The 58,279-nt window shown below is 31.1% G+C and overlaps 3 protein-coding genes across 7 annotated transcripts; 2 read left to right on the forward strand and 1 right to left on the reverse strand.

Annotated features, from left to right (window-relative positions):
* Positions 1-24,988: 24,988 nt before the first annotated feature.
* LOC141537828 (uncharacterized) lies at positions 24,989-25,867 on the forward strand. Its single transcript, XM_074259008.1, has 2 exons — positions 24,989-25,067; positions 25,134-25,867. Exons 1-2 carry the CDS (start codon positions 24,989-24,991, stop codon positions 25,865-25,867), a joined length of 813 nt encoding a protein of 270 aa, XP_074115109.1.
* Positions 25,868-38,707: 12,840 nt separating this feature from the next.
* LOC141537842 (uncharacterized) lies at positions 38,708-42,339 on the reverse strand. Of its 5 annotated transcripts, none has more exons than XM_074259026.1 (8): positions 42,202-42,339; positions 42,076-42,135; positions 41,334-41,557; positions 40,307-40,667; positions 40,054-40,095; positions 39,516-39,669; positions 39,254-39,434; positions 38,708-39,170 (listed from the first exon to the last, which is right to left on the reverse strand). In XM_074259026.1, the coding sequence occupies exons 4-8, from the start codon at positions 40,324-40,326 to the stop codon at positions 38,896-38,898; spliced, it is 672 nt and encodes a 223-aa protein (XP_074115127.1). In that variant the 5' UTR covers positions 40,327-40,667; positions 41,334-41,557; positions 42,076-42,135; positions 42,202-42,339; the 3' UTR covers positions 38,708-38,895. The 5 variants fall into 5 exon arrangements, with proteins under 5 accessions (XP_074115127.1, XP_074115126.1, XP_074115128.1 ...); XM_074259025.1 differs by having other exon boundaries at positions 40,850-41,557; XM_074259027.1 differs by lacking the exon at positions 41,334-41,557.
* Positions 42,340-42,492: 153 nt separating this feature from the next.
* Positions 42,493-45,034, forward strand: LOC141537829 (uncharacterized). Its single transcript, XM_074259009.1, has 3 exons — positions 42,493-42,630; positions 43,004-43,138; positions 43,214-45,034. Exon 3 carries the CDS (start codon positions 43,241-43,243, stop codon positions 45,032-45,034), a length of 1,794 nt encoding a protein of 597 aa, XP_074115110.1. The 5' UTR covers positions 42,493-42,630; positions 43,004-43,138; positions 43,214-43,240.
* Positions 45,035-58,279: the final 13,245 nt, after the last annotated feature.

Raw genomic sequence — 58,279 nt, forward strand, 5'->3', positions numbered from 1 at the left:
GAAATATTTTTGTTCTGTCGTTTTATAATTTTGTTGTATTATTTTAGAATTTAATTATTTAAAATTTGTTTATTTTAAATTATTTAACTTTCAAGTTTTATTTTTTTTAATTGTTTCTCGTTTCATATTTAATTTTTGTTGTCTAAAAATTATTTCAGAAAGTGCAATATTAAAATTTATTTCGATATTTTTCTCAACACTAAAATTGTGTAATTAAGTTATTCTAAAATCTTTTGGTTTAAAATAAATCTTTTATCTACTGTTCTTTATCATTACTTAAGTATTTCTTATTTTAAGTATAAGTGAGTTTGCTTACGTATAACAAAACTCCCATTTATCTATTTAATCTCTTTAATATACCTGAGCCCTCAGACTAATTACGGAAATTTCCCTGGGCCTTTTGCAAAAATCGAACGAGACACTTAATGACCGCACTCAAATTATCTTTTACAACCCAGACAACATCCAAGTCAGAAGGATTTCTTAAAGATGTCTTTTCAAAAACTTCCTTGAGAACTCCAAATGTGACGTCTTAAAGACCTCATTTTTCGGAACTCTTAATTAAGAAGTCTTTAAGAAGGTTTTTTTTAAGTTCTATAAGACATCACAGATATGAGCTCTTTGAGAAGTCTTTTTTCCGACTTCGTAAGCAGTCAAAAAAATGAGCTGTTTAAGAAGTCTTTTTTTTCGACTTTCCAAGACATTAAAAATATGAGCTCGTTAAGAGTTCTTTTTTTCTGACTTCGTAAGACATCAAGAATAGGAGCTCTTGAATAGGTTTTTTTTCTGATTATGTACGTCGTCAAAATATGGAACAGAAAAATTTTTTTCACGTTATTGAAGAATTTTTAAAATGATAGAAAAATAAAAATAATCGCATTCGAGTGAACTCATTTCGCTGTGTATTTATTTTTGTATTATAAAAATATTATCATAAATAACAAAACGTTCAGTAATTCTACTTATTAAAAATTAAATCATTATCGATAATTAAATCGAAAGGTAATTTTTTTATTTTTGGGTAGAAAAGTTGATATCAAGTTTTTATCGTTGCTATAAGTCGTTTATAATCTTATGTGAACATAAGAGCTTATGTAGAAAAAAAAATTTACTATCTCATTAGGAGCAGCTATAGCCAAGGCAGACCAGAGGACACCACATCACTGAAGTTAAGCAGCATTAGTCATGGTAAATACTTGGATGGGTGACCGCTAGTAAATTCATATTCTAAGCTGCGAGCGATAGCATTTTTTTTTTTTTACTTCGAAGAAAATATATTTTAATATACTTGATTATTCTCAATTTAAGCTCTTTTTTATTATTAATTAGAATTAAAACCTGAAAATCACCCTCTATGAACTATTTTTTTCTGGAGTCAGAAAGGGCTCTTAATTCTGACTTCTTTAAGAACTCTTTTTTTGAAGTCAGAAAAAGAGCTCTTTAAGAACTCTCTCTATGAAGTCCTGATTCACTCTTTAGGTGGCGCATTGGACGTCCTCGAAACGTCTTGGAGACCTCATTTTGATCAAAATTCTGACGTCTAAATCTTAAATAAGAGTTCTTTAAGAACTGTAAAAGACGTCATATTGCTATCTGGGAATCGTTAAAATTTAAATAAAATTATACTCGATTTTTTTATAATTAATAAATATGTAAAGAAAAATTTTCTTACATAACAATAGTATGATTGTAATTTTAGAAAAATGTTTAACAGTGTACGTACATACAGACATACGGACACCATCGCGGGAATAGTCAGGGAAGCTTACTAGGACCTCAAAACGCCGAGATTCGATGAAAACTCGATTTTCGTAAAACGGGATGAAAACAATAACTTCCCCAATCTTGAAAATCTTCGATTTTCTTAGCGGGAAGTTGAAAAATTTTTTTTTGTAAAAAAAAAAAATTTTTTTTTTATTTTTTTGTTTGTCTTTTTGCATTTTTTTTTGCGATACGATCATTTTCCGCTAAAATACAGCCTGTCAAAAATCTAAAAAAAATTTGCATTTTTTTTTATTCCTTCAATTTTTGTGAGTAGTGTATTAAGAAGTGAATTCACTGTATCATCTGCATCTGGACCAAATGTACCAATTATTGAAAGAATTAAAGCATTGTAGGGCGAAATAAAAAAACCAATTATTAATCTGGCATTAAAGATACTACCGTTGCTGATATTCTTTTTCATGAAAAAAATGACATATCGACTTTAATTACACAATACCTACAGGTATAGCTGAATATTAATTTAAAATACAAGAATAAATGATTCCTAACGCAAATTACCCGAGAAAAAATTTTTCTATATAATTATATATAATTGTATATAATCATATATGATTATATATGGAATCACATATATAATTATATAAAATTATATATAATCATATATAATTATACATGATTATATATGGGTCATTCCATGCCAAATCGACAAATTTATTACCTGACCTCTTTCGATTTCGCTAAAAATTTTCTATCTTTTTCTACCCCCCGAAAGACATTTTTCAGAATTTTTAAAAATTTTTTTTCCAAACTCAAAAAAAGTTACGAATTTTCGAAAAAAACCGCTCTTTTTTTTTGAAAATGCTAGAACTTTTTTAAAAATTGACCGTTTGGGAACTTTTTTTTTTCAAAATTTTTGTTTTTAAATGTAGTTTTTGAAAAAAAATATGAAAAATTTTCAGAATCCCAGATATATGAAATATTTTAGTTTTTTTGAAAAAACCGTGATTTTCTCAAAGTTGGACCATTTTTTTTTTTTTTTTTTTTTTTTCTGAAAAAACTTCAACTAATTCCGCAGTGATCGCCGCATATTTCAGGATGTGATCGCTATTGCTTCTAATTTTTTTTACTGTTTAAAAAAAAAGTTTTTTTACAATTTAGTTTATTTTTTTAACTTTTCGGCCAAATTTTTTTAGCTTACTCGTGAAACTTCAGAAGTTGAAAAATAATGTATCTTTCGAAAATTTTAAGTCGTTATCTTCCAAAATTTTTTTTTTTTTTTTAATTAAGTAATAATTATGTTTTTGTTTCATATTTGTTCAATTTTTTTGTACTAAAAATCACAACTGCACTATTGAAGTGTGCAGAAAAATATCCTCAGCCGATAATTTTTAAACTGTCGTCTATCGGTAAAAAGAGATCATCTCTACTTTATTCTGTTAAAATGAAGGTTATGTTAAAAGAATAATCGTATCGTTGATGTGTTCAAAGTGTCACAAAGATATAACATTATTAAATAAATTTACACAGTTTGACGGAGAGTTCTTTTTATCGAATTTTTGTTTACAAGTGATTACAATGCCAAAGTTTCGCGATCGATGTTGTAATCCACATAATTTGGAGAACCATCGGAAAACATCATCTTTGCGTAATGTACCACAAAATTTAGCTAATCGATACAATTTGTCAACTGTTGATCGAATATGCAGTTCATGCTATAAAAAATTACTTCATCATTACGCTGAAAGTCTTTCTGATGAAAGTGATGACAATGAACCCGATGAGCGTTCTGAGAATGATGAAAATATTCTTACCGGATCTATAGAAGTTGATAATTCCGGAGGCAATAACCTGACAGGTATTTTTGAAGCTTTTATGTTTCGATGTTCAACTATCATTGTTCTTTGTATTTTCTATTGATTAATTTTTTTAAGTTCCAACAACAAGTGTTGGAGAATCACAAATTCAGCAAAGTAGTTCGTCGTTATCTGAACTCAGTTTGGAAATAACTCGTCCGATCGTAAATGAAGCTTTATTATTATTAAACCAATCTCCATTGCTAGCTAGAAGAGTAAATGATGAAACGTATTTAAACAATAAAGTTTCTCGTGTTGCTGATAGTTTGAAAAAGGCATTAGGAATTCCAAATCCTGTAGATTTTCAATGCAGCAACACAGATGCTGCTGAAATAATTAAAAAATTAAGAGAAAAGTTCCATGATACCAATACGACCAAATCTTTACGTATACAAATGTTGACTCTTATGCCGTCAAGTTGGAGTATTGAGAAGATTGTTGAAGTAATGGGCACAACTACGTATATGGCGCGATTAGCAATAAATCTTGAAGCTGATAAAGGAATATTATCAATACCTGAAAAGAAAATGGGTGAGATATTGACTTACTAACTAATTTTTGTTTGAACAATTTATACGTATTTATATATAATTTTAATCATCACTCAATTTTTCAGGGCATGGATTATCTGTTGAAGTGTCATCAGCTGTTATAAATTTTTATAATGACGATGAAATGAGCAGTCCTATGCCAGGGAAAAAGATTTTGTTTCATTGCGTAATGATGATGGTACGAAAATTCAAATTGAAAAACGCTTAGTACTCTGTAATTTGAAGGAGTTACATAAGATATTTCAATCAAGATTTCCCGGAATTAAGATCGGATTTTCGTCATTTGCATCTTTACGTCCAAAACACTGTATCTTAGCTGGTGGTTCGGGGACTCATACAGTTTGCGTTTGTTCTATTCATCAGAATGTCAAATTAATGATTTTAGGAGGTAAATTAAGTCGATTAACAGAAGGTTCAAATATGCCATTGAAAACTTACAGCGACTGTGTGAATGCTATTATCTGTGACAATCCCAAGACTGAGTGCTATTTCAATACATGTCTAAATTGTCCAGGCATTGACAACATAAAACAATTAATTTTCACAGAAATGGATAATCATGCAATCGATGAAATTCGTTACAAACAATGGGTGTCTACCCCAAAAGTAACTCTTGAAACAACGCTGAAAAATGCTTCGGATTTTGTTGATGATTTTTGTGATAAGCTTGTTGGTCTATTACCACATAATTTCATTGCAAAAGAACAATCGGCATATCTAAGAGCGCTAAAAGAATCGATAACCGATAACGAATTCATAGTAATTGTTGATTTTGCTGAAAATTATGCGTTTATTGTTCAAAATGCTGCACCGGGATTCCATTGGAATAACGATCAAGCTACAGTTTACACAGTCGTTATTTATTATAAGGTTAATAATCAACTAACTCATCAGAGTATGGTTATAATTTCAGACTGCTTAAACCATGATTCTATTGCTGTCCATGTTTATTCTGGAATTATTTTCGACTTTATCAAATCTCTTTCGCCCACAGTCTCCAAAGTATTTTTTTTCGGATGGTGCACCGCAACAGTATAAAAATTATAAGCATTTTAGTAATTTATCCCATTATCGTGAAGATTTTGGTGTACCAGTTGAATGGAATTTTTTTGCAACGGCTCACGGCAAAGGGCCTTGTGACGGAGTCGGTGGGACGGTTAAAATGAGGGCCTCGAGAGCAAGTCTGCAATGACCACCTGATGAGCAAATATTAACACCTGTACAATTTTTGAATGGGTGTCAAAAAATTTGACAAATATAAATGTGCGATTCTCAACAGTTGACGCCTACAATCTGATGAAAGACAAACTAGAAGATCGTTTTAAAAATGCCAAAACCATCCCAGCAACACAGAAAATACATAAAATTTCGCCGTTGGAAGATGGTATAGTGGAAGTTAAGTCATTTTCTTTTTCGGATCAGTCTTTAACTCATAGCACAGTGAAAAAAGAAGACAATCATTAAGTAAAAAGAAATAAGGAAATAGATGTTATCATAAAGAATAGATGTTATTGTAAATAAATAAACTAATTAATGAATAAATAAATCAATAAATATTAGAACCTGGTCAGAAGAAAATGTTTTATATGAAATACATTCACGGATAAAAAGGTGATGTAAAATTTGTATCACTGTAGACGCTAATTTTGTATCTAATGTATTATGTCCTATACTTTACTATACTATGATACAGCATTTTCTATAGTAGTGAACCGAATATAGCATCACCTGACGTAAAATTTGTATCACTTTTTTTTCCGTGTTGATTTCAGGACAAGTAATAAAAGTGATTTTTATTTATGTAGAAATATGAGGTTGGAAGTATGAATTTAAAAAAAAAAAAAAAAAATTTTGGAAGATAACGACTTAAAATTTTCGAAAGATACATTATTTTTTAACTTCTGAAGTTTCACGAGTAAGCTAAAAAAATTTGGCCGAAAAGTTAAAAAAAAATAAACTAAATTGTAAAAAAACTTTTTTTTTTAAATAGTAAAAAAATTAGAAGCAATAGCGATCACATCCTGAAATATGCGGGGATCACTGCGGAATTAGTTGAAGTTTTTTTAGAAAAAAAAAAAAAAAAAAAAAAAAAATGGTCCAACTTTGAGAAAATCACGGTTTTTTCAAAAACTACTAAAATATTTCATATATCTTGGATTCTGAAAATTTTTTCATATTTTTTTCAAAACTACATTTAAAAACAAAAATTTTGAAAAAAAAGTTCCCAAACGGTCAATTTTTGAAAAAGTTCTAGCATTTTAAAAAAAAAACAGCGGTTTTTTTCGAAAATTCGTAACTTTTTTTGAGTTTGGAAAAAAAATTTTTTAAAATTCTGAAAAATGTCGTTCGGGGAGTAGAAAAAGATAGAAAATTTTTAGCGAAATCGAAAGAGGTCAGGTAATAAATTTGTCGATTTGGCATGGAATGACCCATATGGAATTGTATATGAGGTTATATATAATCATATATAATTATATATGACTATATATGGAGCAACATACAGTCAAGCAAGATTATATATTGTTCCATATATAATTATATATAAGTATATATAGTTATATATAATTATATATAATCATATATGATTATATATGGAACTGTATATGAGGTTATATATAATCATATATAGTTATACATAACTATATATAGAACAATACACAGCCTTGCAAGATTATATATAATCATACATGATTATATATGGAACTGTATATGAGGTCATATATAATCATATATGACTATATATGGAGCAATATACAGCCATGCCAGATTATACAAAGTCCCATATCTAATTATATATAAGTATATATAATAAGGTGTGCCAAAATGTAACTCCCGTGGAGGACCTTTTAAAATTGGAATTTTGAGTTCTGCTTTTAACAGGGGCTGTGTTTGGGCATTTCCTATGATATTTTGGGGGGAGACGATGTATTTGATTTTCATAGAATTTTTTAACAGAAGCTTAGTTTGGGCGTTTCCGGTGGAAATTCAAATTTTGGCCAGAAGTGCCCAATTCAATCTCCTGGTAAAAATCCTATGAATAATCAAATACATCGTCTCCCCCCGAAATATCTCAGAAAATGCCCAAACACAGCCCCTGTTAAAAGCAGAACTCAAAATTCTAATTTTAAAAGGTCCTCCACGGGAGTTACATTTTGGCACACCCTATTATATAATTATATATGCTTATATATAATTAATACATATATAAAAATTTTTTCTTGGATATAATCATACTTGGCTGTTATAACCCCATGTATAATCCATATATAAGTCTATATATGATCCGATCTGATTATATATGAATGAGTCTTTATATAATTAGATCTAATCAGACTTGTATAGTTAGATGTGATCAAAATTTGTTATTTGAAATAAATTTTTTTTTGATAATCACAAAAAGTGCAAAATGGTGTTCATAATTACGTTTATATAATTCTGAAATACAAATTTTTTACATTTCCTATGAAATATTTTGGTCTGCTCTACTACTACCTAATAGTAAAATCATTATTTATTTTATGAATAATTTATTAAAATAAATTAATTATGAACTATGACTATCCAATTATATTATAAAATCAATTTTTATATTATATTTAACATAAATTCATATATGAGGCATTAAGTAGATCATAGAATCATTATTGTCTAAGATAGCAGCATAGCAGACAGAAACTTCAAGACGCACGGAGATCATCAAAGTTGAGCCGCATTGAGTAGGGTTAGTAGTTGGATGGGTGACCGCTGGTGTTATAGCAGTAAAATTATATACTGACATTTTTTTTTGCATTTTAATTATTTTTAGAGAATTGCGTAAGACCATATTAAATACTCTATCCATCAAATTAACCCAATAATTAATTAGATGCGATAAATATATAATTAAACATTGTTATATATAATTATATATGATTATATTTGGCCATTTTTCATATATAATCATATATAACCAATTTATATATAAACATATATAATAGGGTGGGTCAAAAAAATCGAATAATTTATTTTTGACTTTATACTCTGAAAAATAGGTTCGTAGACACCTAAAAAGAATTCTCTCCAAGTATAAGCTCTTAATTATAACGGGAAGGTCCTCCGCTTTGCGGGTTTCTATTTTTTTCGAATAATCAGATAAAAAAATTTATATCTCGCTTCCAACTGCTTGGAAAAATATTCCGTGGCATAGATTTTGTGAGAAATTGAATGCTTTACAAAAAAGGTCTCTTATGACTTTTTCAAAAACTCAACCGATTAAAAGATATTCATAGTTGAAGTTTGGCTATTTTAAGGAAAATATTCGTTTTTATTATGAATTTTATAAGTCGATGAAAAAAATTATTTCGGATTGCGGAACTCATGATTTTGTAGGAAATTTACTGCTCTACAAAAATGGTCTCTTATGATTTTTGATTAAGTGAAGCCGTTACGAGATATTCATCGTCAAACATTAACGAATATCAATATTTCCAGTTTTTGATCAATAATTCGATAAATTTTAATTTAAACTATGAGTTTCAGGAAAATTTACATAAATTTGAGTTTCGATCGATAAAGAAATGTTATAAACAATTTTTTTAATATTGTTTTCAGTCTTGAGCTTGTTTGATTGCATTAAAACAAGAAATTAGAGCATTTTTTTCGACATATAGCCAATGATTAGTTTAATTTGAAGTGAATGACATATTTCTTTGTCAAATTTAATATGAAAAGTATTGAATCAAGTGAGAAACAACCAGTATTTAACTTTTTTATAGATACATTTTTATTGAATTATCAATTGCAATATAATTGTCTATATTTTTAACATAACAGTACGCTATTACTATAAATAATTTCTTTTATTACAATTTGGGAATGTTTTTGATGTTCTTTGACAACTTGCAATAAGTACTGGAATTGTTCTTCATTTTTGTCAAGCATTGATTATATTCACTGACTAATGCAACAGCTCGCTCTGCTGAATCATTGACAACTTTTAGTTGTTGAAAGTATTCTTTATTTTCGAAATAACTCTCATTAGTAGGCCATAATTCAACATCGACATCAAGAAAGTCATACGGTAGATCGAAGATTTTGAAAAGATTTAATGACTTTTTAGACACAAAGTCACTCAGAGTTCTCTGCGCCAATGAATTCAAATCTTTTTAGCAATTACAAATCTTTTAGCTTTAGAATCTGTACCTTCACGAGTATTAACAGCTTCAACAATACTTTTTTACTTCTAATGGAACGCCATCGTCAAACAGTGATAAAATGGCAAGTTCATCGCTCAAATACCATAAGTGCGAAATCATTTTTTCACACGTAGCTGAAGAAATCAAAGGATTGATATGTTTGTACTCCAATAAATTTTTCATAAACTGCAAGTCATGATAAGCAGCAGTTGTTGCAGAAGTTGATGAAAACCAAGCTTTTAAATACAATGTGACTATAAAAATACAGAAATGACGAAGACCATGCAATTCTTTCTGAGAGAGTTTGAATTCATCTCTGAATAGATACATTTTCAAACTATAAATGGCCTTAGCCATCCATCTAGCATGATGAACAGCACCAGGACGTTTGAAAGAAATCTTTTCTTGAGGCATTTCTCCAAGGAAAATCAATAATAATTCCAATAATTCTTTATCTAACTTATTATAACATTTCTTTATCGATCGAAACTCAAATTTATGTAAATTTTCCTGAAACTCATAGTTTAAATTAAAATTTATCGAATTATTGATCAAAAACTGGAAATATTGATATTCGTTAATGTTTGACGATGAATATCTCGTAACGGCTTCACTTAATCAAAAAATCATAAGAGACTAATTTTGTAGAGCAGTAAATTTCCTACAAAATCATGAGTTCCGCAATCCGAAATAATTTTTTTCATCGACTTATAAAATTCATAATAAAAACGAATATTTTCCTTAAAATAGCCAAACTTCAACTATGAATATCTTTTAATCGGTTGAGTTTTTGAAAAAGTCATAAGAGACCTTTTTTGTAAAGCATTCAATTTCTCACAAAATCTATGCCATGGAATATTTTTCCAAGCAGTTGGAAGCGAGATATAAATTTTTTTATCTGATTATTCGAAAAAAATAGAAACCCGCAAAGCGGAGGACCTTCCCGTTATAATTAAGAGCTTATACTTGGAGAGAATTCTTTTTAGGTGTCTACGAACCTATTTTTCAGAGTATAAAATCAAAAATAAATTATTCGATTTTTTTGACCCACCCTAATATATAATTATATATAAATATTTTTTCTCGGGTAAACCGTTGCATTTAGTTAGTATAATCCCGAAATAATTATAAAACTTTTTTTTCCAATAATTTTTGAACTGTTAACTAGAAATCATTAATAATAAATTATTAACAATACAAAATTTGCTTCTTTCAAAATATCCAAACATACTAATGTCTGAAAAATAATTTGAAGAATAGTTCAAACTATTTTTGTGATGATAAAAATTTTAATTTGCATTAATTTATTCGAAACTCATGAATTATATTGAAATTTTTCGAAGAAATTATTGAAAAACTAGTAAGGTGCACCCATGGGTAATTATTAAACTTTGATTATCAATATTTTTTAAACGTTTCTTCTAATATTTTCGACTAAACATCATAGACGAGTTTTGCTGTACAATCAACGAATGATGAGATATGATTTTTTTTTGTATGGGACTGAAGAAAATATGCAAATCTGTTATGTGGAGGATCTTCCTATCAATATTAAGAGCTCATCTTTGGAGAGCATTCTCTGGAGGTGCTTAGGAACCAATTAATTATCTTTTAGTTTAATTATCTTTCAGTTTGATAGAAAAATTTCTAAAATGTTAAATCTTTCATGTAATTAAATTTAGGACACGAAAAATGAAACAGCGGTGCCATACTGTCTAATGCAAGTACGTTTTAGAGTTCTTATTAAACTACGGTACGGCCAAGATTAACTTTCGGTCTATATATAATTTAATTCAGTGACGCAATACTGACTAATCATCTCTAGGAACAATTACGTGGCTTTCAATGGTTTATCAATGAATCAAATTGAGCCAAAATATATATATAGGACGTATTGAATTTTATATTTGTGATTATTGGTTATATTGTTCTGGAAAAAACTGTCGTTAGTTCTTTAATAACTAGAAAAACAATTTATTTTGTTTAAGAACTTTAAAAAATTAGGTTATAGTTTGAGTTGAAAGTGATCTTTATGAAAGTTATAAATATCAAAATTAAATATAAAAATACATCAGTACTTTTTGAAAGCAATTAAATAATTTACTAGTACTTTGCGAATAAATAATCAATCTGAATTAAAATAAAATTAAGATTATTAATATTGAAGTCGATGCAAACATTTATTGTTTGCGTGGAAAAAACCCAGTAGTCGTTTTCATGTCTGCTCTAGACCGACCTCTTAATTTTCTTGCTGGTGGCATCGTAATAATCGAAGATAATTCAACATTATTATGAGAATTATTAGTAACTAATTGACTTTCTTGTAAGTTTTCAGTAAATTTTTTCAGGTTCTGATGTATTCGTTCAAATTCGAGTTCTGTTGCATAATTAGCATTTTTCAAAATTTGATCGAATAATTGTTGGAGCAATCGTTGCCTTTCATTTTCTGGTGTATTTCCAGAATTAGTTTCAGCAGACACATTGTCAAGTGTTAATCTATCATGTGTTATAATAGCTTCAGATTCTTGACACGAATCAATGACATGAGAATCGGCTGAATACATATCAAAATTAGAACTCACGACTTCTAGAATCACTTGTTTCGACCACTTTTTGTCGCATAATTCTGCGCTAAACAAATTTAAGTTGAAATATTTTCTCGAGGTCAAAATATGAACGCATGGCAATTTTAGGCTCGTTCGAAAAAGACATTTACAATCAGTAGTAGATGATGTAAACCGAAAACCGTTTACCATCATGCTACAAACCTTATTTTCGTGACAACTTCCAATAACTTTAATAGTAGAATATTTTTCTATTTCTTCATTCAGCTTATTAAAAGCTACTTTTGTCAAATAATCGGCATATTCATCTAATTTAAAATCTAGCTTTGTTTCAATATTTAATTTTTTCAATCCTTCTATTGCCATTTGTAAATTGCCTTCTAATTTCGATGCCTTCTGGAACTGGAAAAATTATCTGCGAATTCACAGAGCGTACTGTGGTAGTGGCAAACAGTTTTCACGTGTTTGTTTGTACTCTCAACAATGTTATTTGTGTCATTTCCATAGTTGTATTTTGCCATCCCGAACTTAGTCCATTCATCACGATTACGATGCCAATTATAATCAAAGTATTTTTTAACACATTTTGGCACTTCAGATGAGAATTTTTGATACATACGGTCATAATAGTCTGGTGACATTTAGCATAAGCTAAATTACGAAGCCATTTAAAACTAACACATTTTTCATCTTTGCTTATTTTCATACATTTCAACTTTCTGTCGAAGGTTTTTAAAGTATGAAATAGACATAGCAAAAATTGGGCTTTAGGAAAAACTTTGGCAAATGCTTGTCGCTCTGTGAGATCTTTATCAGTCATCACACAAGTTGTTTTCCTGCAAGCTTTTTCATTCAGTTCACGGAAGTTCTTAGCAACCCATTCAATATTCTGAGCCGTTTCCTTCGTAACAATTGATGCTGCTGCGATTTCGCCCCTTCCACTACCATTTTGGACCATAATCAAATAAAGAGTGAATCCTAAATTAAATAGTTTATAGGTCCCATCAATAAAGAGCATTTCTGGCCAATCACTCATAGACTTTTTCATTGTTGAATTTGTAAAAAGTAAGGCCTCAAAAGTATTATTGCTGTCGATTTTAATTCTTGTCGTGCAACCTGAAATTCATAAAAAAATGTTAGTACGTAAATAATCGAGTTTTGAAATCAATGAAAAGTAATAAAGTTTGTTGATCAGTTTGTATTATTGCCAAATATTCACTAAATTTGTTTTTATACTTGAGGTTAAATAGATAAATATTTTAAGTTGTACGTTCTTTTGCCTTCTAGGGTTGTTTAATTTGTAAAATGAGAACTGTAATAGTGTGTAAATTACTCCTAATATCTCCTAATTCGATTTTCCATTCACTTTATAAATAAAAAATTTCTTTAAAGTAACAAATACTTTACATTAAACATTAAATAATGTTTGCTATCGAAATAGCAATGTTTAATCTATTCACTTTTCTCTACAAAATATATCTTTATATTTACACTTCGTATTTTTTCATTATAACTTCAATTTTGTTTAATTTAATTAAAAAACAGTTCATAAAAAAAAAATCAAATTTTATAATTTTTTTGATACATCATAATGGTTTTATACATATAATTTGATTTTAAACTGCGTTATTCGCTTTAGCCGCCAGTAGTTTATCCAGACAATGATCCGACATTCAGTGAGTGAATCAAATAATAATTTTTGATTTATAGGAATTATTGAAAGGAATGTATACAAATGATGAATTTTTAATTAACTTTTTTGAATAATTAGAAAATAGTGATAAAAAAATTACTCAAAATGACTCATAATTCATAACATGAATTAAGTAGCCAAATGTATTCGAAGATTAAATTAATGAACGTATTAATGTAAATATGTGTTCAATTTCTCTCGGCTGATTGACAAAACTTTTTAAAAATTCGATAATTTTCTTTACTAATTTAAAGATATTCATGCAAATAATTGAAAAGAATGAAACTTCTATTTCTATACCTAGTTGAACTTAAGCGTTTTATTATTATTATTATCATTGTTGTTATTTACATTCTTATTTTTTCTTGATTATCCTTAAATAATATTTAGTGTTTAATAAGCACTGCTTATCTACCAAACAGGCGACAATTTCATTACTAAATTATTATCAAAATAATTGATAATACTTTATTACTGTCAAATCCGAATACTTTATTATGGCTAAAATGTAATAGCGGCATTTATTCAACATTTTGAATTAGTGATAATTGTGGCAAATATACGCCACTAAATAAAAATCATTGCGATCCATTTAATTTATTCAGTTAATAAGTATAAATAAAAATTTCTTACCATATTCTCTCCTCAAAAGGCTATCAAATGCTTTTAAATCATTACTATTTGCGGGTCTAAGTGATTGCCTAAGATTGGAGATACCTTTGGACGGAACGAAAATGTTGTATTTTTGTTCAATCTCACATCTTATTTTTTTATTGCTACATCCTAAGCGTATATAATTTTTAACTTTCAATTTCACTGCTGAAGATAATTTTCGATTTTCTGGTAATGCTTTATACAATTGCTGGATGGTGTTAAACATAAGTAAGTTTTATAATTAAATAAACACGTAAATGAATATATAGATCAATTAATATTGTATTAATTAAATATATTAATGATATGGCTCTATGATTACAGAATCTTTATCAGTGCAATATAAATAATCAAAAAATTACAGGAAATTGATAAAAAAAAGTTTACCTTGTAATGAGACGGGTGATTCTTGTGGTTAATATTAATATCAGTTATTTGTAGTTCATAATTATTTGGTTCAACTTTGACTGTATCAAACTTAATATAAAATAGACAGTGGTGGTTGAAAGTACTATTACAAAAATAAAATAAAAACCATTATAGTTATATTAACTTTAAAAAAGCATTGGTAGAATCTTACCTTGTTTTTCGTGTTTTGTTTTTTTGGTTTTGATGTTGAAGGACCAAATTTACATTTTAAAATATTGTACTTATACTGTAGCCTTTCTATTAATTTTTCAATTTCTTGGGCGGTCTGATGAACATTTTTGAAATCACATTGATACAGTCTTTCGCCTCTGAGAGTAGTTAGTAATTCATGATTTTTCTTATCGTAAATATCAATTTTTTTGACATTCTTCCCAAGAATGGAACGTCATTCCAATTTGAAATTCAAAGTCGGGATTAGAAGTCATGATTGCATTAATCAAAGTATCTATTTTATTTCACCATGAACCTCGTCCAAAAGGTTAGATCAGAATAAAGACTACTCTCAATAAAATTGCAGAATACTATTTTATCAACCATTTTATACTGGATAAATTGCCTACTTATTTTACATATATGAATAGCGAAAGTTTTAGCGAAATTAATGTTTATAGACATTATATTTAATATAAATTAAAATTATAGTTTACTTCTGATATTTATAAGAGTCAAGTTGGAACTGCAAAGAATTAAGGTGTCAAACTAAATTTCTCTCTAAATAATAATGATATCAAAAAAATTTATCATAAAAATATCAACTTATAATCTCAATATTTTCACTCAAAATTTGTAAGTAAATTTGTCGTTCAATGCAACGAAAAGAACTCGCAATCATCTCGAAGAGCCATCAAAGTTTTGAAGATCTCTAGAAGATAATACCATATTAATTTCTATATGATCTCATTATTTCCAAAGGACCGGGTTGAAGAGCCTCTCACTACTTGGGGATTAGAAAAGTCTTTTTTCAGCCTGTTAGCTCTTGGAAGGACCTATCAATTATTCAAAGATCTACACTGAAAAAAAAAATTCTTAACTGGAGTGTAAATTTTTTTGGCTTAAGAAAATATTAAGGAAGATTGAAAATTTCTTGAATGAAGTCAAAGTTTCTTGAGCCAAGAAAATTTTTTCTTGCTCCAGAATAACTCGTTTTCCTTAAAATTTTCTTGGCACAAGAAATTTGTTTTTTGTGTGTACAGTAAGTAACGGAAGACCAGAAAACTTTTTTTTTACCTAAAACTGATCTGGCTAGCTACCAGAAGCTCCTATAGTAAATTATTACCAAATAAAAATGCTCCAACGTTAATAATTAATTTCATTGAATACTAGTAAACACATTAAGTACCAGTTGCATTGAATAAATTCATAAAAGTATTCATTGATCCTTAACGAAAATTTCTACTAATTAAAAACTTTATTTTGTGTTTAATTAGTAATAAAATAAAATTTTTCTAACCCGTTGATAAGAATAAAATATGCTGAAAGAAAATAAAAATAAAAAATGTTTCTATGACAATTCATACATCGAGTGAATAAATACTTATAATTGCACTTTATAAAGAAGTAAAAAAAAAGATTATATTGTTTCTTACTGAAATAATCGATTTATTATTAGTAGTCAAACATGTATACTGTAACAATCAATGTGTATTAAATTTGAGTAGATGAACTTAATTAAAAAAAGAAAGGGAGAAAGTACTTTGAGATGTATGATAGTTTTATTGTATTCATAATAGCACTAAAAAACGCTTCTAAAATTATGAAAAATATCAAACATTAAATAACATTACTATGTATGGGATATTCCATGCCAGATCGACCACTTTTGAACTCGACCCCTTTAGATTTAGTTGAAATTTTTCTATTTTTTTCTACCCTTTGAAAGACATTTTTGAGAATTTTTTGAAATTTTTTTATCCAACCCAAAAAATGAATTTTCCATAAAAATGGCTTTTTTATTTTCAAATAGCCATAACTATTTTAGACATTGACTTTTTAGTACCTTTTTTTTTTTAAATTTTCGTTTTTGAATAAATTTTTCGATAAAATACACAAAAATATTAAATATGATCAATTCTATGAAATAATCGGTTTTTTTAGCAAAATCGTTCAAAGTTAGTCATTTTTTCAAAGTTAGTCATTTTATTTTTTTATTTTTTTTTTTTTTTTTTTAAAAACCTTCAATTAATTTGACAACTGATTTCTTTTTATTTAATTAAAAAAAAAATTTGTTTTATTTTAGATTTGACAATTTTTTTTTTCAATTTAATAAAAAAAAATTTTTTAAATAATTGGCCCTGTCCGGGATGAGCTGGAATAGTTGTCAAATTCATTAAATTTTTTTTTGAGAAAAAAAAAAGGACGAATTTTGGAAAAATAACGATTTTGTTAAAAAAAAAAACGGATTATTTTATAGAATCTATATTTAATTTTTTTTTTTGGGTATTTTTTCGAAAAGTTCGTTCAAAAACAAAAATTTAAAAGAAAAAAAGTACCCAAAGGTCAATGTCTAAAAAGTTATGGCTACTTGAAAATAAAAAAGCCATTTTTTGAAAAATTCATAACTCTTTTTGGGTTGGATAAAAAAATTTTAAAAATTTCTCAAAGGGTAGAAAAGAATAGAAAAGTTTCAGCTAAATTTAAAGGAGTCAGGTTTAAAAGCGGTCGATTTGGCATGGAATACCCCATATTTAAATATGAAGCTTCTATGAAACTTATATAAATTGAGTTGATTAATTCAATTTTATAACAGCTGTAATTATGTTTTTTTAGTTTTTTTAATGCCATAAGTCAAATAATCGGCGCCTATAGCAGGCCTTTGTTGGCGTTTAGGTCGTCCACGTGACTTTATTTTCTCAACGATAATTTTATTATTCGCAGTAGACAATTCCCGGTCATCATTTGATGGTTTTGGAATAGGTTTTTTTTTTAGTGAACACGGTACTGCATTATGAGAATTCTTTTGAGACTTTTCTTGTGAATTTGAACGCTGAAGGTGTGATGGTGACATATTGCGGTAACTCGGTGAATGTTGTGGTGACTCGGTTGACAATGAAAGGTCAAGATGTACTGGAGAATTATTCAGTGAAAGCAATTGTTCATGCGATGATGAATTACTCGGTGAGATTGGAAGATGTAATGGAGACTGATTAGCTGAAGGTACAAGTTTGAGGTGCGCAGACTCTTCGTCAGATTCATCTGAGGAATGTGGTAGATTATCTAACTGTTCAAATTCTTCCAGTAAATTTAAAAGCATATTTTTTTTTCATTGGAACTGTCTTCTCATCATAATCGACACTTTTCTTTATCCGCTTCACGATTTCCGAAACTAAAAGCTGACTTTCAGAGCTGTTTCCCACATTTTTAGGAGTAAGCTCATATCTCTTTTTAGCCTGTGTGTAGACCACCGAAGACTTAGAAGATTTTTTTTTGTTATGAGCAGTTTCAAATTCATCATCAGAATTTTCATCGTTCCTCGCCGTGTCTTCACTATGACCATCACTGCGTTTCACATTATCATCATCATTTTCCTGTCAACAAAAGAGGACTATTTAAGAAATCCATTTTTTATCTTATGAATAAATATACTTAATGTTACTGAGAGTTTCTGCTTAAAAAGTTAAGTTAAAATCTTTTGTGTGTTAAAAATTATTATGTTAGCACTACTGTGCTTAATATAATTTCATCAAATTAATAAACAAAAGTGTAGAATATTGGATATAAATTTTATATTATTGTATTATATTAACTGTCATTTTTACTGCCTGGTTTATATATGACTTACTGGTGGATGATTATGTTGAGAAACCCATTTTTGATTACCAGTACTTTTTTTTTTTTAAATTTGCTGTTACGTGAAGCACTACGGGACAATGGATTTTTTAGATCTGTAATAAATATTAAATATAAGTATATGGTAAAATGTAAGATTAAAAAATTAAAATCCAGATTATTTTAGTCCAAATATAATAGCACAACTGATAAATTTTGATAAATAAGTAATTATAAATATATACTCACTTAGTATTCCGTGATTTCGCACCTTCTTTTTTTCGGAATATACGTTCCACCTCTACTACATCGCATGTAGCGATAATAATATTTTAGATTGGGATAGTCATCAACATTTTTATTATTATTCTCACAGTGAGTCTTCATCAATTTCGAATCATTTCTACCAAAAGTATACTTGGTTTTTTTTACATATTGACTCACCAAATCATCAAACACCTTCGAGTCTTTAAATTCTTGGTTAACTCGAAAAAGGTGTGCCATCGTAGCATTCGAGAGACAAATTAATTAAAAAACGTTTTATTTTTTTCAATTATATCAATGGTTAATGTTCATAAATAATTATTAAATAAGAGTGAAGTCCAATAACTTTTATCTATTCTCACGTAAATAAACTTTATCCACAATGAATGTAAAAAAAGTAGATGTAATATCCTTCCTCTAGTGGCGTAATAATGAACTATTTCTTAATATTTATAATCTTACTCTTGAAATTATAAATAACTACTTTACCCACCGATCAAAATATAGTTTAGTATAGCAAGATTGAATTATAACAGTCTAATCAATATATTTTTCTCGGCGGATAAGGCTTAGACATTTATTATCATGAGAGTTGTAATCTCAAGTCGATAATGAGTTCAACCACATTCTCATAATCAAGTTGAACCACTATATTTTTCACTTTTATATACCAACCTCTACATCCGGTTCTTAAGGCAATTTCAAAATAGTGACAAAGTAGCCATAATATGCTGATACCCAAAAAGTGCTTCAAAACTTTTAAGTTCTTAAATTTTCTAACATTTCTATACGATAATTGAAAAAAGTTTGGAAAATCCTAATGTGCATGCCGTAGGTACTCATATTCTACATAAATTATCGAAATTTAAAGATTGTATGCATAATCTTGTTTTTATTGTTTTATTTTATATTATTTTCAAATCTTTAAAAATAACTAAAAGAAAAATATTTTTTGAATTTAACCAAAAAAATAATTAAACAAAGAAAATATAAAATTAGGAAAACGGTTAACCCTGAAGGCCATCCCTGCAACTTCCCGTTAATTTCGTACCTTAGCGCTTAAAATTGCATTTATGATATTTTTGGGCTCTTCGAGCTCAAAAATACAGTTTATGTGTTATTTTAAGCTCTCCGAACTCAAAGAGATAGCGTTCCTATGCTTTTGAGCTCTTCGAGCTAAAAAATCTTATCAAAGTTCGATAAAAAACGATTTTTTTAACTTCCCGCTAAGAAAATCGAAGATTTTCAAAAATCGGTAAGTTATTGTTTTCACCCCGTTTTGCAAAAATCGAGTTTTCATCAAATCTCGACGTTTGAAGGTCACAGGAAGCTTCCCTGACTATCCCCGCGAGGTTGTCACGGTGTCTATATGTATGTATGTGTGTGTGTGTTTTTTTTCTTTTTTTTTTTTTTTTTTTGGGCGAGAGGAAGGAAATCTTCATAGACACCGGCTAGATATTGATGACGTTGGTTGCCGGTAGTGTGAGATTCTTACTCACTAAAACCCTCCCCTCTCTTAATCTGGTACTGCGGGACCGCGTTAGCATTACTTCGCTAAAGAAAAATGAAAAAAAAAAATTAGGACGAGGGATGACCCTAAAGACCACCCGTGCAACTTCCCACTCATTTTGTACTTAAGCGCTTAAAATTACACATTACGTTTTTGAGCTCTTCAAGCTCAAAATATGATTTTTGTGTGATTTTGAGCTTTGAGCTCAAAACTCTAATAGCAGTTTAATAAAACACAACTTTTTGAATTTACAAACCGTAATAACGTTTGAATAAATGAACCGATTTTCACCCGGTTGCCAGCATTCAACGCAGTTCTTAAAGCCGCATGAAGAATCTTTGAATATGAATTAATCGAACTAGGAACTTCGGAGTGATTCTGAAAAAACACTTTTTTCGGTTTTCTGTCGACAACGATAACTCACACACGAATCAACCGATTTCGACCGGGCTGACGGCGATCGACGTGGTTTTTTGATGTTAAGAGCTGATTAGTTTTTGGAATCGATCGGTAGAGCCGTTTAAAAGTTATTGAAAAAAAAAACACATTTCAAAAAATTTTTTTTATGTAGTTTTTTTGAGATTTCTCAAAATTTACCTGTTCGAATCGATCCAATGTATATTCAAAATCTAAGTTTGGTCAAGTCCTTTCGAATGGTGCCAACCGCGATGAAATCGGTCGAGACGTTCAAAAATTATAAGAGGGCCACATACATACATACACACACATACATACATACTAGGGTGATTCTTCTGAAAATTTTTTTTTTGCTTGACGTCTTAAAAGTTTCTTCAGGGTAAGAGAAAATTTTTCCGGCCTGAAAAAATTGTTAATTCCGATTATAAATTAGCCTCAAAGAGGGGTCCTTTTTCCCATGTAAATAACATGGAAAAAAAATTTTTATTTAAAAAAACAATTATTTCTCGTAGAAAAAAAATAGTAAAAATTTTTTGACAAATGTTTCTCGTAGAAAATTAAATTCTATACAAAATTGTTTTGATATAAAATTTTCATAACTTGAACGGTTTAAAAGTTATAGGCCATCAAAGTAGAAACAAGTATTTATGGATTTTAAATAAATGCACATAAAGAGATTTTAATTTTAATTTTCACTTTTTATCATCATTTTGAAACAAAAATAACATTATTTATGGGCAACTAAGCTTGGCGCACCGATATTGGCCCATGCCTGGGCCAAGACTGGGTAACCAAGCCTCAATCGGGCCAAAGATGACCCGCGTTAGCAAAGACTAGAAAGTCTAGCCATGGCCATTGAATGGCAACCCAGACTTGAGCCAGAATTTAGGTAACCTTAGCCTTGGCCACTCAATGGGAAATCGAAACTTAATTAATCATTAAGTAATAGAATTTTAAACAGTAGATATTTATTATTTAACGAATAATTGTTGGCGAATGCTAAAATTAAAAATTTACTATTTAATCAAAACAATTGCATATCGTCATAATTGATATGGTCTTAAAAAACATTAAAATATTATAATTTACAGTTGCATTTTTAATATTGGCCGCTTTCGTTGGAAAAAAATTTTTTTACGCATGCGCAGAACGTACATACGCCAAGATTCTGCGCATTTAGTTTCAGCGGGAAAATTTAAGAATTAAAAAAAATTTTTTTTTCATCATATCTTAATTTTTTTGCATTGTGCGTCCTGCGCATATAATTTGAGCGTGGAAATTTAAAATTCTTAAAAAAATTTTTCTTTGAAAGTGTAAACCAGGGAAAATAGAGTACACTATCGTGAAAACGATTATTTTTCTTTCGAAAGATTAAGCTTGTCGTGACCAAATGATAATATTTTCATCAAAAATTCTTAATTATAGGTACAAAATTTTGATTACATAAAAATTTTAATTTAATAATTGGAAATTATGAAACTTTTTGAGCGACCAATAATCTAGTTAACAAGTGCCTTTTTCGTCAATTTTTTTCAGCAGTCTCCGAAAATTAGGATTCAGGTTGTAACAGTGCAAATTGATATACTTGTGCTCGTGCAGGAGCCTTGCGTACCGGCCTTCGTCAGTTTCATTTTCAGGCACTAGGCGGCGCGGTCGCTCGTTTTAATTCTCGGAGTGGGGAGCTTGAGGCCCTAAAAGAGTCAATCGAGCGGTGGAACAGGCAGTCGATCTTCGAGCCTACAACCCGAAGGATCTCCAAAGAAGCCAGGGGGCTAATCATTATCCAGACGGAGCGGGTTGTACTATCGAAGACGAGGTCGTCTCAGTTAGGGATAGTTTAGTTTAATTAGTTGTGATCTGCGAGCTAACTGGTTAGCATCCTCGAAGTGATTCAGTTGTGTTAATCAGACTATGGCGAAGACCAGGCCATCAAGTAATTATTCTATTCTGGGGAGTAAATTGTCAAGTATTAATCGTAGAGTCATTGGGAATAAACTTGTTAATTTATTTGATTTAATTGTGGTTGTGCCGTGCCAATAATTTCAACAACCTAGCCTCTTTCCTCTCACTTAGTAATAATTAGTTGATTAAATTATATTCTGTGACCGAATATCAGTTTTGGATACCCACTCCCTGAGTGTGAGCTAGCCTTAGTAACTCGGTTCCAGGAGGCCGAGTGAACTTAACATCAATTAACTCTCCTGGTGGCGTCCAGAACATCTCTGGCGCAAAATAGGATATCTTAGTCAGGAGGTCACAAAGCCTGCTAAGGTATAACTGTTTTAAGGTGTCATTCGATTCGGAATGGCATCTAGATGATTTTTGAAAAGAATTAAGTTCTGCTTTCAAAAATTGCAAAAGTAATAAGGATTTCAAAAGTTTTTTTAAAATAATCAAAATAGCAAGAAATTTCCTTAAAGAAGTCTTAACTCCCAAAATTGTAGGACCAATGTCTATAATTTTTCCAGAAGGATGAAAATAAAGCCGAAAACGGGTGCTCTGGCTTGCGTAAAAGCCACGCCTATCTTGGACACTATTATTGAAAATTATTTTATCATATTAAATATAAAATTTAAGAAATTAAAAAATTTAAGGGCTTATTAAATAGCTTGATCGAGAAATGAACAATAATCCGTCCGAAAAAAATTTTTATCACAATTTTTTAATTAGTTATGCAATAGTTAATTAATAAGTTTTTTCTGATTGAACATGAACATTGAAAGTGTGATAATTGTTAAACCATAAATTTGAAAATTTTTTCCTCTTTTGGAGCAATTCTTGAAAGCCTTCAGAATAGACCACTGTTGAAAAAATAAAAAAAAATTATTTTTAAGTTTTTTATTGATAATTTTCGCTGTGGCAAAATTAAAAACTTAGATTAATGGTCGAAAAAAAATTTTTTTATTCAAAATATTATAAATGATCCATTTCTATATTACCAGAAGCTGCATAAATATAATTTTTTTTTTAATTTTTATCTCTTATTGTTTAATAAATTGTTATAAACGAATGCGTTGTCTATAAGATAATTTAAAAATTTTTGATGCAATTTCAATCTTTGATACAAAAAATCATTAAAAAAAAAATTAGAAAAACGGTTCACCCTAAAGGCCATCCCTGCAACTTCCCGCTCATTTTGTACTTAAACGCTTCAAACTACACATTACGTTTTTGAGCTCTTCGAGCTCAAAAATATGATTTTTGTGTCATTTTTAGCTCTCCGAGCTCAAAACTCTAATAGCAGTTTAATAAAACACAATTTTTTGAATTTTCAATCCCAATAACTTTTGAATGAATCAACCGATTTTCACGCGGATGGCAACATACGACGCAGTTTTTGAAGCCTCATAAAGAATCTTTAAGTATGGATTGATTGAACTAGGAATTTCGGAGTGATTCCAAAAAAACACTTTTTCAGTTTTCTTTCGACAACGATAACTTACGAACGAACCGACCGATTTTGACGGGACTGGCGACAATCGACGTGGTCTTTCAATGTTAAGAGCTGATTAGTTTTTAGAATCGATCGATGAAGCCGTTTGAAAGTAAATTGAAAAAAAACCACATTTGAAAAATTTTTTTTTGTAGTTTTTTTGAGATTTCTCAAAATCTACCGGCTCGAATCAGTCCAAAGTGTATTAAAAAGCTAAGTTTGGTTAAGCCCTTGGTTAATAATAAAATTCCTGTATGCCTAAATAAAGCCCGGCGAAGCGGGCTGGGTACGCTAGTATCGTATAAATATATATGTATAAGTTGGAACGCTTCACGTAATAAATTATTCGTAACTCCTATTCTTTCCCGCTTCACAGCATTATTTATATTTGTTAAAAATGCTAGCCGTAAGATGGACGGTGTGTGTGGCTTAATGTATAATAGATATATTATATATATATGTATATATATATATATATATATATATATATATATATATATATATATATATATATATTATAACGGGATTTTGCCTGACCCGGGGATTTACCAAGCCAGGCTCACCGTTTATATTAAAATTTGACTTACTAAAAAAAAATTATCATTAATAAAAGGGCCCCATGAGAGTGATCTCCAACTAATTACTGCTTCGACTTCGGCTAGCTATTACCTCTTCTTCAGGGCGGCGGGCCATGCTGAAATACTCGTCGTTAACAAAATAGGATAGCAAAATAAACGAAATGCTTAAAACTACTTGAAATAAATCCAATGCTTTAACTGCTGGCACTTTGGACATGTTGGGCCCCAATGTAAAAGCCAAGTAGACCGATCTAAGCTCTGCATCAGATGTGGACAAGAAGGGCACCGTATCGCTGACTGTAAAAATTCTGGCAAGTGTGCAATATGTGCTGAGCAGCAAGGAGCAAAGGACGTGGCTCACCATGCCGGAACCTACAGATGCCCGGTGTTTCAGGAGGCGCTCCAGAAGTTGACGAACAAACAAGCATGAGGATATTGCAGCTCAATCTCAACCATTGTGAGGCAGCGCATGACCTGCTCATGCAATCCGTGTGAGAATTAGAGCTGGACTTGGTACTGATAGCAGAGCCATATAAACACCTGAGTACTCAGCCCTGGGAAGCTGACAGCAGATCTAAAGCTGTCATCTGGTCATGTGGCAAGCTTTCTTTCCAAAATGCAGTCGACAACAGCAATGCCGGCTTTGTAGCAGTATCAGTAGAAGGCATCCGCTTCTATAGCTGCTACGCACCACCTAGCTTCTCCATTTTTGACTTCACTGATTTTCTGAATCGACTAACCGAAGATGCAAAGCAATACCATCCTGTAGCGATAGCCGGAGACTTCAACTCCTGGGCAGTTGAGTGGGGCAGCAAACATACAAATGCACAAGGGAAAGCACTACTGGAGGCCTTTACCACACTAGATGTAGTTTTGCTCAACAGTGGTGATACGCCGACCTACACCAAAGGTGACGCAAGCTCAATTGTAGACCTCACTTTTGTCAGTAATAGTCTTGCTAGAGGCGACTGCAACTGGAAAGTGTTGGACATCTACACTGCCAGCGACCATCATGCAATATCCTGGGAAATATCAAGCGACCAGAACCCCAAGGGACTAGTCAAACAGCCTAACATCGTTGGTTGGAAGGTAAAATCTTTTGACCCAGAAGCATTACTAATAGCCCTCGATGGTGATCCGATCAACACTGGATGTGCAGAAGAACAGACTAAGGACCTGATGAGGAGAGTAACAGATGCTTGTAATGCCAGTATGCCTCGTAAACGTGGCATAAATTCGAGACCTTCGGTGCATTGATGGAACGACCACATCAGCGTCCTCCGTAAAGAGTGCCATAAGAAAAGAAGAATCTCTCAGCGCGGCTATCAACGGCCCAACTCAGTGGAGCTGATCGCAGAGTACAAAAAGGCGCGCCGTGAACTGAATAAAGCCATCAAAGAGAGCAAAAGAAGATGCTGAAAAGAGCTTATATACGAGGTGGATAAAGACGTGTGGGGTAGGCCTTATAAGGTGGTTATGACCCACCTGAAAAAACAACAAATGCCATCACCTACGTGTCCCCAACTTCTTCAGAAAATCGTCACTGCACTGTTTCCACAGCAACGCACTTTCGATTACCAGTTGGCGCCAGGCGAATTGGACGACATCCCACCTGTCACTAAAGACGAACTGCTGGAGGCTTGTAACCGTGTAGGGAATAATAAAGCGCCGGGATTGGACGGAATCTCTAATTTAGCCTTGAAAACCATCATAAAGGCAGCTCCAACATTATTCCTAGACGCTTATAATGCATGCCACAAGGAGGGGACTTTTCCTCGTAAGTGGAAACAGCAACGATTGGTACTGTTACCTAAAGGAAAGAAACCACCAGAAGAACCGTCATCTTACCGACCACTTTGCATGCTAGATACGGCGGGTAAGATATTTGAGCGCATAATTCATCAACGAATAAATGCAGTAGTCGACCCACTCCTGGCAGACAACCAGTATGGATTCCAGAAAGGACGATCAACCCTGGACGCGATCAATCTGGTTGTTAGCACGACTAAAGAAGCGATCGCAGGAACCAGATGGAAGGGTGGCACAAAGTATTGCCTAGTGGCGGCATTAGACATTAAAAACGCCTTCAATTCCGCCAACTGGAACTGCATCATGCAAGTTCTTCGAGAGAAAAACGTTCCAGAATACCTGTGTAGAATGGTGGCCAGCTATTTCACCGATAGAGTTCTTAAATACGACACGAAAAATGGTCAAAAAGAGTACGATATTACCGGAGGTGTACCCCAGGGCTCTGTACTTGGTCCACTGCTGTGGAATATCATGTACGATGGCCTATTGAGATTGAAATTGCCAAGAAGTGTAAAACTCGTAGCGTATGCAGACGACGTAGCCGTAGTAATCGTCGCTAAACACCTTGACGAGATTAACAACATCTTCGACATCACCTTCGAGCGAGTCCATCGGTGGATGAATACGGTAAACCTGCATCTGGCTACACACAAAACTGAGGCAGTGCTTATATCCAGCAGAAAAGTGTTAGAGACCATCAAGCTGAAAGTCGGTGAACAAGAAATCACATCACAACCTTGTATCCGATATTTGGGAGTGATGCTTGATGCCCGCCTCAACTTTAAACAGCAAGTGGAACACGTCAGTGCCAAAGCGTCAGTAATGAGGGCTAGTCTCGTACGACTGATGCCGAACGTCGGAGGCCCAAAGCAGAGCAGGAGACTACTACTATCATCAGTTGTCACATCGGTGCTCACATATGAAATATCCATTTGGGCAGACCCGCTGAAATTGCAAGAATCATGGAGAAAAGCTGGATCAGTATATCGACTGAGCGCTGTAAGACTAGCCAGTGCATTCCGCACGATATCAGAAGTAGCAGTGTGTGTCATTTCCGGAACTTTGCCGCTCAGAGTTCTAGCTGAGGAAAGACGGAACTTTTACCAACGAAAGAGGTCAACTACACTAAGTGCCGAGGACCTCAGAGCTGAAGAACGGCAGAACAGCATCGCACGATGGCAATCACAGTGGGACGCCGCGACAACAGGAAAATGGACATACCGTCTCATACCGAAGATCGACGTTTGGCTAAACCGGAGTCATGGCGAGGTCAATTACTATCTGACGCAGATGTTGTCAGGACATGGATGTTTTCGGACGTATCTTCACCGCTTCAAGTATGATGATTCACCAGAGTGCCCGTCCTGCCCAGGAATCACTGAAGACGCGGAGCATGTTTTCTTTGAGTGCCCACGATTTTACCCACAGCGAGATGAGCTGGAAATAATCCTGAAGAAGAAAATCCAATCAGAGACAATAGTAGAAGCTATGACCAAGGTTGTGAGACAGAGACAGCTAGGTAGAAAAAGGGACTGACGATTAGAGAAGGGACGGCGAGAGGAGACCGGGGCAAGGAGGAAGAGGACAGCGGTTACCTACTCTTCAACTTTCATGTTCGCCTGATACTTCGACCGGCCGATTTCACCGGGTTTATTTGTTTCTCCGTTATTATTATTAAAAATACGTGTCCAGTATTAGTTTATTAAATTAGTAGTTGCTATTGCGGGTCCAAACCGAGTATTTTCGAGTATTATTGGCGTTAAAATTTATTAATAAATAAATTATGTATAGTTTTTTTCTTTCGTATGAAAAGTTTCAGGGCGATGTTTATTAATTATTTAATGGAAATATTTATTATGGCAGTGATTATTATTTAAATATTTTTTATGTATAATATTATATTATTGTTTCGGAAGGTGTGATTAAATTAAGAAATTAAGCGTGTGAGAATTTATTTTCGAAGCTGAGCAAATTAAGCGATCAAAAGAAACTAATTGTAAAAGAAATTAAAAGACCAGGGAAATTATTATTTCCAAGCCGATTTTAGTATGGAAACTCGACGAATGGATAGATAATGAAAGAAAGGCCGATTAAAATAATAAAGAATTGTGAATTTGATGAAACGAATGGATGTATAATGAAGGAAATGACGATTATTATTTTAAAGAATTAAATTTGAGAAATTAAGACTTAGAAATTTTCGTTAATTAATGAGCTTGCGCGAGCCTCGATAGGTGGCTAAAACGATCATTCCGGTTTGCGGTAAGAGAGCTTTTGGAAAAATGTTAAAGCCCAAAAATTTTCCACGATCGGGGAAGTCTTGTGACCGAGTGTTATTGTGGTGAATATTCTTCCGCCAATAACATCTGAAGGGACATTACCTCGGCTCGTCTTGAGTATTGGTAAGTACCTTTTGAACTCGTAACAAGATTTTGGCTTCCCTGGGTTTTTGACCTTCTGTCAAAAATCCAGCAGGTGATCATACACCGTGTAGGTGGGGGCGAAGAGGACATTCTCCATTCGCTCTCGGGGTAGAGGTTTAGGCCCAGGGGTGACGTCTAGTCTCCTGGGGGACCGGGTACCAGCTTTTGGAGATTGTAGTTCGCGACTTTGACACTCACGGCGAGTGAGAGTGTATGAGAGAGGTTTTTATTTTGTAAAGACCGGTTTTGACAGTCTTTGATCGGATCTACGTTACCGGCGAAAGGTATCTAAAATTATATCACGTGTGTTTGATTAAGTTGTAATTTTTGTTCGTTGATTTATTTAATTGATTTTGATAAATAAATTGTTCTATTTTATCTTTATCATAACCTGTTTGACTTTTCGAGTTATTTCTTTAGTTTTAGTTACCTATTTTGATTTAATTGAGTTTTTGTTTTGGCTTTTATTTTGTTTGTATATTTGGCAATCCCCGTTTATGACCCTGGACCTCGGCGAGCTTCAGATTCGAGCAACAGGGGTGTTAGTGTCGCAGTATTCGTTTCATTGGGATTTAGTTAATTTAAAAACACTCAAAAATTACCGTTACAAAGCAATGCTGTCATCAAAGGCTGCCTGGAACGCTGCAAACACGTTTGTAACAGAAGTCCTTATAGACTTGCGTTCCATCGAAAGAAAAAGAGCAAATGACAACAACTAGAAGAAAGGTAAAATAATAATTTAGTTACCAGAAGGAAAAGCAGTCGCTATATCCTCCCCCACGAAGTAATGCCTAACGGCGGTTTCCATGAGGGATTAGAGGAAAGAGGAAAGGGGTTCAGGGTTTAGTGGGTAGGGGCGCTAGCGTCGAGTTTTAGTATGACGCTGCATCGAGTCGCCACATATCCGGGCTAAACAACTACGCCTAGAATCCGAAAAAAAGATTCCTCCCCTAATGGGAAAAAAAAAAAAAAAAAAAAACACACACACACACACCATCGTAGAAATAGTCAGGGAAGATTTCTAAGGCCTCAAAACGTCGAGATCTGATGAAAACTCGATTTTCGAATAACGGGGTAAAACCATTAACTTCACGAATTTCAAAAAACATCAGTGTTCTTGGCGGAAAGTTGAAAAGAACCAATTTTATAGCGATCTAATGTTTGTTATAATAGAACTGCACCATTATAGCGAAGAGAGTCATTGCTTGTAATGGAATATGGAACAGTAGATGTTTAAGACCGCGGTTATTCGATGCTTAAAGTCACGAAATGCAAAGCTACTAGCCGCAGACAATAAATCTTTACAGACCCAGACGAATACTCGGAGCCACGGACAAGAGATGCTTGGAGACCCGAACTAATGCTTGGATCCGCGGACGATAGATGCTTACAGACCCGGTCATTAATGCGTAGGGCAACGGAATTAAATGCCTACAACGGATAAATGCTTACAGACCCAGACTAATGTTTGGAGCCACGGAAAAACAGATCCAAATTTAAATGCTTAGAGCCGCGGACGTGAGATGCTTGCAAACCCGGACTAATGTTTGGAGCCACGGACAAGCAATGCTTGCAGACCCGGACTAATGTTTGAAGCCACGGACAAGCGATGCTTGCAGACCCGGACTGATACTTGGAGCCACGAACTGATACTTGGAGCGACGGACAAGAGATACTTGCAGACCCGGACTAATGCTTAGAGCCACGGACAAGAGATGCTTGCAGACCCGGACTAATGTTTGGAGCCACGGACAAGCAATGCTTGCAGACCCGGACTAATGCTTAGATCCACGGACAATAGATGCTTGCAGACCCGGACTAATGCTTGGAGCCACGGACGATAGATGCTTGCAGACCCAGACTAATGATTGGATACACGGACGATAGATGCTTGCAGACCCGGACTGATACTTGGAGCGACGGACAAGAGATACTTGCAGACCCGGACTAATGCTTAGAGCCACGGACAAGAGATGCTTACAGACCCGAACTAATGCTTAGAGCCACGGACAAGCGATGCTTGTAGACCCGGACTAATGCTTGGATCCACGGACGATAGATGCTTACAGACCCGGACTAATGCTTGGAGCCACGGACATGAGATGCTTGCAGACCCGGACTAATGTTTGGAGCCACGGACAAGCAATGCTTGCAGACCCGGACTAATGTTTGGAGCCACGGACGATAGATGCTTGCAGACCCAGACTAATGATTGGATCCACGGACGATAGATGCTTGCAGACCCGGACTGATACTTGGAGCTACGGACTGATACTTGGAGCGACGGACAAGAGATACTTGCAGACCCGGACTAATGCTTAGAGCCACGGACAAGAGATGCTTACAGACCCGAACTAATGCTTGGATCCACGGACGATAGATGCTTACAGATCCGGATTCAAATGCTTGGAGCCACGGACGATAGATGTTTACAGACCCGGGCTTTAGTGCTTAGTGCCACGGAATTTAATTCTTGAAGTTAAAATACCCGATTTGAATTAAAAATCCATTCACTCAATCCATTCCCGGACTCAGTGTTAGAGTCACGGATTTTCCGTGGATGGTGTCAATAGACACTTCGTTTTAATAATTGAAAATGCATTAGCATAAGCCATATTAATTTTTAAATTAGTTCATTATAATGATATGGAATTCTTTAAACTTGAAAATTACGCCTTCATTCAAACGATCGATTATCAGTGGATCGATTCTTTCACACTCGATTTTATGAAGGATCTATTCTTTCGATAAAATTTATCGCGATTCTCGAGATCGATTTTTCTTTTGGAATCGTGCATCCCTATTCTAACTTAGAACTTCTAAGTACAAAAATACTAGAATATACAACTTGAACATAGCTATCGACTTTCATGCCACCTAGAACTAATTTCATACTGTTAAATTTGGGAGTTGGTGTGCACGCGCATCGTAAAAATTCACCCTCATCAATTTTCTCCAACGCGCCAAAAGAAGTATAACGTCAAAAAGTTAATTCAAATGTGTATGATCAGCTGTCTCAGTCAGCTCAAAAAATTGCGGCACGATTTACTCGCATAACAACTCGAGGAAAGTTAGATCGTAGTTCCGGTGTTACTTCATCGCTTTATTGTAAAATGTATAAGCCTAATTATTAAATATCGAAAGCATGTAGGTGTAAAAAATGATAATCCATTTATATTTTGCCGTTACACTATCAATTCATCTCAAAAACCGTACATACGAATTTGTCCTTTACTACGAAAGTATGCGGTTGAATGTGGAGCTAAATTTCCCGAAAGATTACGAGCGACGAAATTACGCAAACATGTTGCAACGTCTACAGCTATGATTGGCTTAGAAGATGCAAAAGTAGATCGTCTTGCAAATTTTATGGGACATCATAAAGAAATTCACAAGAATATATACCGAGTCGATGTGCCTGTCGCTAAAATGACTCTTATAGGTCAGTTATTGAAAACTGCGATGAGTCACGATGAAGATGATAACAGCAGTGGTAGCAGTAGTAGCGACGAGAATGAGGGCGAAAACGATAATAATGACGAAGAAATCCATGATGTAATTAAGACTATTCAAACGTCTGAGAAAGTCGTTTCTGTTCACAAGATTTCGCGAACGCAACGAAATCGTTGTGACGACTCAGATTATAAAAGTAAGAATAACGTTACTATGAATAAATCAGGTTAGTAAAATGGATATGATTATAAGTGTAAACCTTTAACGTAGTAAAATTAATTAAACGTAGAACGTATAAGTTTTTGGCTAAGTGTAATTAACGGGTACTGAAAAAAAAACAATTCAAAATTCGATTCGATTCTCGATAAATTTCATTGTCCTATTAATACGATACGTTGCATAATAAACTAAGTAGAAACTTGCAACTACTCTTCATAGGAACATTTTTAACTTGATTACCAAAAAATTTTTTAGTTAGTTACTGTCAACTTAAGTTACACAACATCAAACTTAAAGAAGTTTAAAATGATCTTACTTAATCGTAACACGAAAAGGACTTTTATTTTACTGAAGAGAATACTGTTATTATTGTTAAATATGTAATAATTCAATGATTATTGATTTGAAAGAAAGAAGAGAAAAAAATTTTATCCTGCTAAGTAATTCTTAATGAAATTTTAATTAAGCTATAAAATTACTTATTTAAAATATACTACATTTTTAAGCTATTGTGTAGAGAAAAATTCAGATAATTATTTTAAATTTTCAGATAATAAACGGAAAAAAATCTTTCGTACTACATGGACAGAAGGAGAAAAAACTGCTGTACTTAATGAATTTGGTGAACTTTCTCGGTTAGAAAAAGTTCCATCTATAAGTCGATGTCAAAAAGCTATCAATAAGAACCCAGTATTAGGCAATAGATCAGCAATGAAATTGAGGATTTTTATTGATAACGAGCGACGTAAAGAGAATCGTCGTAAGACTAATGCTAAGACTAAATGTAAGACATAAATACATAATAACTAAATAAGTTGATTTTAGAAAATTAAAAAATCACTTATTTACAAAAAAAAATTTATTTTTTCGGATGCAATCAAAGTATTGTGATTGTTGCGGAATCATTCAAACCTTCCCGCAACAAACTGGTAGCACCGAGGCGCCGCTACACAAGCGCCCTCGGGTGTTCTACCTCAACTCAACTGGCTCACCGGCAAGCAGCCATACTCCTCATAACACGTGCTAATTGTACAGCGTACACACGCATTTACCGTGACCAGTGCAATTTTGTGTATTTACGAAATCATCAAACTCATCCACTCAGCTTCACTGAAGCCAACTATAGCATCGCTACTCATCTTATTCACCAGCAATCATTGGCAACTCGGGTACAATTAAGTATTTATTGTAAATCATCTGAGATCACTTTATCACAATCCATACTCACATGCTCCCTCTCTCTCCTACTCATTGTCACATGGCTACTCATGTGTCGCTCTCTCTCATACACATGTAGAACAGTCACCTACACTTTCTACCTAGCAACGATAATATTACAATTGCTAATAGAAATTCGTCATTATGCAGCAAAATAAAATGCCGCATTGCAAATGTTGCGTGGTGGAGATTGGGGGTGACTGCCACCAGCACTTGGGCCTGTCGGCCATTCCGTGTTCAACGTTGTGTGTTCTATCTCGCATCCCGAGACTCACGTAATCAATTAAGCTCACTAGTTTAAGGCTCATTTCGCTCACACTGTGAAAGTTAATTATATTGTTAATTGATTAATAATCCAGTGACTCTAATTTATACAGCTCATTCAATTAATCATTACTGTGAACTCCACAGATTCAGCTCAAGCTCTCTCTACACTTGCACTCACTCACTCTATTAATCATTGCATTCAGTCAATCCAATTCATACGCTCATACTATGACTATTAATTAAGTGTAATTAATTAATCGTCTGGTGAACCTAATTCTACACCATTACTCATATTTATCGCTCATAATTGCTAGTGTTAATTACATTGTAAATTAATTAACAGTTCAATTGAAGATCAAATTCCTACAACTCATACTCAGTATAATTAACATACATTAATTAATACAACTCAATCAAACTCAACCAACACGTACTCATGAATCAATGTAATAATTCAAGATCATAATAAGTGTTCAAAGTGCTCAATATTTGTAAACTACTCAAACTGTACAACTCTGTACAATCAAAACTACGCCTGTGATTAATTTTAGAATAAATATCATTATAACCACGAATGTGTCTCCTCCATCTTTTAACACCTGGTCCCGGCAAATAAATATTTAATGTTAAGACAATTATCTTACAGTCGGGTTTTGAGATTGATAGTTCATCTGCGCAGATGTAGATCCTTAGTGCTTTAACACTGAAATAAACTTAAAGAAGAGACTGCGTATTATTTAAATTAAGGAAGTGATAATAATAATGAAAGAATAGTTCACTGGACAAGCTTCGCAGATACTCGAAGCCCGGGGCGAACCTAAAAACTTCGAAGTATTTATAAACAAAAAAAAACTATTTATCTTACAAGGAACAAAATGATTAGTGACTTATTTATTACATTCTATCATATATATTCTATATAGATTTTATCCTAACGTATTTTTCAAGTAGAAAAACTCGTCCAAAGTAATGAAATAAAATAGAATTGTGGTCTATCTAGGTAGTTTCAAGTGTATAATAAGAAGCTACTGACCTCATTATATTTTTATAGGCAAGTAAAATAAATAGTTTTCCAAAAATGAAGATATTATCAATAAAAAAATTAAAAATTATCTATCTGTTACGTCGAAAACGCAACTAAAATTTAATTATTTTTATCCTAGCCATTAGGCTAATAGATAAGGATCTGAAGCTTTATGGGAAGGGGTTGAAGTTATAATATAAGAAAATGAATTCAATTTAATAAATATATTATAAAATTATCATACAAAGATTTGAATTATTAAAACAAACATAAAAATCTCAATTAAGAACTTACTTAAATGAACACTTATGTAAAGAAACTTACCGTTTCTTTACATAATTGAAATTTACTTTACTAACAATTGTTTTTTTTTAATTTACGCGTGGTTTCATTGAAACTTATAAAAACTTTTTCGATGTTAACACTAGGACGTCAGGACAACGAGAGATATTTTTGTTGAAAATCGTAAAGGTGTCGAATGTTAGGGCGTTACTTATTTTTACTAGATGGGAGAAATAATGTCCAATTATTTTTCTATTTCCTTGAGCCCTTGCCCTCTCTCTTAGATTTTTCTATAATGTTGCATGAGTCCCCTCTACTTGGGTCAGAGTACAATATCGCTTCTCCTTTACTCTTATGCTCTATTATACATCTATGTGTTTGTGTATACGTAAGCGCATTTATGTATAGACAAAGACATACATGTGTACTATTTTACATTAAATTATTTACTGTGACCAAATTTTTATATTAAATTAGTTAGATAAAAATTAATTTGTGCATAGATTACAAATTATCATTAGTTTCTTAGATCTAAATTTTTCTTTTTATTTAAGTCGTTATTTTATTCGAAAATAAAAGAAAACATTTATTTATTTTTTGTTTATTTAAACTTAAATTATAGTTATTAAATTTTGTTCCTTAAATTATCAACATATATTTTTTTTCTGTTAATACTAGAATTATCATAACATTCCTTTTATTTTTTTCTTTTATCATTATTTACTTTTATTTTATTTAAACTATTGTTTATATATACATTTATTTTGTTATCGAAAATATCTATTTCGGATCTCGACAAAGTTTAAAATTCCATTAGGGTATTTGTTCAGGCTCAAATCCCTTAGTATGGTCAGGCCCAACTAAAACTAAATTTTTCAAATAAGTTTCTTTTGAAAATACTATTGATAAATTTGAAGATAACAAAAATTTAAAAATAAAATAAATGTATGTAATTAGTTGTAAGAACATAAAACTATTTATGAATAATTAAATTCCATTTGTTATAAAATAAAAATGTCGGACGCTGAGTCCGACATAACATATCAGTAAATTAAAACAACTATATTAAGAAATAATTTATTATCATTAAGCAAAACAATAAACCAAAATTATTTATGCAAACGTTTCACTTATAAGTAATAAGAGCTTATGTTTTAATGTTCAAATTATCGTAATTGTTTTGAAATATTGATGATTAATAATGAGCTCATTGATGTATAAGTTTTTTATCTGTGACAAAGATTCATGTTATTTTTTATTTTTTTAGTTTTATTTCGAAATATATTAAGATATGTTTCACAAATACGAAGTAAAGTTTATTTTTTGTTTTATGTTTTTGTTTCTTAAAATATTCATTATAATTAATGAGCTCAAAAATTACAAATTCCAATATCTGTGACAAATGTTTAATTAAGTTTTTATTTTTGATTTCATTATTATATTTTAAACTATTTTTGCGTTAAGGTAATCAATGACAGACAAATATTCAAGAGTATTCAGAGAAAAATTATAATTAAGAAAGTATAGCAGCATTGGAATGATAATCTAACAAAAAAAATTAAAATATAACTTGCTACTGACAATTGAAGAAAATAACTTATGTTGTATTCAGTTTTATATCAATAAAAATATCATCTGAGAATACAAATTGATCAGTAAAAAAATCCATATTTATTTATTCTAATGTCCAATATCATACCAGAGAACACTAGCACAAAATTCATGCCTAAAAAGTTTTGTTTTACTCATAATTTTCTAATTTACGCATTCTAAATATCATAAAAGATCAAAGATATTTATTTATGTATACAGATCATAATTATTTTAGATAATGTTTAGGCTTTTTCGTTTTATGGGTCTAGATGTATCAGAAATTATATGTGGTGTTTACCAAAATTGTGTTTTTACATATTGATGAAAAATTCATCATTTTCAGAGCATTTTCTAGGATATCTCCAAAACTACTGACCAAATAAAAAAATTTTTGGGACAAAAGAAGTTCCAAATACCCTGTTTTATAAGTAAATGATGGCTGAATACGTCTAAAGCCAGAGAAAAAAATTTTTCCCAGCTTAAAGTGTTTCAAACATATTTGATGAAAAATTCATGATTTTCAATACATTTTCTAGGATATCTCCAAAACTAGGGACCAAATAAAAAAACGTTTGGGACAAAAGAAGTTCCAAATGCCCTGTTTTATAAGAATATGATGGCTGAATACGTTTAAAGCCAAAGAAAAACATTTTTCCCAGTTAAAAGTGTTTCAACATATTTGATGAAAAATTCATTTTCAAAACATTTTCTCGGATATCTCCAAAACTACTGACTAAATAAAAAAACTTTTGAGAAAAAAGAAGTTCCAAATACCCTGTTTCATGAGAAAATAATGGCTGAATACGTTTAAAGCCAAAGAAAAACATTTTTTTTAGTTTAAATCGTTTTCACGAGTGTTCTGAAAAGTTCTTGATTTTATTTCAAAAACTTTTTCTAGGATAACTCTGAAAGTACTGACCAAAAAAAAAACTTGGCACGAAGAGTTGAAAATACCCTTTTTTACGAGAGAATCGTAGCTTTTATCGCTTGGTAAAATCACAGCATATATTAGAGTAAACGTCAGGCAAAATACGAATTATAATAGTTTAAGTATATACGTGTGATCTACGGCTTGGAGACGTAACGTCGGAGGTTTTGGGCTGATATTTTTGGACTTACTTCTTTTTTAGAGCTCAGAACTTTACAATATACCCTCTGTACTTTTTCTCTTACTCGTACATCCAAACGTTTTAGTAACTAAAAAAATATGTACATTTTATTTGATTAATAACTAAATATAAGTCGTTAATATAATTAATTTAAATTTGAATGTCCTGTCCCGCTATGAAGCCGAGCATTTTAAGTGGATACTCCCGGACGAAAGATCAACTGTCGGTAACGCTACAATCATTAATATAACATTTTGAAACCAGACGGAGGCATAACAAATCAATATAAGTTGCGCAGCCTATTGGTAAGAAAAAGAAACTATTCTTAGTTTTCACATTGCACTTCCTTATCTACAACAACATTTACATACCCTGATAGCCATGTTGTTTAAAAGTTAACGTTAAAATGTAGTCTAACTTATGGATAATCTAGAGCCGCAAATTAACTTCAAGTTCACTCAATATTTTGGATTGCAAGCCTTGACGCAAACTTGTGGATAACTTTGAGACAACACTTGTTAACATCACAGATTTTAGGAATTCGCCTGCTTTACCTATCGGTCAGTAACTTGCCGGTAGTAGTTTGAAAGAATTAGTCGGTAAAGCAAACAAAGCATAAAAATTTCTGTTACCAGATGGCGCTGAGTACAATTTCGAACCGTAGATGAAAAATAGAAAATCATTAATATTTTGAAAGAAATTGTAATGAAATGTTTTTTTATTGCATACAAATTAAAAGATTACAGTTTTTTTTTTTAATTTAAAAACATATTAAAAATTATTTAAATAATACAGAGCAAAATATTATAATAAGAAATTAGTAACTATTAACTTTAAATGTCTTTTTAAAATACTGTTTTCCATTTAAAATAAATTAAAAACTTAGTGTTAATTTTCCACAACCAACATTTCACAATTTTTTTGATTGCCATTTTCGTCACGGTCGTCATCGTCTTCTTCCAATAACTCTTCATCATCTCTTAGAGTCCACGCTCCCAGGAAATGTTCCTCTTCATTTGCTTTATTTTTCTTTGGTTTCGAGTTCTCGTCACGACGACTGTTTTTCTGAGCCAGGACTCTAGAATTAGCAGCATTCAACGCTGCAGCAACAGCTCTTTTGAAGGCCACAAATGTCATATCCGGGTACATTCCTCGCAAAGCAGCTAAAAAAGAAATAAATCAAGATTTTCATCTTTTGAAGTAATCACTAATTAGGAACAAACAGGAAATATAAACAGTTATTTACAACACAAATCATGAGCAATACGATGTTTTGCCAAAAGTAGTTTGTTCGTCTTCTGCCCCTTCTTTCCCATCCAAATAATTTGAGTCAATAAGTCATCTGTCATTAAACGATTTTTTTGCAGAATATCTCTGGTGTTATCTTTCAGGTTAGTGTGCATATTATAAAATGATAAGTATTTTTTCTATAATTCAAAAGAAACTTAATCAGTATTTAACTCAGGTTTGAAAAGTAAATTACTAAAAATATTTCATTTGCTATTAACCATTTCAGTAACTTGTGCATCTGAAGATTCATTATATTTCAAAATATCTGCTTGAGTTTTGAACGGAAGATAATTTGGTCGATGAAATGAGTCGTCGTTAGAACTTTGGCAAACTTTAACTGCAGCTTCTAACGTACTATGAATAAAAGAAAATCTAAACGGTTAAATTATAATTATAATTAGGGTAACGTGGGTAACTACAACTAATTACAATGAAGACATGCTAAAGGAACTGATTAATACAAAAAGTGAGGGAACAGGAAAGTTATTTAATGACGATGATGTTGAAGATTACGCGTTATTCAAACTAACTACAAGCATAAAAACAAAAGAAAATTCGTCGCGAGAAAAACTGTGCAAGTTAGGTGGTTGAGAAGTGATAGTCATTTAAGTGAAAGCATTTTCTGTGAATATAGAAATGTCGTCAGAATTAATGACAGAATTGATAACTTTAATCAGTATAACCATCGATACTTTTACTGATTTGTAGTTTATTTCAACACAATACGAATAAATAGCTGCAGTTTTATATACTTACTTAAGACGTTGTGTTATCGCATCCACTTTCTGGTTTAGACATCTAAAACACCAAATAAATCAGAATGGGCATTAATTGTATGTTATAATGGTTCACAACTACATGAGGAAAGTCATAAGCTCTCGGTCAACATTTAAAACAGAAACATTTGAAGGTTAATTACGTATAATAAGCTAACGTATTTAAGACCATTAAGGTTTTTTAAACCGCTCACTTCACTTGTGTATTCATGCAACTTCATAATTTTACTTACGTCAATTTATTATCAATCATTTGGAAACCTTCTTTTAAAAGTTTCAAAATTTCAGGCCCTTCCTTCGATTGTAATACAACTGGTGTACGGCAAGATTTTACGGTAGCCGGTGGTTGAGATGGTAATCCCTGTTGCCCCTGATGCACGCGGTTTTGGTCGGAAGCTGTTGAGTGGTTTTGGTAATCAATTGAGTCAATGGTTGAAGCGGTAGCCTTTGTTGATGTGTTTGAAGGCTTAGGTCGGGAGTTGTTGAACGAGATCTTGGAGCCACCGGAGTCAATGATCGAGGTGGTAGTCCCAATTGTTGCTGCGTAGCCAGGCTAAGTTCAGGAGTTGTTGGTCTTGATAGACCATATTGTTGCTATGGTAGAAAATACAAAATATTAGCACAGCGATAAATGTTGTATTGTCATAACCTAAATGCCATTACTCCAGTAAGACAGAAAGAAAAATTTAGCTTGTCTGCAGTGAAAACAATATTTATGGAAATAGCTTCAAAATAGTGGGCTATACACAAGATTATGTGTAAATTCAATTATTTACCTCCTTTCCTCGACAAGCGTCAATTAAATCGCAATGTAATTTAACAATCGGACTGTTGTCTGCTAATTTTCAATTCCGGATTGTAAATACTATGGAGAAATGTTTATTAATGCTTATATTGAAGAATAGTGAATTATACGAGAATCTAAACATCATAAACTGGAGCCAGTCAAAACAAACGACTAGCGATGATACTGTATATTAGGAAGATATACTAGTTAGACTTTTTTTCTCTCTGATACATGCATAATAGTCAATTCTGATAGTGGCTGAAGTTATTAGCTTTTAGAATATTGAAACGTGGACATAATAATGAAACGACTTTCGCAAAAATGAAAATGAACACAAACAAAGAAAAGGTCATCTCTCAATTAGTTGAAACATGTGTTACAGTAATATACTCACCAAAAATTTTCAATTTATCGACAATAATAAAACGTCTGGTTGTTTTTCTCTAGAATGCTAGAAGCTTATTAATACTTACCTAAGTGAATATGCAATTCTTAATAATTAATTGCATATGCCACTGACGAATAATTTAACTTATTACGAAACAGCTGTAAATTTACAGATGTTACTGAAGGTTGGTGAATTTCCCCAAATTTATCCTATACAATAAAAATAGCCGCAATCCAAAAATGGGTTGTCAAATTTGTAAATGAATCGTTGCCAATGCCACTATCGGACTGATGATAACATTTTCAGCTACTGAAAAATTATAATGACAGTAAATAATGTTTTTAATTCTATACTGATTTAATCGAAAGTAGTAACATTGATGAAGAAACCAAATTTCCAAAAAAGCTTACAATCAAAACATATAGAAATAAATCAACACAAATTCTCATTCACCTAAAACAGCAGGGAAATAAAAAAAGATATACGTTGAAAAAATTGTCGAACTTGAAATAAAAATATTTTACAATAAACCCAAAGAAATTACATGACGACCTATCATAACCTATTATTGTGATTAATTAACAATAATAATTCCATACCTCCAATTATTAAGTTTTGTTAAATTTCATGTCATGGTAAATTGTTTTTTTTATAAAAGATGCGTATAAATGCCGCTAACATAAATTAACTTTTAAAATAGTAAATGAAAATTAGAATATTAAATATTAATCCATTCTTTAAACACACAATATTCAAACAATGACACTCATTATAATTTATTTAACAAAATATAAACCTTGATATTAACTAAAAATAAAAAAACTAACCTTTCGACTTGAGTGTGACATCGCTGAACCTGTATTGTATTGCTATTCGCTTTTTAACACCTGTAAAATATAATTCGAAATTACAAGCAATACTATTGTTAAAAATTGCAACAGAAAAATACTTACCCAGATAATTAAACATAAAAACTTCGCTATGGAAAATCACGTACGCGTCCTTACAATAGTGTTATTACAATTACATATAATAACAAAAAACAGTCAATGTTCAATGGTGGAACCAGAGTGGGAGAATGACTATACCCGAGAAAATAAAGGGCTGCGTATGTATTAGTGTATACGTGACTACCAAATATGCGCACTCCCCAGTCGCAATATCCGCCATGTTTTTACGTCTGTGAGCAGTGTATGTGTACGTGTGCTCAGCCTCACTTATACATTCACAACATAACAACAAGTGTTTCGATTATGAGTGTCAATTGAAAATTCTCAAAATTTAAATAAATGATATAAAGTAACTTAAAAAAATTTTTGAACGCGTGTTTTACAAGATTCTTGATACTTATAATAGAAGAAACTTTTACAAAGAAATGTAACGTAAGTTCACAAGTATAACCTATATTTTACAATTGAACAAAAATTTAATTTTTTAATAATTAAGTATAAAATTCAAGTAAAAGCTTTTTGAATTTCTGAAAGAAATAAAAATTCAATAAATTATCTTATCAAAGTAACTTTTATTGATAGTACTATGTACTCCATTAGTTACAGTTAACTGTTAGATGATTCTGTTGATGCGCTTTATTTCATTACAATACTACTTCAAATTTTTTATCCAATATTTAGCAGTTATGTTTTCGATCAGTTTACTTGTGGATTTATTATTTAGTAGTAAATGCATTTCGTGCATTTGGTAAAACAGATACATTGGATTGAAGTATAAACTGAGTTATAATATTTTATATTTCAGGAGTAACAATCTAAGGATAACGGAGTGTCAGAACGTTTTAGCCTTATTTCTTAGCCAGTGTTTTCTAAGCTTAATACTATTATAAAAGTATTGGTCATTGAAGAAAATATCTTAAATCAAGTCCGACACTTAATTGTAAGTATAATATTCTTATTTGTTTTGAGAAGAAAAAAATTTAATAATCTACAATCGATTTTTTTTGCTTTCTAGGTCAAAACTTTCTTGAAAATATCAACGATGGATCCTAATAAATTTCATCCCGATTGCCGTCCAGGCTCGCGGAAACCCTGGGACTTACTTTCAGACAACCACAAAAGAAAAATTAAGAAACAATATTATGATTCGTTCGATGCTTCCTTGAATTGTAATGAACGTTGCTCTACGAAGAGTAATGTAGTTTTTCCCATTATTAATAACAGTTCATCGTGTAAATTGCTGGTGTTGACTAAAAATGGAAGTGAAAGCCGGATAGGAGAAGAAAACTCATCTATTATCCAGGAAGAAAATGTAACTGAGAAGCCGATTGAAGAAAGAAGCTTATCTGAAATGCAAGACACAAGTAATGACACTTTCGCAAAAGATGATAGACAATCATCATTACATTTATTGGGATTGCCAAGCAATCTCAGTGATAAAGTTAGCAGAAATAAAAATATTAATATGCAAGGATTATTTACGTGTACTGCCCCTGACGAAAGTTGTTCAACATTAGATACGAATAACATCGTAGAGCAAGAGCCTAAAAACATTGAATCAATTGCACAAACATTAAAAGCGCATCTGGCCAAATGTTTTGTTGAAAACAAGCTGAATCAAGTGCAAAGTAATGCCGTATTAAAAGTTGTAAGACTTCACCCACAACTACGGTTCTTGCCTCAAGATTGTCGGTCTCTATTGAAAACTCCGCGCGATAAAATTACAGTAAAAGAAGTCGCTCCGGGAGAATATTTACATTTAGGCTTAGAAAAAATGCTACAATCGATTTTAAATCGTGTACGATTAAAATCTATACCTGACAAATTATTGATTGACTTCAGTACAGATGGTGCAGAATTAAATAAAGAAATTACTTTATGGCCTATTCAATTTCGTGTAGTAAATTTGGAGGAATATGATAAGCCTGAGCTTCTTGGTATTTATAAAGGTGACAAAAAGCCACAGTCTTTTACTGATTTCTTTGCGGATTTTGTTGGAGAAGTGAAGAATATTATGATGAATGAAGGCATAGAATATAAACAAAAAAAAATTCCTATTGAACTTAGATGTTTTATTGCTGATGCTCCGGCACGGGCTTCAGTACTTAATCATCGTGGTCATACGGCAAAAACTCCCTGCTCTAAGTGCCATGTCGAAGGATCTCAACACGGTGGATCTAATCGGTTTCCTGGTATCAATTATGAGCCCAGAACTGATGCTGATTATAGAGCGTTGAAAGATGTAGATCATCATGAAGGAAAGTCGGCTCTGCATGATCTACCAATAGATCTGGTGCATCAAGTATCTTTTGACTATATGCACTTAGTGTGTTTAGGCATAATGAAGAAAACTATTGGATCGCTAGTGTTCGGGAAGTGTAAACTCAAGAAACTACCAAGCTTTAAAGTGAAGCTGCTGTCAAATCGATTAATAACTCTTCAACTTCATTGTCCACGAGAATTTGCTCGAATACCTCGAGAGTTGGATAAATTGGTTAATTTTAAAGCTACAGAGTTTCGTCAACTGCTTTTATATACTTTTATAGTTGTGTTTCGCGGAATAATTACTGTTGAACAGTATGATCACTTCCTGTTGCTCCACTCTTCTATGCGGGTTTTATTAAATAGTTCATCTTCTCCAGAAAATGTGGACTTCGCTGAAGAGTCACTGAAAAGTTATGTGATTAAGGCTGAAGATATTCACGGCTTGCAGTTCTTGACTTATAACGCTCATGGTATTTTACATCTGCCTGCGGACTATAGATTATACGGATCCTTGATTCTGTTTCTGCATTTTCATATGAAAATAAAATGCCCGTTTATCGTGGTTTTGTAAGAAAATCAGATAAACCGCTTCAACAAATCTATAAAAGAGTTCATGAGGAAGTACAATTTTCTGTCGTGACAGAAAATGATACCAAAATTTTTAAAGCTTCTGGCATTCATAATTGTGGTCCGATTCCTACCGTATTTGAAAATTTATCAACTCAGTATGAAAATGTGCAAACTCCAACTTTCTTCTTCTCTATTCAGAATAATGATAACACAGTAATTACCCAACAAGGTAGAATTGGTATTATAAAGAACATCATTATTTACAATAGTAATTACTATTTTGCTTTACATGTTTTTGAAAAGTTACAATCGTTTTACACAATTTCAAATCAGCCGTCTACTAAATTTGGGGTTTATCTGTGTACTTCACTCAATGATACTCAAGCTGTCATTATTGCATATAGTGAAATACAAAGCAAATGTTATAGAGTTCCATTATGGGTAAACAAACAATTTTTAGATCATACTGTTAATGATGAACAGTTGAATAATGCATACGTTACTGTTACTTTATCCTGAACTATTCTAAATTGATATATAGAGTTGATCTCATAATTCTGGATATAGTCATTTATAAAATATTGTCTCTCAATGTTATAATATTTGTATTTTAATAATTAGAGATAAATATAATATATAATAAAGAAGTATAGTACTATTTTTATAATTTATTAAATGTATAATTGTAATTACAGTTATTACAGTAAAATAAAAATAAATGATGAACTGAAAAATTTATTATTTTTAGGTTCTCGAATGTACAAAAATGTATTGATGATAAATTAATTTTAATAATAAATATTTAAAGCTACAAAATAAACATGATTTTTCAATTTTCTTTAACCTAAAAATATTTCAGAAATAAAATTTTTACATGCTATTCATTACGCTTTCCAGTTTTTTTAAACCTTGCGATTTTTCTTCATTATTTCTTTATATGTACTAGCCAATTAATTTTGGTAAGCTTAAAAGAAAATAGAGTTTTTTAACTTTCTAACGTAACTTAAAGTTAAATTTAAACTCAGGATATCTACAATTTTAAACAAAAAATATTTTCTTTAAATCTTACAGTCAAAGTTTTTACAATTTTCTAATAATAAATCATTTCAACTTTTCAATAACATTTTGAATTCAAAAACTTTGTTAAAATTTGGATTTAAATTGCGGCCGTAGATTTACGTTAAGTTACTATACATTTTCAACGCATATTGTATATACTTTTTACAATACAATACTTGGCGTGAAGTTGGTATTAACTTGACTAAAATCACTATACTACAAGCATTTACACAAAAAGTGTGGCTATCAGGGTAAATGGTGTAGTTATCATCCATGACACGTTAAAAATACCCTAAATTACCGACAGATATAGGATACAGTCCATTAATCAGTAGGTAAAACAGATTAACGATATAATCCCCAGTAATTGACATCGGTCGGAACAGCAGCAGATAGGGTACATCACGCAACTCGGTCAGTATTGCTGGATGTGAAACTTTTGGGCGTCATATCCCCCTAGATGATCTGCTAACATCATCTATCAATTTTAAAACTAAAAAATCAAATTGCTTATATATTTAGATATTTAAATCGATTATTTATCATTCGAGGTCTTTTGTAACGAATGTACCTCGAGATAAGAGATCCGAACAAAAACAGTTTCACTGTTAAAAATTGCGCCAAATCCACGTTCATAAAACTCATCTCAATAACGTTTGCACTTTACAAAAAAAATAAGACTCAATATAATAATTGTCATTCTCTACAAAAAAAAGTGAAATACAAAAAAATACCAAGAAACTGTCATAATGTTAAAAAAATTGAAAGAAAATTTGTTGAAAATTTAAAAATTAAAAAAAATTTTTTTTTATCGTACTTGGCGCGCGTCATTGAGTACCCCAACCCATGTAGGAATCGCCAGATTTGAACGCCGGGGCCAAGCTTGCGCCAATATTGGGGTACCAAGCTTGGTGTCCCAGTCTTGGCCCAAGACTGGGTAAAGTAGCCTTGGCCGTTTCTTCGGTAAACCAGCGTTGGGCCAAGCCTGGGTAACCCAGCCTTGGCCGTTCTATGGCACGCCAGCCTTGACCCGGGACTGGGTAACCCAACCTTGGTCGATCCATGACACGCCAGCTTTGGGCCAAGCCTCAATAACTAAGGAAAATATTTGTAAATTTTTAATTAATTTTATTTGATTGGAATAAATATTTAGAAATATCATCACCATAAAAAAAAATAATCAATATAAATAACTAACCGTAAAAATCTGCCTCTAAATAGATTTGGCTTATAAGAATGATAAGCTTTAGATCGACCGGTCGTTTTAATGGCGTATTGGTTTAGGCGTCGGCTTACAAGCGCGCGACTAGGATTCGAATCTCGGTTCCGTCAAATACTTTATTTCTCTATATTAAATCGGGTAAGCTTTAATAAGTAATTACACGTCACAAACTTGCGTTAGTACTACATTGAAACAGAGAATCGCTCATTTAATTAAGATTTTCTACTTTTTAAAATTAATTTTGCAGATTTGAGTAAGTTTGGCACAGTCATGGTAACCAAGGCTGGGCCAACTCTGGGTCAACTTTGGGTTAATTCGGGGTAAACTCGGGCATACAAGCTTGACCCAGTCGTGGCAACAAAGACTGGGCCAAGTCTGGCATACAAGCTTGGCCCCATGTTATCATTCCAGACTTTCGCCAAGATTGGGCCAAGTCTGGTATACAAGCTTGGGCCAGAGTTGTACAGAGTTGGGCCAAGTCTGGAACAAGCTTAGGCCCGTTGTTCTTTCCTACATGGGAAATTTCTTCGGAAGAATTTCAACCCGAGAAAAAACGATTTTGCTCGAATTTATGTAATTATGTATAGTTATACATATTCGAGCTGATCAGCTCTAATTACATAATATATGATTTCATACATTCTTATACTTATAAATTTACATTAGTCAAGCATACTCAACTCATTAAAAACACTGCTTACTCGATTAATTATGAGTTTCTGTGAAAAAATCCGTTTTTAAATTTTTTTTTAAATGTTTAGTGGACATAACTATCAATATGGTGGTGTGGTGAAATCATCTGAAATTATATAAAATTTTTGGATTCAATTTTTTTCAGCTCTGCCATTAAGCTTCAATGAAGAAACTTGATATTTCTTAGTTTAATTGTAATTAACACATTTTGATTGGCAATCACACCGCATTTTCTCGATTTAGTCGGCCATATGTTTTCTTTTCTAGAGCACTCAATTGTATCCACTTTGAAGTAGTTTTCATAACCAAACATGAGAGAGCGTTTTAGTAAAATCATAAATGATGTCTGGAAGATTAAAAAATTTCAAATAACATACGTATGACATGTCGATTTTACCTAAATTTTGTAAAACTTATTATTAAATAATATTAGTTGATTAATTAAATTCATGCATTTTATAGGTGGACTTAATTATAAATTTTTAATCATTAAAAGGATGTTTATTTATCCTGAAAAAATTTGGGGTACTCAATGACGCGCGCCAAGTACGATAAAAAAATTTTTTTTTAATTTTTAAATTTTCAACAAATTTTCTTTCAATTTTTTTAACATTATGACAGTTTCTTGGTATTTTTTGTATTTCACTTTTTTTGTAGAGAATGACAATTATTATATCGAGTCTTATTTTTTTGTAAAGTGCAAACGTTATTGAAATGAGTTTTATGAACGTAGACTTGGCGCAATTTTTACAGTGAAACTGTTTTTGTTCGGATTTATTAATAACAACAATCATTTTAGTAATAATAATGATAATGATAAACATTATTATTGCTTTCATTTTTAACATCAATTTATTATTACCGATATTAATACTTTCAGTATTATAATTACTATTATTGTTATTTTTATTATGGTTACCAATATTATTTATTGTTATTATGATATTGTTGTTAGTAAATGACGCAATATATTAAACGCATAGTCATGTTTCGTATTATCAAGAGATTAAGATTATTTGAAACCCGCTCAATTGGATGACAGTGCTACCTACAGGCAATAACCATAAGATCACAGAATGTTCACAATTTTTAATGAGAATTCCCCAGACACTGAACATCTGGTTTATCTGAAGAAAGTAAAACTCAAACAATGTTTGTGTGTTTAAACTGGTTAACAAATAAAATTTAATTAAAAAAATATGTTTCAAACATAAACATGGGAGGTTGTATGATAATTTGTTCTATAAAATTTTTTGTTTCATAAGATACTTTTACATTTTTAATTTCAAACGTAAACTTTTCCCGCGCAATATTAAAAATTCATAAATAAATGAATTTTTTCAGGCAAAGCTATAATCATATGAAAAGTCGTTCGTTCTTTGATTTTACAGCTCAAATTCTGATAAAAAAAATTAAAGTTTTCTTTTCTCATATTAGCTAGTGGTATTAAAAAATTTAAACTGACTAATCCGCGTAAACACCTCCGGTTTAAATCGATAACTTAAATTATCGATGGAAATTATACATTTCTTATATATACAAAGAGAATTTTGACATTTTCTTAATAAGAAAAAATTTTAATTTAGATTTAATACTGCAATACACATTAATTCAATGAAAATAACAAACAATTATTTTAGTAATAATAATGATAATGATAAATATTATTATTGCTGTCATTTTAACATCAATTTATTATTACCGATATTATTACTTTTAGTATTATAATTAGTATTATTGTTATCAAAAATATGAAACATTAGAAATTAGATTTCTTGTTAAAAAGTGTTCCTATGCAGAGATATCTAAATAAAAAATTATAATAGGGACAAAATTTAAGCAGTTATATTCAACGCTGTCTGAACCGAAATAATTCTGATTCATAGAACTAAACAATTTTTTCATATTTTTTCATTTAATTAATATTAGGAAAATAAGGTATGAACTACTGTTATAATAGAAATTTAAGAAAAAGAAAGAATTTCTTTTGAAAGAATTTATTTTGATATATTTTGTCATTTAAAAAGTTTATTGTCCAAATGTAATACTGTTCTACTCGAATTGAAAACTCAATAAATAACAAAATAAGTACAGCAACGACACTTTATTCTATTAACATCTGTGAGAGTCTCTCTAAGATTTTACTTCACTTTTCTACGTTACCAACCTAAATCTTGAAATGGCTGTATTTTTCATAGCAAATTATCCTCTTGAAGCTACAGTTGATGTAAAAATATTTCCAGCGCAGCCCCTGACGGGTGTACGTGCAAGCTGCGAAATATCTTTTTTTAGCTTTAGTCTCCCGTCTAGTAAAGGATTATTATGCATTCTCAAAATATTTAGTGAAACTGTTGTTACTGAATAACTAAATGCATCAAACGCATAATTATATTCGGTATCATCTAAAAATTATAATTATTTGAAACCCGCTCAATTGAATAATAGTGCCACCTACAGGCAATGACCAAGAGATCATAAAATATGTACACCGTCCAATGAAAATTTTCTAGACCTTGAACAGCTACTAATCCGAAGAAAGTAGAACTCAAACAATGCTTAGATTGTTCTGTGTTTAGTTTAGGTAATAAATAAAATTCAATAAGAAAAAAATGTTTGAGAATATAGACATATAAGAATATTTAGTAGTTTATACGAAAAATTTTGTATTCATATAAAAATTTTAACATTATTAATTTAAGGTTTGTACTTTTCCCGCGCAAAATTAAAAAGTCACAAATAAATGGATTATTGCAGGCAAAGATATTATTATATAAAAGGTCGTATGTTCGTTAATTAAAGAGCTTAAATCGTGATCAAAAAATTAGTTTTTTTTTTTTTTATAGTACTAGTAGCATTAAAAAACTTAATATGACTAAGAATCGTTTAATCTTCAGTTTTAATCAATAAACCAGATGATCAATGGGAATTTTAAATTTTTATATACATAAAGAAATTTTTAACGCTTTTTTTTTAATAAAAAAAATTGTTAATTTAGATTAAATACGTCAATGCACAATAATTAAATAATAACAATAATTATTATAGTAATATTTATTTATGAATATTACATGTTAAGTTAAATACTGCATACAAATACATCAAATTCAAAATTATACTTCTTATTAGGATAATAGCCATTAGGATATAATAATAATAATAATAATAGCCATTAGGATATAATAATAATAATAACATTTACTTCTGTTAAAAATATTCTATAGAGATGCATAAAGCACCTGTGCATAGACACCAGAAGGAATATAATACATTTATAAAAATTTATACAAAATATTAGAGTAACTTAGTCAGTAGTATACAAAGTAACTTAAGAATAATTTTACTAATTTTTCACAAAATATCGATTAGTATTAATTAAAGTTTAATTGAACTAATCCATCTCGCAATACGTTTTCTTAATCTTTTATTATAATTTAGTTCTTTCAAATTATTTGGAAGTCGATTGAAGTATTTTATTGCTATGTAATTTGCATTTTTGGTACTTATTGTTCTATTAACTTTTGGAAGAGTTATCAGTTTAGACCTGGTATTAGTTATTCTCTCAAAATATAATTTCTGACAATCATAAAAGTAATGATTTAAAGCTTGGATAATAAAAGATTGTTTAATCTTCAGTGGTCTTAACAAATCATCCGTAATTTTCATTTTGTTTAACAATTTATTTTGCAGATTTACAATCGGTTTTAAAGCGTTCTCATAGGCACCACCCCATGCAATAATTCCATAGTTTATAACACTTTCAAAAAGACCATGATAAATAATTTTCTGTATCGATGGGTTTAACCAATTACTTAATTTATAAAAGAGGAAGGTAAAGTACTTGACTTTTTTCATTAGTTTGGAAATATGTATGTTCCATTTCATATGGCAATCAAAAACTATCCCCAAATATTTACAACTTTTAACTCTTTTCAACTCTCTATCTTTAATGAACAAATGAAAATTACTAGGTACACTGTCCGTAGAACAACCAAAATTAATAAAAGTAGATTTATCAACATTCAGCGTTAGCTGATTGCCTTTTAACCAATGGTCTAGCTTATTTAACCAGTCAGTTAAACGGTCAGCAACGACCAACCAATTACATCCACTACACAGAACTACTGTATCATCAGCATATGATACAAGCGCTTTAGGAGGTAGAATACTAAATATATCATTTATGTACATTATAAAGAGAAGAGGCCCTAAGATAGTCCCTTGAGGAACACCAATTTTTACTAATCTATAATCACTAGAACAATTATTTAATTTCACACATTGTTCTCTACCTGTTAGACAATCTACAATCAATTTATGAGGTAGACCTCTGATTCCTTTACGCCACAATTTATCTAACAAAATTTTATGATTTACTGTATCAAAAGTTTTGGCTAGATCCAAGAAAACCAGTACTGATGCACGATTCTTATCTAAATTATCGTATATAAAACTAGAAGCAAAAGCTAGAGCATCATCAGTGCCTCTGTTCTTCATGAATCCAAACTGTTTATCTGAGATCAAGTTATTACTTATAGAAAATTCGTACAATCTTACATAAATTACTTTTTCAAATATTTTAGCTAAATTAGATATCAGTGATATTGGCCTGTAATTAGTTGCCAGGTGTTTATTGCCAGATTTGAAAATTGGTATTATATCAGCTTTTTTCAGCGCGTTAGGCCGGATTGCATTACTAATACATAAATTAAAAATATATTCTAAAGGTAAACTAATATCTTTGGCAATGCACTTTAATACTTTACTATGAATATTATCTACTCCACCTGATTTCTCTTTCATTTCATTAATAATTTTTTCAATTTCAGTCTGATTTGTTGGCGATAAGAAAATACTATTACAGTTGGGTTCTACAGTTCTTTCAATATTTACTTCTTCTAGATAACTAAGATTGTTCGCAAGTTTATTTCCAACATTACTAAAAAAATCTATAAAATTATCTGCAATATCCTTCTTATCAGCAACAATTTTATCATTATTATTAATTAAGAAATCAATATCCTTATTTACAGAGTTTTTCCCTAGCTTACTGTTCACATAATTCCATAATTTTTTACTATCATTATGATAGTTTTTTACTTTTCTCGCTTCAAAATTACATTTAGCTAATTTAATTGCTTTATTGAGAATTTTACAATAGGATTTATACTGAATTTCACGTTCCACATTATTTTTATTCAATCCCCACATATAGTAAAGATTCTCCTTAGTCTTACATGAGATCATGAGACCATTAGTGATCCATTGATTTCGCGGTTTATTTTTATTGTGGACATTTCTAGGCTTGCTTTTGGCATTATTAACTAGTGATTTAATACTATCAGTAAGTGTAATGAAGAAATTATCAGGGTCCTGAATTTCCACTAGTTTTGACCAGTTATAAACACTACTCAAATTAATAAGCAGATTGTAATTAGTTGTGGTATTGCCATCATTGGTGTTGTTATTATTATTATTATTACTGTTATTAATTTTATGATGTTTAAAACTTAATAATAATAATAATAATAAATATTAATATTACTATTATTTGTAACATCAATTTATTATTACCGATATAATTACTTTTAATATATTGTAACTATTATTATTTTTAGCTTTGTCGATATTATAATTTTAGTATTATAACTATTATTACTTTTGGTTTTGTCGATATTACCATTATTATAAATATTACTATTATTATTTTTATTTGTTATTATGATATGATTACAATTGAGGAGCTGATTTTCAAAAGGGAATCTTTTCATATTTTAAAAAAGCAGTTTTTGAATTCTTAAATATTTATTACTTCAAGAATTATGAAGATTCCTAAATCAAAATCAAATTGTAGCTTCATAACCGATAGCACTTTATAGCAAAATTAAAAAGTTCAATAAAAATATTTAGAATTGGAGATAATCAGTTCTGTGTCTCGATTAATCAAAAATGAAAAGATACCATTTTAAAAATCAGCTCCTAAATTATCATTTATTATTATTATGATATTGTTGCTAGTAAATAAGACAATGCATCAAACGCATAATTACAATACGAATTATCTAAAAATTATGATTATTTGAAACCCGCTCAATCGAATAACAATGCCATCTACAGGAAATGACCAAAAGATCATAGAATGTACACTAGGGTGGGTCAAAAAAATCGAATAATTTATTTTTGACTTTATACTCTGAAAAATAGGTTCGTAGACACCTAAAAAGAATTCTCTCCAAGTATAAGCTCTTAATTATAACGGGAAGGTCCTCCGCTTTGCGGGTTTCTATTTTTTTCGAATAATCAGATAAAAAAATTTATATCTCGCTTCCAACTGCTTGGAAAAATATTCCGTGGCATAGATTTTGTGAGAAATTGAATGCTTTACAAAAAAGGTCTCTTATGACTTTTTCAAAAACTCAACCGATTAAAAGATATTCATAGTTGAAGTTTGGCTATTTTAAGGAAAATATTCGTTTTTATTATGAATTTTATAAGTCGATGAAAAAAATTATTTCGGATTGCGGAACTCATGATTTTGTAGGAAATTTACTGCTCTACAAAAATGGTCTCTTATGATTTTTGATTAAGTGAAGCCGTTACGAGATATTCATCGTCAAACATTAACGAATATCAATATTTCCAGTTTTTGATCAATAATTCGATAAATTTTAATTTAAACTATGAGTTTCAGGAAAATTTACATAAATTTGAGTTTCGATCGATAAAGAAATGTTATAAACAATTTTTTTAATATTGTTTTCAGTCTTGAGCTTGTTTGATTGCATTAAAACAAGAAATTAGAGCATTTTTTCGACATATAGCCAATGATTAGTTTAATTTGAAGTGAATGACATATTTCTTTGTCAAATTTAATATGAAAAGTATTGAATCAAGTAAGAAACAACCAGTATTTAACTTTTTTATAGATAAATTTTTTATTGAATTATCAATTGCAATATAATTGTCTATATTTTTAACATAACAGTACGCTATTACTATAAATAATTTCTTTTATTACAATTTGGGAATGTTTTTTGATGTTCTTTGACAACTTGCAATAAGTACTGGAATTGTTCTTCATTTTTGTCAAGCATTGATTATATTCACTGACTAATGCAACAGCTCGCTCTGCTGAATCATTGACAACTTTTAGTTGTTGAAAGTATTCTTTATTTTCGAGATAACTCTCATTAGTAGGCCATAATTCAACATCGACATCAAGAAAGTCATACGGTAGATCGAAGATTTTGAAAAGATTTAATGACTTTTTAGACACAAAGTCACTCAGAGTTCTCTGCGCCAATGAATTCAAATCTTTTTAGCAATTACAAATCTTTTAGCTTTAGAATCTGTACCTTCACGAGTATTAACAGCTTCAACAATACTTTTTTTTACTTCTAATGGAACGCCATCGTCAAACAGTGATAAAATGGCAAGTTCATCGCTCAAATACCATAAGTGCGAAATCATTTTTTCACACGTAGCTGAAGAAATCAAAGGATTGATATGTTTGTACTCCAATAAATTTTTCATAAACTGCAAGTCATGATAAGCAGCAGTTGTTGCAGAAGTTGATGAAAACCAAGCTTTTAAATACAATGTGACTATAAAAATACAGAAATGACGAAGACCATGCAATTCTTTCTGAGAGAGTTTGAATTCATCTCTGAATAGATACATTTTCAAACTATAAATGGCCTTAGCCATCCATCTAGCATGATGAACAGCACCAGGACGTTTGAAAGAAATCTTTTCTTGAGGCATTTCTCCAAGGAAAATCAATGATAATTCCAATAATTCTTTATCTAACTTATTATAACATTTCTTTATCGATCGAAACTCAAATTTATGTAAATTTTCCTGAAACTCATAGTTTAAATTAAAATTTATCGAATTATTGATCAAAAACTGGAAATATTGATATTCGTTAATGTTTGACGATGAATATCTCGTAACGGCTTCACTTAATCAAAAAATCATAAGAGACCATTTTTGTAGAGCAGTAAATTTCCTACAAAATCATGAGTTCCGCAATCCGAAATAATTTTTTTCATCGACTTATAAAATTCATAATAAAAACGAATATTTTCCTTAAAATAGCCAAACTTCAACTATGAATATCTTTTAATCGGTTGAGTTTTTGAAAAAGTCATAAGAGACCTTTTTTGTAAAGCATTCAATTTCTCACAAAATCTATGCCACGGAATATTTTTCCAAGCAGTTGGAAGCGAGATATAAATTTTTTTATCTGATTATTCGAAAAAAATAGAAACCCGCAAAGCGGAGGACCTTCCCGTTATAATTAAGAGCTTATACTTGGAGAGAATTCTTTTTAGGTGTCTACGAACCTATTTTTCAGAGTATAAAATCAAAAATAAATTATTCGATTTTTTTGACCCACCCTAATGTACACACTGCTTAATGAGAATTCTCGAGACCCTGAACAGCTGGTATATCCGAAGAAAGTAAAACTCAAACAATGTTTAGCGTATTATCTATTTAGTCTGGTTAATAAATTAAATTAAATTAGAACAATATGTTTAACAACATACGCATAGAAGGTTGTTGGATAGTTTAGTTAGTAGTTTACTCTGTCAATTTTTTTGTATTCATAAGAAATTTTTTTACATTCTTAATTTAAAGTTTGTACTTTTCCCACGGATATGAAATGTTCATAAAATTATTATAAAAATAAATTAAACTTTTATTTTCCGTAAAGAAACTAGTAGCATCGATAAAATTTCATGAAAATTAGTCGCGTATATCTTTTGGATGAGATTGGTAGACTTGAATTATCAATCATAATATTTATATTTTATAAAATCGTAGGAAAAACTTTTTATATTTTTTGTAATTTAGGAAATTGTGAATTTGGATTTAATACCACAATCCTTAATAATTTAATAAAATAATCGTATTGTTCAATATTATGAATGCAATTATTTTTAACATCAATCTATTGTTATCATTATAATAACTATCAGTATTATCTTCATTTTTATTGTTATTATTAGCATGATTATTTTTATTACATATTATTATTATTATCATAATTATGTTGTTAGTAAATAATACGATTCATCAAACTCATAATGAATATAAGCATTATGTACAGAATATTGTCGTTTTGAATGTCCGCGCAGTTTGGTCGCAGTATAGCAGTGCCACCTATGTCTGTAGAACACTCGAACAGAATTACTAAGGCAATGATCAGCTGACTATTACATAGAAACCAAATCCAAACAATGTGAGCTCTTGTAGATATTGACTCTAGTTAATGAATAGAACTTAATTTAAAAAAAAGTTAATTTAAAAAAATTCATATGTAAAGTTGATAGATAGTAAATTCTAGAGATTTCATTTTTAAAAAAAAATTTCAACATTTTATGTGATTGAAAAAATTTTCAATTCAAATTATGTACTTTTGCCGCGGAAAATTAGTGCTCATACCATTGTAACAATAAAATCACGTTAAACTTTTATTTCTCGTAGAGTAACTAATAAGCATTAATAAAATTCCATCAAGTATATCCTTTGGTTTAGATTGATAGACAAATTATCAATCATAATATTTATATTTTATAAAATCGTAAAATAAATTTTCATGGTTTTTGTAATATTGGTGATGATTGTTACTATTTCTTTTATTTTCGATTTCGAACTTTCTAACTACAGTTTGTGTTAGAGTAACATTGACGAGCCCTAGTGAGCATCGACGCAAGCTCATAACTTTTTTTTTTAACTGTAGTCTCCCATCTAGTGGAGAGTTACCATACATTCTCGAATTATTTAGTCTGTGGCATGTCACTTTCTCCATAAGAAAAAAGTTCAAAATCTAAAAATCTGGGTCGCTATAGTTTATGCTAGAGAATTTAATTAATTTTAAATAGAATTTATTATTTTCAATGACCATTATCAATTAATATTGATAATATAACATATAATGTATAATTATAGAGTAATATTGGAGAAAAAAAAGTTATGTAAAATTAATAAAATTTTACAACCTAAAAATATCGTTCTGCTTACGGTAAACACATTCGGTAGTCTGGCACTCCGTTTACAACGGAATGAACGGAACTTGGCACCAGATTCTACCGAATCTGTAGATTTGTCCAATGTCAACGCAGCCCAATAGACTAACCAGTCTACGATGTGGAATTTTAACTGCGTTAATGTTCTCATAGAGCAACCTGAGATGCAACTTTGCTAAGAATACCATTATAAAAACTCATTGTTATAATCACTCGGGATGCATTCATCTGGAGGTGTCAG

Source organism: Cotesia typhae, unplaced genomic scaffold (assembly GCF_013202065.1).
Source record: "Cotesia typhae breed Kobodo isofemale line unplaced genomic scaffold, CoteBio_Ctyphae contig_17, whole genome shotgun sequence".
NCBI classification, from domain to species: Eukaryota; Metazoa; Arthropoda; class Insecta; order Hymenoptera; family Braconidae; genus Cotesia; species Cotesia typhae.

Excerpts from the sequence above, each read along its gene's own strand:
- LOC141537828 (XM_074259008.1), top strand. The coding sequence starts at position 24,989 with ATGCCCGGTGTTTCAGGAGGCGCTCCAGAAGTTGACGAACAAACAAGC. Across the intron at positions 25,068-25,133 it reads GCAGCTCAATCTCAACCATT|CAGAGCCATATAAACACCTG; the intron begins GTGAGGCAGCGC and ends TGGTACTGATAG.
- LOC141537842 (XM_074259027.1), bottom strand. The coding sequence starts at position 40,326 with ATGATTGATAATAAATTGAC. Across the intron at positions 39,670-40,053 it reads GCGATAACACAACGTCTTAA|ATTTTCTTTTATTCATAGTA; the intron begins GTAAGTATATAA and ends TTAACCGTTTAG. Across the intron at positions 39,171-39,253 it reads TATTGCTCATGATTTGTGTT|CTGCTTTGCGAGGAATGTAC; the intron begins GTAAATAACTGT and ends TTTCTTTTTTAG.
- LOC141537829 (XM_074259009.1), top strand. The coding sequence starts at position 43,241 with ATGGATCCTAATAAATTTCATCCCGATTGCCGTCCAGGCTCGCGGAAA.